The sequence below is a fragment of the Eriocheir sinensis genome, chromosome 7 (genome assembly GCF_024679095.1).
Source record: "Eriocheir sinensis breed Jianghai 21 chromosome 7, ASM2467909v1, whole genome shotgun sequence".
Taxonomy (NCBI): Eukaryota; Metazoa; Arthropoda; class Malacostraca; order Decapoda; family Varunidae; genus Eriocheir; species Eriocheir sinensis.
Genome location: NC_066515.1, coordinates 811,062 through 883,150, shown reverse-complemented (window position 1 = coordinate 883,150; position 72,089 = coordinate 811,062). Strand labels below are relative to the sequence as shown.

At 43.4% G+C, this 72,089-nt stretch overlaps 1 protein-coding gene and 1 long non-coding RNA gene across 3 annotated transcripts; both read left to right on the top strand.

Moving 5' to 3' along the window:
- The first annotated feature begins 14,457 nt into the window (after nt 1-14,457).
- On the top strand, nt 14,458-43,175 carry LOC126991759 (putative glucosylceramidase 3). The gene is made up of 12 exons (XM_050850446.1): nt 14,458-14,585; nt 25,461-25,652; nt 26,268-26,400; nt 27,022-27,175; nt 28,824-28,984; nt 29,293-29,371; nt 36,892-37,047; nt 39,614-39,758; nt 41,061-41,140; nt 41,584-41,694; nt 41,803-41,978; nt 42,917-43,175. Exons 1-12 carry the CDS (start codon nt 14,543-14,545, stop codon nt 43,029-43,031), a joined length of 1,545 nt encoding a protein of 514 aa, XP_050706403.1. The 5' UTR covers nt 14,458-14,542; the 3' UTR covers nt 43,032-43,175.
- On the top strand, nt 27,200-28,092 carry LOC126991768 (uncharacterized). 2 transcript variants are annotated; one of them, XR_007745836.1, is made up of 4 exons: nt 27,200-27,370; nt 27,446-27,535; nt 27,566-27,790; nt 27,881-28,092. It is a non-coding gene; the product is annotated as an uncharacterized LOC126991768 (long non-coding RNA). The 2 variants fall into 2 exon arrangements; XR_007745825.1 differs by having other exon boundaries at nt 27,446-27,790.
- Nucleotides 43,176-72,089: the final 28,914 nt, after the last annotated feature.

The window sequence follows — 72,089 nt, the reverse complement described above, 5'->3', positions numbered from 1 at the left end:
AGGTGCTCAGAGGCTGGTAGGTAAGCTGTCATGGAGGTGGTGAAGGATGACGGTGAAAGGTGGGAAACCTCCATGTGCAAGGGTCAGCAGGCTGCGTGAAGCTGCCATCCACGCCGTCAGGAAATGTTCGAAGACCCAGAATGCGAGGCGGTGCTGATGGTGGACGCGTTCAACAACATTATTAGGAAACAGCACTGCACAACATCAAAATCAAGTGCCCTATATCCAGCCAAGATATTGAAAAAAATACATACATGAACCGCCAGACTGTTCATCAGCAGTCATAATGACCAACGACTTGGAGACCCGGTACACAACCTCAGAGTGGCACCATACCCAGGGGAATTCCAGTGGCTATGCTTAAATATTATTCTGTGGGAATGACAGGTTGCAGGACATCCGCTATGAAAACACCAACGTCAAACAGGTGGCGTATGCGGATGACCTCACCGGGAAGCCCTTCAGACCTCGGTAAAAGCCAGGACCTTGTCACGAACACGGCCCTAAAATAGGTGCAGCACCGGTCAACGCCACGAAGTTCGTGGTGATTGTGAAACCAGAGGCATGATCGTGGCCAAAACAGCATTCCAGGGTGGTGTAACGTGAAACTGCTGCACCGCAAAGACACCCGGGGCAGCTATTGAACAGCTGAGTACAGAACTGAATGTGAAACAGCAGCAAAGGATGGAGTCCGAACTGGGAGGCTGGAGCGATCGCCAAAACAGAACCGCAGGCAGCCTACGCAGACGCAGATGTACGGTGTCATACAAATGAACCACCATGAGGACAGTTCCTGATGTTGTCGCCATTAAAATCCTGAAGATGCTATCAGAACACCTTCACTAAGGATAGCAAATGGGAGATGTCCCAGTGACCATAGAGAGAAGATTGCTTGAGTTGCTGCCAGAATGGGCAGGTGGGCTTGGCACACCAACCCGCAATCTGGCTGAGTCTGAATTCGGGAATCAGTCCGAATCATGCCTCCTTGACCGGATATATTACCAATCAAATGAAAGGGAAGACAACCTCAAGATATTAGGTCACTAAGGAAATGAAATTCCATAAACAGCAAAACAGAGAGATACACTTGAGGATCTAACAGAGAACCCCCAGAAGACAAGCAGAGGACAGGTACAGGAGATGCTTCAAACCACAACCATACACACTACCTCTATCAGGGCAAAAGCATTTAACTTAAACAAAAAGACCACTGGTTCTTGCCCCTTGGGTAAGGGTTGGCCAGTGGATGGGCTCCCAAACACGTGTAACTGTGGCTCACCCTTTTTCAACCAAAATCATGCCATGATATGCAAGAGGAGGTTTCTGGCCCGTATGAGACATGATGAAGTAAGAGACGTAACAGCTCAGATGCTGAAAGAAGCCTGCCACGACGTGATCAGGAACCCATGCTGCTCCTTCTGCATGAACACTGCCAGACGCAATTCACAATGCTTGAACGAAGCATCGAGGATGTAAGCGCCAGAGGGTTTTTGGACGTGACAAGGGCATATTTCTGATACAAGGATCTTGTCCCATGGCCCATTGCCACAGGAGAGACCTTGGACCCTTGATGCAGCCCACAGAAGAAACGAACAAGAGAAGAACAGAGTATATGAAGAAAGAACAGAATGACCAGGCCTCACCCAGTATTCACGACGGCAGGAGGATGGGACCAAGGCGCAGAGCTTCTACGCAAGACTCGCCGAAACACTGGCGGATAAGAAACAACAGCCAAGAAGCAGTGTGGTCGCCTGGATGAGATGCAGGCTGTCCTTCTCCCTCCTGAGGTCAGCCTTGGTCTGCCTGAGAGGAACCAGGTCACCTGCACCCAAAACCACCCGCATTGCTGACCTGGACTTTGAGGCGACGGTGGTTGATAGTCGTATCAACCACAAGCTCTGTTAGCTTAAAAATAAAATGTTTAGTAAAGTTTGTAATATTAAATAAAGATGGTTGTCGGCCACAGTCATTGGCGGGGCCAATGAATTGCTTTGTGAAAGGATATGAGAAAATATACCGCTCACAACGCAACTCTAATAGATGGAGGCCCGTAGTAGTAGTAGTAGTAGTAGTAGTAGTAGTAGTAGTAGTAGTAGTAGTAGTAGTAGTAGTAGTAGCAGCAGCAGTAGTAGTGTTGTAGTAGCAGTAGTAGTATGGTTCCAGTCCAGTCAAGTTCTGTAAAGTAGTCAGTGCCAGTCCCAGTCTGCCTGCCAGTAAGTCAAATGCCCAGTTCGTGTGCTGTTGTTGCCGTGCTGCTGTTGTTGCTGTGCCGCCGTCTGCTGTTGTTGTTGTTGCCAGTCGCCAGCCAGTAGTCCAGTCCTGTGCAGTGTTAAGTCCTGCCTGCCTGCCTGTTGCCAGCCAAAGCCAGTTCATGTTGTTCAGTTTGTTCGCCAAAAGTTTGCTGCTGCTGTTGTCAGTGTGCTGTTGTTGCTTGCTTGCTGTTGGTTTGCCCATCGGCAAACCCCAGTTCTGTGTTTGTTGGTTAGTTGTTGTCTGGTCGTCAAGTTGCTGTTTGTCTGATGTTGTTGTTGTTGTTTTGGTCAAAGTAGTTGCTGTCAGTGGTCAGGTCAGCAAGCTGTCTGTTCTGTTGCAGTTGTTGTTATGCTGCTGGTCAACGTTCTGTTGTTGTTGTTGTTCTGTTGTTTGGTTGTTGTTGTTGTTGCTGTTGTCACACCAGTTGGTTGTTGTTGTTGTTGTGTTGGTTGTTGCTGTTGTTGTTGTTGTCAGCACACCAATGTTTGTTGTTGTTAATAGCGTTGTTGTTGTTGTTGTTGTTGGTTGTTAGTAGTAGCAGTAGTAGGTAGTAGTAGTAGTGAGTAGTAGTAGTAACAGTAGTAGTAGTAGTAGTAGTAGTAGTAGTAGTAGTAGTAGTAGTAGCAGAAGTAGCATGTGCTAAGTTGTTGGCAGCAGCAGTAGTAGTAATAGTAGTAGTAGTAGCTTAAAAAGTAGCTGAATGGGTGAAGGAAATAGAAGCCTTGTCTGCCATTGCCAAGACTGAGCCACACGCTGCCTATTCAGCGTACACCCACGGCATCCAACATCGGTGGACGTTTCTGATGCTCACCATCCCCGGCATCAGTCCGCTCCTCCGACCACTGGAGAATGCCGTCAAGAATGTATTCCTGCCGGCGCTAGTGAAATCTCATGCTTTGGGGGAGGAAGAGAGGGATATGCTTGCACTTCCTCCAAGATTGGGCGGAATGGGGATCACCAACTCTGAGAAGCAGGCTGATAAGGAGAACCAAAACTCCATCAGCCTTACTAGATCCCTCACAGCAGGATCACCGCTCATGAGGCAGAGGGCGAACAGACCAAAGTGAAATAAAAGAAATCAAAAGAAGAATCTAGAAGAAAGACACTGGCCCAAAAGGACGAGCTGGACCGTCTAACACACAACATGTCCACAGAAATGTGTAGAAAAACCATTGAGACAGGAGGCAGGCACCTCTAACTGGCTAACGGCACTACCAATCAGAGCAAAAGGCTGTAGCCTCACCAAACAAGGAAGTGTCGACGCCGTTGCTCTGAGATATGGCTGGCCGATTGAGGGGCTGCCTGATGTCTGTGCACGTGGGTCACCGAATGATGTCACTCACACCATGACAAGTAAGAAGAGAGGCTTCGTTTGTATTCGACAATATGAGGTGAGGGATCTGACGCAGCGTGCTCGGAGGGTGCCAAGACGTCACTACCGAGCCGGCACTGCTTCCCCTGGACGGCGAACACCTTCGGTACAGGACGGCCAATACCTCACATGAAGCACGGGTTATGGGTGCCCGCGGATTCTGGGTGCGGACAACGGAGTTCACGGACATGCGCATATTCGACCCGCTGGTTACCTGTCACCGTGAGCTGTCCCTGGAAGCCGCCCACCACAGGAACGAGCAGGAGAAGACAAGGGCATACGGTGAAAGAATCCAATATGTGGATCAGGGCAGCTTCACCCCCCTCGTCTTCACCACATCCGGCGGGATGGGTTCCAGGGCCCGATGCTTCTAAGCACGACTCGCGGAACTGATCTCAGAAAAGAAGCATCAGCCAAGGAGCCACCTTGTCACCTGGATGAGGTGTCGCCTTTCGTTCTCCCTGCTCAGGTCGGCCATCCTATGTCTCAGGGGCACCAGACACTGTGGCCCAAAAGCCACCAACATCTCCAATATGGACTATGAGGCCACAGTGGTGGAGAGTGACATTAGGGTGGGTCGGGAGTGACATGAGTAGGAAAGGAAAGGGAAATCTAGTCGCAATAGATGATAAGGTGTTATGTATAGATTTAGTGCATTTAGTGATTTAGTGTAGTATTAGTGATATGGTTGGATGCCACAGTCATTAGCGAACAGAGTTGGGGATAATGACCTCCAAGCTATGGAGCCCTCCATGATTATGTGTCAGGAAAATAAACAAGGCTGGAGGTATCATTTATGTAGTAGTAGTAGTATTAAAAGGATGAAGAGGAGGAGAATAAGAAAAGTAAGAGGAGGAACAGGAGGAAAATAAAGACGCATTAGAAGAAAAATAACAAACATTTAAGAGAAAAATGAGGAAGAACAGAAGCAGAGAGAGGAGAAAGACGAACAAGAGGAGAGAGAGAGAGAGGAGGAGGAGGAGGGGAAGGAAAATGAAGCCGAAGAAGGAAGGGGGAAAACAAGTGGGAGTAGAAGTAAAAGTAAAAAAAAAAAAATAGAAGGAGGAGTCTAAATAATAAGAGGAAGAGGAGAAGGAGGAGGAGGAAAAGAGGAAAAGGAGGAAAACGACGAAGAAGTAGGAAGAAGAAGGAAGTGGGAGGAAAAGTTAAAAAAAAGTGGGAAAACAGATGGAAGCGGCTAAATAATAAAAGCAGGAGGAGGAGGAGGAGGAGGAGGAGGAGGAGGATATATCGCAGGTGGTCGGTGCAAACATCGCCTTTCTTTACCGCTGTGGCCGGCGCGTGGGAAATAAAAGCGAAAGTAATTCAATAAAAGCTTAAATTGGGCGATATCTCCTAGCAGCACCCGGCCCTCCATCATGGCTCTCTCTCTCTCTCTCTCTCTCTCTCTCTCTCTCTCATCATCATTAAACTGGTTTCATCAATGCTAAACTTCTTTCATTAACTAAATTTACTTTTCCTCCTCCTCCTCTTCCTCCTCCTCCTCCTATTTCTCCTCCTCCTCTCCTCCGCCATCACCACCACCACCACCGCCACCACTAACCACAATCTCCACAGTGCTGGATTAACATAGTAGCAGATGTAGCAGCTGCTACGGGCCCCGCGCTTCACAAGGGCCCCGCGCTTGGTTGAGCAAAAAAAAAATAACAAATAAATAAATAAATAAATAAATAAATAAATAAATTCAAAATAATTACCTTGTTATGTGGAAGAAAATATTTCAGTGTGTGTGTCGCGGGCTGTCGTGAGGCCCGTGAGGGGGGACTAGGGACCCTGGTCCTTCATCCTTCGCACCCTCATGTATGTATTGTAGGTTGTTTACGGGAGTTGAATAGTGGTGGGATTGTGTGTAGTTGATGATGAGAGAGTGGGTGATGAGGAGGTGTGTTTGTTGAGGAAGCTAGTGAGGGGTGAGTCCTTATGACGAAGTTGTAAAGGCGACAGCGTTGGAGGAGGATAGGGAGTGTAAGTGGGATGCTGCATGATAATTTGTGAACTGTTTAGTGGCTGTGTAGTGTTGTTGGGGGATTTGAAGTGCGTAAGAGTGTTGAGGTTGTGTAGAAGTGTTTGGCTGTGTGTGATGATAGAACCTAATTAGTAGCGAGGTATTGAGAGAGCAAGAAGGAAAAGTGAAGTAATGTCGATGTGGCTACCCATGCGAGGGAGCAGCGAGCTAGGCAGAGGCCTGGCAGGCAGAGACGCGCTTACCATTACTCTAGATAGACGTGTATGGGTGCCTCTGCTTTACTGTTGTGGGGAATCTTAACAAATGTTGTGGGGCTTTTCTGCCTTTGTGTGCTTTTTCCCTCAGTAAACAGTGACACAAGCTGGCTGAGGCCTCATACACAGTAGTATTTGGGGAGGGGCCCTTGTTGATGGTGGTGTCTCTCCTCCCTGTGTTGATGGGAGTATAAGTCAACCGTGGGTGGCGGTTAATAGTTTGGAGTGAGAGCTGCTAAGGGCGTGTTGACGCCAGCAGTTGTTAGGGTACTGGGAGTGATAGAGAGATCCTCCTTATTTGAGTGCTTGTTGTTTGCACTGTATAGGCTTTTTGTGAGGCCTTAAGGGGCTGCTTGACTCCTTTGTTCTTGGGCACCACGCGAGGGTGCTGATTGTCTGTCTGTCTGTGTGGAGTGAGATTGGTGTGTTTTATTTTTATTTTGAGAGGGCCTGTAGTGGCTGAGTCTTGTCTCACACCAGTTAAAGCCTGTGTTTATTTTTCTTGTGTGTGTACATAGTCTGTGAGGAGTGTTTGGAGTCCGAGGGAGAGAGAAGGAGGAGTGTGTTGCTTATTTTCTCCTGATGGTCCTGTGTTTTTTTTGGTGTTGGTGGACCTGGGGGTATGACCTGTGGTGTTGAGAGTGTCCCGCCGTTGTTTTCCTTGAAGGAGCAAGACAGGCCCTGGGGACTACTCTGTTATTTTTTGGTGGTGTTTTGAGTTGTGTGGGGTTGTTCCAGAGTTTACCAGCGTGAGGGATGAAAGAGTGAAGATGCTGGTTGACTCTTGCATAAGGGGCTTGGACAGTATAGGGATGAGCATGAGGAGAAACTCGCGTGCAGCGGGGCCGCGGAAGGGGGGGAGGCATGTAGTTAGCAAGTTCAGAAGAGCAGTCAGCATGAAAATATCGATAGAAGATAGAGAGAGAGGCAACATGGAGGCGGAATTTGAGAAGTAGAAGACTATCAGTATGAGGAAGAGAGTTGATGAGACGAAGAGCCTTTGACTTCACTCTGTCAAGGAGAGCTGTGTGAGTGGACCTCCCCCACACATGAGATGCATACTCCATACGAAGGCGGACAAGGCTCCCGTAAATAGATAGCAACTGTGCGGGGGAGAAGAACTGGCGGAGACGGTACAGAATGCCCAGCCTAGAGTAAGCTGATTTAGTAAGAGATGAGATATGAAGTTTCCAGTTGAGATTTTGAGTTAAGGATACACCGAGAATGTTTAGTGTTGAAGAAGGTGATAGCTGAGTGTTGTCGAAGAATAGGGGATAGTTGTTTGGAAGATTGTGTCGAGTTTATAGGTGGAGAAACTGTGTTTTTGAGGCATTGAAGGACACCAGGCTCCTCTTGCCCCAATCGGAAATAATAGTCAGGTCTGAGGCTAAGCGTTCTGTTGCCTCCAGCCTTGAATCGTTAAGTTCCTGTGGAGTGGGCATTCTATTAAAAGAAGTTGAATAATCCAGAGTAGAGTCATCGGCGTAAGAATGGATAGGACAGTTCATTTTGGAAAAAAGATCATCAATGAACAACAGAAAGAGATTGGGAGATAGGACAGAACCCTGTGGGACATCACTGTTAATAGGTTTATGGGAAGAACAGTGACCGTCCACCACAGTAGAAATAGAACGGTCAGAAAGGAAACTGGAGATAAAGGTACAGAGAGAAGGATAGAAACCGTAGGAGGGTAGTTTGGAAAGCAAAGATTTGTGCCAGACCCTATCAAAAGCTTTTGATATGTCAAGCGCAATAACAAAGGTTTTACCGAAACGGCTAAGAGAGGATGACCAAGAGTCAGTTAGGAAGGCAAGGAGATCACAAGTAGAACGCCCCTTGCGGAACCCATACTGGCGATCAAAGAGAAGGTCAGAAGTTGAAAGGTGCTTTTTGAATCTTCCGGTTAAGGATTGATTCAAAAGCTTTAGATAGACAGAAAAGTAAAGCTATAGGGCGGTAGTTTGAGGAATTGGAACGGTCACCCTTCTTAGGCACAGGCTGTACAAAGGCATACTTCCAGCAGGAAGGAAAGGTAGATGTTGATAGGCAGAGACGAAAGAGTTTGACCAGGCAGGGTGTCAGCACGGAAGCACAGTTTTTAAGGACAATAGGAGGCACTCCATCAGGTCCATAAGCCTTCTGAGAGTTGAGGCCAGAGAGGGCATAGAAAACATCATTTGGAAGAATTTTAATAACAGGCATAAAGGAGTCAGAGGGGGATGAGTAGGAGGAATATCCCCAGAATCGACCAGGGTGGAGTTCTTACAGAAAGTTTGAGCGAAGAGTTCAGCCTTAGAGACAGATGAGGCGGCAATGCTGCCGTCTGGGTTAAGGAGAGGAGGGAAAGAGGAAGAATTGAAATTGGAGATATTTTTGGCTTGATGCCAGAAGTCATGGGAAGAATTAGAAGAAGTAAGATGTTGACATTTTCTTTTGATAAAAGAAGTTTTGGTAAGTCGGAGAAGAGATTAGGCACGATTCCGGGCTGAAATGTAAAGGTCAAAGTTAGCGGGTGTTCAAAGGCTCTGGAACCTTTTGTGAGGTGCCTCTCTATCTTTAACAGCACGAGAACAAGCATAATCAAACCAAGGCTTTTTAGCATGAGGAGAAGAGAAAGAACTTGGAATGTATGTCTCCATTCCAGAGACAATCACCTCTGTGATGCGCTGGGCACACACAGAAGGGTCTCTCTCCTGGAAGCAGTAATCACTCCACGGGAAATCGGAAAAGTACATCCTCAGGTCGTCCCACCGAGCTGAAGCAAAATGCCAGAAGCATCTCCTCTTCGATGGGTCCAGAGGATGTACAGGAGCGATAGGACAGGATACAGAAATAAGGTTATGATCGGAGGAGCCCAACGGAGAGAACAGTTTGACAGAGTAAGCAGAAGGATTAGAGGTAAGGAAGAGATCTAGAATGTTGGGCCTGTCTCCAAGACGGTCGGGAATACGAGTAGGGTGCTGAACCAGCGGCTCGAGGTCGTTGAGGAGAGCAAAGTTGTAGGCTTGTTCACCAGGCTGGTCAGTGAAAGAGGATGAAAGCAGATAGTAGGGGGATAGAGATAGTAGGAGGGAACAGAGTAGAGGTTGCTGTCAGTAGCCTCAGAAACCTGTGTTTCGGTGAGGAAGAGAAGGTGAGGTGTAGAGGAGGAGAGATGGTGTTTCACAGAATGAAAATTAGAATAAAGACCGCGAATGTTGCAGAAATTGATAAGGAGGAGGTTCGAGGAGTTATCAGGACACCTATGAAGTCGGCAGCCAGAAGGGGAGTCCTCCCTGGGGGAATTTATGGTCCCCCCCCAAGGCGGGGACTCCGAGGCTCTGTAATTTTTCGCCATTTTAAATTTTGAATTTTAGGAAAAGGTGTGTGTGTGTTGTGTGAATGTAGTGTGGTGTAGAAAGAGAGGGGAACTCTTTATAGAGCATGCTGAACTGCTGTCTGGTGTTGATGAGACAAAAGGGAAACGGTTAGTGAGGACATGGGAAGGTCTTTGAAGGCTGCAGCACCTCCTCGCTTCCCATATATCCTCACCGGGAGTAGCTCACGCCTGTTCGGTAGGTGTCTTCACTACTCCTATATATATATATATATATATATATATATATATATATATATATATATATATATATATATATATATATATATATATATATATAGATATATATAGATATAGAGAGAGAGAGATTGATGTCGATATAGATATAGATATTTAGCGTGCTGGGCCCACATTCACCACGTGATGGACGACGCGAGTTCGAATCCCCACGCTACCACCTCGGATTTTTTAGTCACCTCCGAGTGGCTTAAAACTACCCACATGCTGTCCTGAAGACCACTCATCAACCGGACTCTAGAGGAAAGCGTCCAAGTGAATCAAGAACGAGTTCCGGGGGGTAGTATGAGCCAAGAGAAGATGGCGCCACTATAAACACTTGCCTGCGCCATGACGGGCTGGGGCGGAACACCATCCAGGCCTCTCAGGCAAGCCAACCGGCGCTATAGGTGTAGACGTAAAAAAAAAATATATATATATATATATATATATATATATATATATATATATATATATATATATATATATATATATATACACACACACGCCTACTCGGAAAGGCTATGGCCGAGTGGTTAGCGTGCAGGCGTGGTGAGCCCAAGGACCTAGCATGGATTAGGTTGAGTCCCACCAACACGCAGATTTTTCCAGTCATCGCTGAGTGGCGGAGGATCACGCACATGCAGTCTGATTCTTCAATTAACCTTAACCTCAGCGACTACAGTCAAAAGGAACATCGGGGGTGGCAGCATGGGCCAGGCAAGAGTCGTCCATCACAGTAGAGTGAGTAAACACTAAAAATAAAATTAAATGCGTCACTAAATGGCTGGGGCCGTCCATATGGCACCTTCAAGAAAGGCTTCCGGCACTACAGGCAGCACTTAATATAAATATATATATATATATATATATATATATATATATATATATATATATATATATATATATATATATATATATATATATATATATATATATATATATATATATATATATATATATATATATATATATATATATATATATATATATATATATATATATATATATATATATATATATATATATATATATATATGTATATATATATATATATATATATATATATATGTGTGTGTGTGTGTGTGTGTGTGTGTATGGTCGTGGTGCTGAGCGGATGTGTGTTGCGTATAGCTCCACACAGAAAGTGTTGACATGGCTGTCAGGGCCAAGGGACTTGGGATTTGTGCTATGTATGTGCGGACTTCTAAGGCGAGAAGTGGATTGGATGCTTTTTGTGTACTAGGTGGTGTCATGTGAAGTGTGCTTTTTGGACTGGGATCAAGCAGGATAATATACCTAAAATAAATTGGATATTCATCCCATGCCTCCATAAAGCGTCCCTGTTTTTTTTTTTTTTTTTTTTTTTTTTTTTTAAGTGTTGGCCTATTGCGCCGGCAGGCTTCTTCCCTGTGGATCCTGAGTTCCTGATGTTCGGTCCAAGGCTTCTTCCCGGTGGCGCCTGATGATCGGCCCAGCCCGTTCTGACGCAGGCGAGTGTTTATAGTGGCGCCATCTTGTATTGGCTCATGCTGCCATCTTTAATCCTAGAATCTAGAGTCCGGGGGCGAGATTCATCATTCCATTTACCGGATCTCTGTCTGGTAAGTTTCGTGGTATCTCCGCCCACCCGGTAAATCTGCATTCATCAACCACTTACCGGACCCGTGGTAAGGCCAAAAGTTACCGCGGCTCCGAGCACCCGTAACCGAGTTACCACAGGCGTGGTAAGTGGGTTGACACTGCCGCGGCTCATGTTCGGAGGCGATTTTGAGCCTGTGTATATTTTTACTTCGTGACGTGCTCTACACCATCAGAAGCAGAAAAGTATGCAGATTTAGGATCTGGGCTTACAAAAGCGATGTGACGAAAACCAGCTGAGTACGAAGGAGTTGAAGAGAAATAAGTGCAAGAAAATGTGTACTCCCTATTCATTTAACTCTGATTTTCGTATGTGTATTTACACATTATTGCTACAATTTTATGATAGAGTGATGCAGAATTTTCTCAGGAAGATGATGGTGGTCTCCACTTTTCTCAAAAATAAATGTTGGGGTTAGGAAATGGGGTGGGAGTGACGTGTGTGAAGTCGTCGGTTTGGGATGAGCTGGGCAGACCCGTGCCTGGCCTCATGCCGGCTTCACTTGCAGGCCGCACTCTATAGTATGTAAGTCTGTGAACTGTCCACCCATGACTTTTCCTTGCTTGTTAAAACACTGCAGAGGGAATGGGTTCTCATCCATGACAGTCACCTCCCGTCTCAAGTCTTCGATATTCTTGCTGTGGAGTTTGACGTCGTAGAATTTTGCTCTGACCACCTAGACACTCCTCACGAAGCCACTCCCGCCATATTTACTTCAGCAGCCACAGCTTCCCACGCCCACGCCCATTGCTTGGCTGCAGTAGAGAGGCATGATGACAATGGCCCCCTAGACAATTTTGGTTGCGAGGGGTGAGTATGGGCAAACATTAGAATAATACCCAATCTTGTAATAGCGAGGCACGCTGTTGACGTTAGCGACGGAAAACTATGAAGGTAACACACAAATGTTCAGAATATAGGCTACATAAGCGAGTATATTTTTATTTCAAGGATAAATATACGAGTAACGTGCGTTCATTCGTAAAAAAAAACGCATGTAATTGAGGGATCACAACGCTAATTATTTGTTTTAAGGCAGTATTTACGCCTGTACAATACACATGTCTTGATTTTGAAGTCTGTGTATTACTAAACAAACGACACGTGAAAGCTGAAATACAGCATCAAAGGTCGCACGTGATTGGCCCAACCAATCGTTGCTAGGGTGCGAGTTACCGGAGCGTTACCATACCGTTGATGAATCCCGTGTTTGAAAGATGCCGCAGCTCTGGTAGCGCTCCGGTAAATGTGAGAGATACCGGAGGCGTGGCTGGTAAGATTGATGAATCCAGCCCCGGGATGATAGGTGGTCTTCTGGACAGCATGTGGGTAGTTTTAAGCCACTCGGCGGCGGCTGAAAAAATCCCAGTTTGGTGGCACCGGTCGGGGATTGAACGCGCGTCCTCCTGAACGCGGGGCCGTCTCGCTGTCCGTTCAGCCACCGCCTCCCCAGCAGTTACCAGCATTGTGGAAAAATTAGATGAATTCAAGCAAGAATTATTTAAAGAATTATCTATGGTTCAGGATGAGGTTGAATCAAGGGCTGTGAAGGTGCAGGAGGAACTGGGATCAGTTGTTGACACGCTTAAACGTGCTGAGCATGCTGAATCTAGCTGGGCTGAGGCGGCAAAGAGAGGCAGGAAAGTGAAGAAGAATCTCTTAGTTGTAAAAGCTTCAATCCAGAAAAAGAAGGCAATAGATATGAAGGATGAAGTCTCTTAGGCATTGAATGGTATTCAAATAACTGATTCAATATTCACAAATGGAAGTAATATTGTCATGAACTATGATAATGAGAACACAAGGGATGAGGCTGCTAAAAAAGTGGTGTCTGTTGAGCAAATTAGTACCAAGAGTGTTGGAAAGATGAAACCAAAGATCATGTTATGCAATGTGCATAAGGAGGAGACCAAGAAAACAAATAAAGGAGACCATCTTGGACCGCAATGAGTTATTACACACAATTGAGGATGTTGAGAATAAGATTGAGCTGATTTTCAGTAAGCCTGCAAATGGCGGTACAATGCACTATATTTTGAGGTGCGACCCAACTGTGAGAGAAATGATTCACAAGAATCACGACAAGTTAAAATTAAAATGGGGAATATACACAGTGAGAGACTTGTAATAGCATATGATCTTGCAATTATATGTTATCATTGTCATGAAGAGATATGGCCATCTTGAGGCCAACTGTGCTGCTAAGAGCAATGGAGAAGCCCCGAACTGTTTCAAATGCGCTGGCGATCATAAATCGAAGGATTGCTCCATGGCTGAGAAGAAATGCATAAATTGTGTGAGGTACAAAAAGCCTGAAATCAGCCACTCAGCAAATGACCAGTGTTGTGTAGTTCCCCAGACTGAAATTGAGAGAATTCGTAACATAACCGATCATGGCTATTAATTAGTGTTTGAACTCAAAGATAAATTGTGTGTGATAAATGTTCAGTGAGTTAGAAATAATCGTTGGATATTTAATTGTGATACTATAACGAAGATTTCAGACATGAAAACCGAACCAATGGATATTTGTGATATTATTTGTGACAGTATATAAGATGCTCACTCACTACGATGTTTTAAAATAAGTGCATCGATGATTATTATTGAGGCTTACATTGTAATTGTTGACGGCCTTCGTAGAGCGCTGCACCAGCAGTGGAGCAGGGCCTGAAACCTCATCAACGGTAAACGGTAAAGGGTGTATATATATATATATATATATATATATATATATATATATATATATATATATATATATATATATATATATATATATATATATATATATATATACATATATATATATATATATATATATATATATATATATATATATATATATATATATATATATATATATATATATACAGTAGTGTTTGGGATGAAGCCAAGCAGAGCAAAGAAACATCATTATATAATACCACTACATTATATATATTCTACTGGTGTATATACATACACGAGTAGAGTTCCTTAAAATAGAATGAAGACTTAATTCTAAATTCATGCAAATTAAAAAAGGAAATTACTAAATCGGGCATAGGTGAAAGGCGGCTGTAAACAGCTAATGAAAGTGAATCAAACGAGTTTGAAATATAAAGAATAAGATTGAAAGTTCACTTTAGTTAGGAAAATGTTAAACAGGCAAAATGATGAAATTATGAGTAAAAACTGAATTTTTTTTTAAATATATAATTAAATAAATAAATAAATAAACAGATGAATAAATAAATGGACAATAAATAACTTTATGAATATAGACATTATGCTTTTCAACCGGTGGAGTCTGCGGCACCTGGCCGGGGGTCAGAGTACAAGAGAGTTGGGACGTGTGGGTGATGTAGATAAGCCTGTGAAAGGACAGGTGCACAAGTGAGAAGGTTAGTTTATAAATGGGTACCAGGTCACCCGCCTGCAGTGGTGCCTCCCTTCCTTGATCATGCTGCTGCCGATCCTGCTGGCCGCCTCCTGGGCCGCCGTCGGTAAGTTTCACCTCTCTCTCTCTCTCTCTCTCTCTCTCTCTCTCTCTCTCTCTCTCTCTCTCTCTCTCTCTCTCTCTCTCTCTCTCTCTCTCTCTCTCTCTCTCTCTCTCTCTCTCTCTCTCCCTACTCGAAACTACGGTTGGAAGCTAGATTCGCCCCCCTTTTAAGAGTAGCGTTTGGGGGAACTTCTTTTATAGAATCTGCGGTGCATGGAACAGACTTTCTGCAGAAATTATGAGCCGCTCTCCGTTAAACAGTTTAATACTCGGCTAGACGGGTTACTCCACGAGTTAGCATAGATCGAACTTTTTTTTTCTTGGTGAGTGAGTGGTCGTGGTCTCTATCGCATATATGTTGCGTGCTGCTCCACGAGGAAAGTACTGGGCCGACATGGGTGTCAGGGCCAGAGGCGTGAGGGACTTGTGTTACGTTTGTGAGGATTTCACAGGCGAGAAGTGGATTTTATGCTGTCTGTGTCGTAAATGGTGTCATGTGAAGTGTGCTCATTCAAGGCCTACGAGAGGGGAGGCCTAGGCGATGGGGGGTGACGTCAGCAAGGTGCGGTCCCGCGCTCCGCTCTTGTCTCCTCTCCCCTCTCTGCGCTGTGTGTCTTCTCCTTTCTTTCACCTTATTGCCATGTGCATAAGCAGGCAAGGGGCAGTCAGGCTTGAAGACTACAGATATAACAACCTGTGGCTGTGGTGAATGCATAACATGGCATATATGTATAATACATTCATCATCAATTACTGTCCAGTATTTATCTATGTCAGTTAACTTTTCCTTCAGTTCAGCTAAATTATTAAATACTCTACTCTTCCTATGAATTTCTTCATCTGTTTTACTTCTCTCCATTACCACCAGTATAGCACATTGCTCCCTCCTCGTTTTCTTCATAACGGGGACTTCTCTAACACGTGCAGGCCCCGATAAATAGTCAGGGCAGTTAGGTAATTGGGAAGGAACAGCACCATCCTGGAGGCGAATCTTCATCAAGCTAGCGCTAAGTTTCCTTCCAGTCTTCTCGCCGAAGTGCGTGCCTCTCGCATGATGTCCTCGGGCCTAAAATGCAGCTCACACACCTGCAAAAAATAATGTATGTGTAAAATATATAAAATGATTGAATTTATTAAAGTAATAGATAGATAGATAAATGGTTAAAAATAAAGATTGATATAGATACCCAGATATATATATATATATATATATATATATATATATATATATATATATATATATATATATATATATATATATATATATATATATATATATATATATATATATATATATATATATATATATATATATATATATATATATATATATATATATATATATATATATATATATCTATATATATGTGTGTGTGTGTGTGTACATATTCATTTTCATAAATTTGATATAAAAATGTATATATATACATATATATATATATACATATATATATATATATATATACATATATATATATATATATATGTATATATATATATATGTATATATATATGTATATATATGTATATGTATATATATATAGAGAGAGAGAGAGAGAGAGAGAGAGAGAGAGAGAGAGAGAGAGAGAGAGATAGATAGAGAGAGAGAGAGATAGAGAGATATAGATATATATATATATATATATATATATATATATATATATATATATATATATATATATATATATATATATATATATATACATATATATACATATATATATATATATATATATATAATAGAGTATGGTAGTGGGATAGGTAGTAGGGAACGGGCGTGAGCTACTCCCGGTGAAGATATATGGGAAGCGAGGAGGGTGCTGCAGCCCTTCAAAGACCCTTCCCATGTCCTCACTAACCGTTTCCCTTTTGTCTCATCAACACCAGAGAGCAGTTCAGCATGCTTCAAAAGACAGTTCCTCTCTCTTTCCACACCACACTACATTCACAAAACACACACACCTTTTCCCAAAATTCAAAATTCAAAATGGCTAACGAAAACACCGCCTCGGTGTCCCCGCCTGGGGGGGGGGGGGGGGACCTTAAACTCCCCCAGGGATTACTCCCCTTCTGGCTGCCGACTTGAGAGGTGTCCTGATAACTCCTCGAACCTCCTCCTTATCAATTTCTGCAACATTAGCGGTTTTCGCTCTTATTTTCATTCTGTGGAACATAATCTCTCCTCCTCTAAACCTCACCTTCTCTTCCTCACCGAAACACAGGTTTCTGACGCTACTGACAGCAACCTCTATTCTGTTCCCTCCTACTATCTCTATCCTTAATTTCAATCTAAAGCTGGATGTTGCGCCTACGTGCGCAACGACATCACTTGCTCTCGTGCCCATGACCTTGGCTCTTCTGAATTTTCCACCATCTGGCTAAGACTTCATTGTCATTCTATTACTAAATTCATCTGTGCTGTTTATCTCTCGCCTAACTCTACTAACTATGTAAAATTCTTTGACTATTTGAACTCTAAAGTGGAGAACATCTTGACTCACTCTCCCTTTGCTGAAATCTCCATCTTGGGAGATTTCAATGTTCACCACCAGCTTTGGCTTTCATCCTCTTTCACTGACCAGCCTGGTGAATAAGCCTACAACTTTGCTCTCCTCAACGACCTAGAGCAGCTGGTTCAGCACCCTACTCGTATTCCCGACCGTCTTGGAGACAGGCCCAACATTCTAGACCTTTTCCTTACCTCTAATCCTTCTGCTTACTCTGTCAAACTGCTCTCTCCGTTGGGCTCCTCCGGTCATAACCTTATTTCTGTATCCTGTCCTATCGCTGCTGTACATCCTCTCGACCCACCGAAGAGGCGATGCTTCTGGCATTTTGCTTCAGCTCGGTGGGACGACCTGAGGATGTACTTTTCCGATTTCCCGTGGAATGATTACTGCTTCCAGGATAGAGACCCCTTTGTGTGTGCCCAGCGCATCACAGAGGTGATTGTCTGGAATGGAGGCATACATTCCACGTACTTTCTCTACTCCTCATGCTAAAAAGCCTTGGTTTAATCATGTTGTTCTCGTCCTATTAAAGATAGAGAGGCAGCTCACAAAAGGTTCCAGAGCCTTCGAACTCCCACTAACTTTGACCTTTACATTTCAGCCCGGAATCGTGCCAAATCTATTCTCCGACTTACCAAAACTTCTTTTATTAATAGAAAATGTCAACACCTTGCTTTTTCTAATTCTTCCCGTGACTTCTGTCATCTAGCCAAAAATATCTCCTCCAATTTCAATTCTTCCTCTTTCCCTCCTCTCCTTAACCCTGACGGCAGCACTGCCGTCTCATCTGTCTTTAAGGCTGAACACTTCGCTCAAACTTTCTGTAAGAACTCCACCCTGGACGATTCTGGGCATATTCCTCCTACTCATCCCCCCTCTGACTCCTTTATGCCTGTTATTAAGATTCTTCCAAATGATGTTTTCTATGCCCTCTCTGGCCTCAACTCTCAGAAGGCTTATGGACCTGATGGAGTGCCTCCTATTGTCCTTAAAAACTGTGCTTCTGTGCTGACACCCTGCCTGGTCAAACTCTTTCGTCTCTGCCTATCAACATCTATCTTTCCTTCCTGCTGGAAGTATGCCTTTGTACAGCCTGTGCCTAAGAAGGGTGACCGTTCCAATCCCTCAAACTACCGCCCTATAGCTTTACTTTCCTCTCTATCTAAAGCTTTTGAATCAATCCTTAACCGGAAGAGTCAAAAGCACCTTTCCACTACTAACCTTCTATCTGATCGCCAGTATGGATTCCGCAAGGGGCGTTCTACTGGCGATCCTCTTGCTCTCTTAACTGACTCTTGGTCATCCTCTCTTAGCCGTTTCGGTGAAACTTTCTCTGTTGCGCTAGACATATCGAAAGCCTTCGATAGAGTCTGGCACCAGTCTTTGCTTTCTAAACTGCCCTCTTTCGGATTCTATCCCTCTCTCTGTTCCTTTATCTCCAGTTTGCTTTCCGGCCGTTCTATCTCTGCGTTGGTAGACGGTCACTGCTCTTCCCCTAATTCTATCAACAGTGGCGTTCCACAGGGCTCTGTCCTGTCACCCACTCTCTTCCTGTTATTCATCATTGATCTTCTTTCCATAACAAACTGTCCTGTCCACTCGTACGCCGACGACTCCACTCTGCATTATTCAACTTCTTTCAGTAGAAGACCATCACAACAGGAAGTACACGACTCCAGACTGGAGGCTGCAGAACGCTTAAGCTCAGACCTTGCTATCATTTCTGATTGGGGCAGAAGGAACCTTGTGTCCTTCAATGCCTCAAAAACTCAATTTCTCCACCTATCAACTCGACACAATCTTCCAAACACCTATCCCCTATTCTTCGACAACACTCAGCTGTCACCTTCTTCAACACTAAATATCCTCGGTCTATCCTTAACTCAAAATCTCAACTGGAAACTTCATATCTCCTCTCTTGCTAAATCTGCTTCCTCGAGGTTGGGCGTTCTGTATCGTCTCCGCCAGTTCTTCTCCCCCGCGCAGTTGCTATCCATATACAGGGGCCTTGTCCGCCCTCGTATGGAGTATGCTTCTCATGTGTGGAGGGGCTCCACTCACACAGCTCTTCTGGACAGAGTGGAGTCTAAGGCTCTTCGTCTCATCAGCTCTCCTCCTCATACTGATAGTCTTCTACCTCTTAAATTCTGCTGCGATGTTGCCTCTCTTTCTATCTTCTATCGATATTTCCACGCTGACTGCTATTCTGAACTTGCTAACTGCATGCCTCCTCCCCTCCCGCGGCCCCGCTGCACGCGACTTTCTACTCATGCTCATCCCTACACTGTCCCAACCCCTTATGCAAGAGTTAACCAGCATATGCACTCTTTCATCCCTCACGCTGGTAAACTCTGGAACAACCTTCCTTCATCTGTATTTCCTCCTGCCTACGACTTGAACTCTTTCAAGAGGAGGGTATCAGGACACCTTTCCTCCCGAAATTGATCTTTCTTTCGGCCACCTCTTTTAATTTTGGGGGGGAACAGCGAGTAGCGGGCTTTTTTTATTATTGTTTTCTTATTTTGTGCCCTTGAGCTGCCTGCTTTGTTGTAATAAATATATATATATATATATATATATATATATATATATATATATATATATATATATATATATATATATATATATATATATATATATATATATATATATATATATATATATATATATATATATATATATATATATATATATATATATATATATATATATATATATATATATATATATATATATATATATATATATATATATATATATATATATATATATATATATATATATATATATATATATATATATATATATATATATATATATATATATATATATATATATATATATATATATATATATATATATATATATATATATATATATATATATATATATATATATATATATATATATATATATATATATATATATATCTATATATATATATATATATATATATATATATATATATATATATATATATATATATATATATATATATATATATATATATATGTATAGATATACAATATATATAGATAGATGAATAGATAAACATGCATGCATACCTGTGTAAATACATACAAACATATGAAGTCATGTGTGATGTGTTTTCCTGAATAGGTCTCTCTCTCTCTCTCTCTCTCTCTCTCTCTCTCTCTCTCTCTCTCTCTCTCTCTCTCTCTCTCTCTCTCTCTCTCTCTCTCTCTCTCTCTCTCTCTCTCTCTCTCTCTCTCTCTCAAACCTCAAATTCTCACATCATTGCATCGATGCAGCAAATAAAGCGAACAGAATGTTGGGCTTCATTAAAAGAAACATTTTATTCAAGAATAAAGATGTAATACTTCCGCTCTACAATAGCTTAGTCAGACCCCACTTGGAATATGCGGTACAGTTTTGGTCTCCCCACCATGCAAAGGACATTGCTAAACTAGAAGGTGTTCAGCGTCGAGCAACAAAAATGATCCCTTCCTTGCGCAACAAATCCTACGAAGAAAGGCTTTCCACCCTTAACATGTTCTCTCTTGAGAAACGTCGCCTCCGAGGAAAACTGATCGAATGTTTTAAAATACTTAATGGTTTCACGAATGTAGACAGAATAAAATTGTTTATGATCGATGACACTTTGCGAACGAGGAACAATGGCACAAAACTCAAATGTAGACAAGTAAATTCAGACTGCACCAAATTTTTCTTCACCAACGTTGTAGTGCGAGAATGGAATAAGCTCCCACCATCAGTGGTCCAGTGTAACACGATTGACTCCTTTAAAAACAAGCTCGACCGTCACTTCCTTGAACTTAATATTAACTAGAGTAGAAAAGCAACGTTTTGGAGCCATCTGATTAATGTAAAATCACTTAGGTTTAAAGGACAGACTCTCTCTCTCTCTCTCTCTCTCTCTCTCTCTCTCTCTCTCTCTCTCTCTCTCTCTCTCTCTCTCTCTCTCTCTCTCTCTCTCTCTCTCTCTCTCTCTCTCGTGTCCCTAAAATATAGGAATGAAGTTAAAAGAAAATGAGAAGGACTTACCCTGCTGTGCTTGTTTGGTGTGTAGCTCTCCCTCCTCATAGTGCGCAGCCTTTTTGGGGAGAGTTCCTCATCTTTCGGGAAGGAAAACACGTGCACTTTTGGGCCGTTCCTGTAGTTTCCTTTGCAATTCGGAACTGCACACGTGTTAGGCATAACCAAATAACATTGATAGCAAAAATAAACCACTAAGAGACACTGTTTTGGGGGAAGGGATGGCTGGAGAGTAGCGCGCGTGACCCCAACCTGACCTGGGAAGAAACTGAGGACTCAGGAGTGCGGGTTAACCTTACCCTCACCTTGATGACTGGCTCAGGTCAGCCCCCCTCATCGCCTAGGCCTCCCCTCTCGTAGGCCTTGGCTCATTTGTCTGGAGTTAAGCAGGATAATATACCTAACATTAATTGAAATTGCACCTCATGCCACCACAAAGCGTCTCTGGCTGCCAAAAGTGTAGAGAAATTGGATGAATTCATGCAAGAGTTATCTAAAGAAATATCTGTGGTTAACCCGTAAACAGCTGCACGCCTCTCAGGTGACTTCTTCGGGAACATACTGTACGCCTCTTGGAAGCGCGAATTTTACATTGCTTCTATAAAATTGCTGAGCCTTGTTCACCCTCGAATCTTTTTACCTAGTTAGCATAGCGTTTCATATTTCATTTTTCATCTTAGTCACAGAGATCCTGTCGTTCGTTTGTCATCAGTCAAGAATGATAAAGACATTTGTATGGGAAGCCTATTGAATGCTTACATATTTTTATTTCCTTTCCCGATCTCTTTGAACAAGGGCCCCTAGATGGTTACTAGCGATAATTACTGGTGTATTGAATGATAGTCAGTAAATGGTGGGAGGATCTTTTGGGTTCGAATGATGATGGAACATCGATTAAAGTCCATCAGTTTTCAAAGATCGAAATTTGAAGTGTATTGATTATTATATACAATATCATGTAATTAACTCTAACCTGTATTAATTACATAATTGGTTTTAGTATGCCACACATTCATTAAATTGAAACTATGACATTTTCATTAGTCTATCATGTCCTGTCTACGTCCTGTATATCTGTGCTCAGAGCCATAGATAGTGAAAAGCCGTAGACAGGCCATGGGCTCCCTAGACGCCATCCTGCATCTGTGTCGCATAGGCTCATTACCTTCTACCCACCGCTTCTACCTCTACACAAGTTCGACACCAAGAGATAAAAGGGGTGGCATTTGAAATTCCAGCAGCTTGTGTCGAGGCAGAAGACCTTTTTAGGATGCAGCGAGCATGAGCGGCATAGATGCAAGATGGCGTCTAGGGAGCCCATGGCCATGCTCTCCTTGTAGGTATCGTAGAGGCAAGATGGCACGTTGCTTAACGCCCTCCGTCTGCCGTTATGCATATACCCACCTCTCGTGCCCTCCATCCTCCGCTTCTTCATAGTCCGTTTCATTCCGTTTGTCCACTCGCGAACGTAGATGTGGCACCTGCGCATTGTTAGTTGATGATTGCGTGAAGACCAACTCTACATTTTCAGTGATATATTTGAATGTTTGATTAAACACAAAAAAACTCAAGGCCCATTTTATGAACTGTAAACATGGCGATTTGCATCGATAATCTACCATACAAGTACACGAAAGAACAGCTTGTATATCAAACAGTTTAGTCTGATCATACACGAACGATTTATAGCCTTTCAGATACCCATATTTCATCTCATTCAGGTACATAAAGTGACATCCGACTCTGCAGATGTCTATACATATGGAAGTTTGATGCGTGGCATGTACGTAACATGTAACATGGGTAGCTTAATATTTGATTATAGCCTAGGTTATCATTCAACAGTTATTATTTACTATTTCATGTTATTTCGATTACTAATCAGTATTTACAAGCAGTAAATTATTAAGGTACCTTTATTTGCACCAGCAGAGTCAAATGTCTTTTAATATACCTGAAATGAGGTATTAATCAATGAATTTGAAAAAACATAGATCGTTCGAACATGATGTGACTATGTTGTTTGATACATGCTTGTCTTTTCGTGTGCTTGAATACTAACATTATCGCTACAAACGACTGAGTTGTTTTTTGTGTATAAATAGACATTCAAATATATTGTTGAAAAATGAGCTTGAATGTCTATCACAACAGTTGATTTTCATGTATTCATGAACAAGACCTATAGACCTGATGGAGTGCCTTCTATTATTCTTAAAAACTATGCTGCTGTGCTGACACCCTGCCTGGTCAAACTCTTTCGTCTCTGCCTATTAACATCTATTTTTCCTTCCTGCTGGAAGTACGCCTTCATGCAGCATGTGCCTAAGAAGGGTGACCGTTCCTATCCCTCAAACTACCGCCCTATAACTTTACTTTCCTGTCTATCTAAAGATTTTGAATCAATCCTTAACTGAAAGATTCAAAAGCACATTTCCATTTCTGACCTTCTATCTGATCTCCAGTATGGGTTCAGCAATGGACGTTCTGCTGGCGATCTTCTTGCTCTCCTAACTGACTCTTGGTCATCCTCTCTTAGCCGTTTTGGCGAAACTTTCTCAGTTGCGCTAGACATATCGAAAGCTTTCGATGGAGTCTGGCACAACTCTTTGCTTTCTAAACTGCCCTCTTTCGGATTCTATCCTTCTCTCTGTACCTTTATCTCCAGTTTCCTTTCCGGTGGTTCTATCTCTGCTGTGGTAGACGGTCACTGTTTTTCCCTTAAACCTGTCAACATTGGTGTTCTATAAGGTTCTGCCCTATCACCCTCTCTCCCTGTTATTCATCAATGATCTTTTTTCCATAACAAACTGCCATATCCATCATACGTTGATGACTCCACTTTGCATTATTCAACATCTTTTAACAGAAGACCCTCTCAACAGGAATTGCAAGACTCCAGACTGGAGGCTGCAGAATGCTTAACCCCATAAGTTGCTATCATTTCCAAATGAGGTAAAAGGAACCTTGTGTCTTTCAATGCCTCAAAAACCCAATTTCTCCACTATCAATTCTCCACAATCTTCCAAACACCTGTTCCCTATTCTTCAACAACACTCAGCTGTCATCATCTTCAACACTAAATATCCTCGGTCTATCCTGAACTCAAAATCTCAACCGGAAACTTCACATCACTTCTCTGACTACATCAGTTTCCTCGAGGTTGGGCGTTCTGTATTGTCTCCACCAGTTCTTTTCCCCCGCACAGTTGCTATCCATATACAGGGGCCTCGTCCGCCCTCGTATGGAGTATGCATTTTACGTGTGGGGGTGCTCCACTCACACAGCTCTTCTGGATAGAGTGGAGTCTAAGGCTCTTCGTCTCATCAGCTCTCCTCCTCTTACTGAGAGTCTTCTACCAATTAAAATCCGCCGCCATATTGCCTCTCTTTCTATCTTCTATCGATATATTCACGCCGACTGCTCTTCTGAACTTGCTAACTGCATGCCTTCCCTCCTCCCTCGGCCCCGCTGCACTCGACTTTCTACTCTAGCTCATCCCTATAGTGTCCAAACTCCTTATGCAAGAGTTAACCAGCATCTTCACTCTTTCATCCCTTACACTGGTAAACTCTGGAACAGCCTTCCTTCGTCTGCATTTCCTCCTGCCTATGACTTGATCTCTTTCAAGAAGAGTGTGTCAAGACATCTCTCCATCCGAAATTGAACTCACTTTTGGCCACTCTTTACTTTTGTCTGTTGTGGGAGCGGTGAGCAGGGGGCTTTTTTTTCTACATCCTTTTTGTTGCCCTTGAGCCGTCTCCTTTGTTGTCAAATATATAAAAAAGAAGAAATGCGCAGGTGCCACATCTATCAAAATTCTCGCTTTGTTGGTGGGCAGATGTAATGAAACATAATATAGTTATGCTCAGTTTCGGGGAGGATGTGCGTACGTGTTTTATATGACTATTATTACTATTATTATTATTATTATTATTATTATTATTATTATTATTATTATTATTATTATTATTATTATTATTATTATTATTATTATTATTATTATTATTATTATTATTATTATTATTATTATTATTATTATTATTATTATTATTATTATGCACCAGATACTTACTGTTCCTTTCCTTATCGCCCTCTAATACTTACCCCTCCCGGACATAACTGTCATCCCATATACTCACTTATCCTTCCTCTATTGTTTTTTTATATAACCTCTCGAAAAAAATCAGTCATCTCAAATGATCACTGTTCCTTCATTTATTGTTTTTAATACTTACACCCTTCCGAACACATTATTCATTACATATGCCCACTATTCCTTCTTTTATCGTCTTTGATATAGCCTCCCGGACACATCAGTCACCTCATTCCTTCCTTTCCGTGGTGGTCAGCCTCGGCGACAGACTGCGTGCCGAGGATGTTCGAGGGGGACAGCGTGGTATGTGTGTGCGATTCTGACTTCTGTGACTTGCCGGGGCAGATCAGCGCCCCTGAACTAGGGTCCAACACACGGATCACCTCCTCCAAGGATGGGCTCAGGTTCGCCGTTGAGACCTCCCTGAACGAAGTTTCTGCACCGGATGGTAAGACGAGGACAGTTTTTTCGGTACAGTCCAGATTTTTGTTTTAACTAAAGTAGTAAAGGTGAACAGCATTTGGGTAAAAAAAAGCTTAATTCTCTAAGGTAAAAGCTCAATTTTCTAAGGTAGGGAAATGACAATAACCTTATCGGCACACAACATACAGATGTCCTTTTTGCTGATATAGTAAAGTATAACAATATGTTCGATGAATTCAAGTATAAATTAATTTCTTAAGGACAACAGCATTTCAATTACAGTGAATAGCTTCATTTAGCCTTTCAAGGGTGGAAATTTAGTATAATTTTAGAAATGGAACAAGTCAAGACCATTCTGCGTTAAGATGAAGTTCATTGCCTGCTTCTGAATATTCAGTAAACGATCGCTGTGAAAACAAAGTCTGGGGTCAGCAAAAGAAACATCAAAATGTTTCTTCAGTGACATAATCATGTGGCCGCCTCAGCCAACGCGAGAATTTTCCTAACATGAATAATTTCCGGAAAGAATATGACTACAACCGTTTGAAACACATACTGGATTAATAATGTGACCCCTCCACCCACACCTGCACACCTGCACCTCAGTCCACATCTGTACACCTGTCCCCTCCCCTTGCAGGAGCCACCGTGGTGGTGAATCTCGACCACACTCTCGAATACCAGACAATCTTCGGCTTCGGCGGCGCCTTCACGGACTCCACGGGATTTAATATTCAGAAGCTGCCGGCGGAGGCTCAGGACTGGATCATGAAGTACGCCTGTGTGTTGTTGTTTTGAACTACTTAGGCATATGAGTCATGGAATGTCAGGAAACGGGGAGGATATTGGAGGGAGAAGCATTACTTTGTTATTGACTTCTTTGTTGCAGGATTCGAGAAACATCAAGAAATTGTGACTTAGCTAGAAGGAAAAGTGTTTCATATTGGCCTGCTGGAGTAGAGGATTGTGGGAGTAAATCAGAGGGAACCGTACGCGAATGGGTGAGAGGTTAGTCATAAAAAATAGCTTGTAGGTAAAGAGAAGGGGAAATACACTATCAAAAAAGTAACAGCGGAAGCTGAGTAGCTCGTATATAGAAACTGTTAGACCGTTTCAGAGCACGCTGAACTATCAATCATTCATATATCTACACTCGCGGGGAGCTCAGTGAAAACTTGATATAAAGTGCTTCTTCAAGTCTTCCGAAAGACCATACATGTAAGTACCCTATGTCACAGAAAAAAACTAATATATCGAGTCTTAAGCAAGTGTTTCGAGTCTTAGGTAAGCAAGAGCACAGGTGCTTCAAACTTTAGGTAGTCTTGAATTCATATCACAGGTGCGCTACGCCAGATCAAAAGTATTTAGATACCATGTTTGCGTGAATCCCACAGGTCGTACTTCTCCCCGGACGGAATCGAGTACAGCGTGTGCCGCATTCCCATTGCCGGGAGTGATTTCTCGACGCGCCCTTACTCGTACGATGACGTGGAGGGAGACGTCGACCTTGCATACTTCAACCTGACCATGGAGGACTACGAGTATAAGGTGAGGCAAAGACAGGCGAGGCTAAGACAGGTGAGGCAATGACAGGTAAGGCGAAGACAGATGAGGCGAAGACAGGTGAGGCAAAGACAGGCGAGGCTAAGACAGGTGAGGCGAAGACAGGTGAGGCAAAGACAGGTGAGGCGAAGACAGGTGAGGCAAAGACAGGTGAGGCGAAGACAGGTGAGGCAATGACAGGTAAGGCGAAGACAGGTGAGGCGAAGACAGGTGAGGCAATGACAGGTGAGGCGAAGACAGGTGAGGCGAAGACAGGTGAGGCAATGACAGGTAAGGCGAAGACAGGTGAGGCGAAGACAGGTGAGGCGAAGACAGGTGAGGCGAAGACAGGTGAGGCAATGACAGGTAAGGCGAAGACAGGTGAGGCGAAGACAGGTGAGGCGAAGACAGGTGAGGCGAAGACAGGTGAGGCGAAGACAGGTGAGGCAAAGACAGGTGAGGCGAAGACAGGTGAGGCGAAGACAGGTGAGGCAAAGACAGGTGAGGCGAAGACAGGTGAGGCAAAGACAGGTGAGGCAAAGACAGGTGAGGCAAAGACAGGTGAGGCGAAGACAGGTGAGGCAAAGACAGGTGAGGCGAAGACAGGTGAGGCAAAGACAGGTGAGGCGAAGACAGGTGAGGCGAAGACAGGTGAGGCGAAGACAGGTGAGGCAAAGACAGGTGAGGCAAAGACAGGCGAGGCTAAGACAGGTGAGGCAAAGACAGGTGAGGCGAAGACAGGTGAGGCAAAGACAGGTGAGGCAAAGACAGGTGAGGCAAAGACAGGTGAGGCGAAGACAGGTGAGGCGAAGACAGGTGAGGCAAAGACAGGTGAGGCGAAGACAGGTGAGGCGAAGACAGGTGAGGCGAAGACAGGTGAGGCGAAGACAGGTGAGGCGAAGACAGGTGAGGCGAAGACAGGTGAGGCGAATACAGGTATATATATATCTATATATATATATATATATATATATATATATATATATATATATATATATATATATATATATATATATATATATATATATATATATATATATATACACACACACACACACACACACACACACACACACACACACACACACACACACACGAGGTAAAAAAAGGACAGGTGCTTCATGACCCATCAACTAATTTACGAAGCGAATGTTTAAACAAGGGAAAAGATACTAGTCAACTGGTGACATGCTATCTATGCTGATAAATTACCTAATTATGTGGCCTTTTCAGGAACTAATTCCTAACAGCATGTGATCAACTGGTTTGCTGACGGAATAACCAAAAAATCAAAACAGTGTGTGAGGGAATGACTGCTTGGGAATAACTCGAGTTTTTACTTCAACGGCTTCTGTCACGTGTTATTGCTATTGTTACTGTCATTGTTATTCTTGTTTCTTCATCTTCTTCTTTTTCTTCTTCTTCTTTTTCTTCTTCTTCTTCTTCTTCTTCTTCTTTTTCTTCTTCTTCTTCTTCTTTTTCTTCTTCTTCTTCTTCTTCTCATTTATCTTTTTTTCTTCTTTATATTATTATTATTATTATTATTATTATTATTATTATTATTATTATTATTATTATTATTAAGATCATTATTATCATCCTCCTCTCCTTCTTCATAAGCATTCATCCCCCTCCTTCTCCTCCTCCCCCACAGCTTCCCTACATCCGCCGGGCAATAGAATTGGCCTCTCGGGAGCTGCTGCTCTTCGGGTCGCCCTGGGCCCCACCGGCGTGGATGAAAGTAAACGGGATGTTGAATGGTACGGGAGGACTGTTGCCCGAGATGTGGCAGCCGTGGGCCGACTATTTCGTGAGGTACGTTTAATGTTATCCTAATGAGTCCAGAGGCTTATCCATTGATTATGTTGATATTACCAAGCAAATGAAGAAGATAAATATTCAAAAAAGAAAAACAAATATTAGCCAGGAAATTATGAACAAAATATATAATAACTTCGAAAAAAAGAGATAGATATATTTTTAAAAATACAACTGATAATAACTAGGAAGTAAAGTAGACGTGATAAAATACTGTAACAGAAATTGTGATAAAGTGTGTGTGTGTGTGTGTGTGTGTGTGTGTGTGTGTGTGTGTGTGTGTGTGTGTGTGTGTGTCTTTGCAGGTTCGTTCAGGCTTACGAGGCCGAGGGAGCACCTATTTGGGGTCTCACGCCGCAGAATGAGCCGCTGACAGGCTTTGAGGTGAGTCACGGGGGAGTGTTTTAAACTATCTCGTTCACAAGATCATTTTTTACAGATGCATAAAAAATCGTAGCTGTATTTAAAAATTGTAGTAGTGTTATCTCTATAATCTCTAATATCTACCATATCTATTAATTAAAAGAATGTCAGATTATTTATTAGTATGAATGATATTGTAAAAAAAAGGTGCCATTATTTTTTTTCTTTATTTACTAGTTCTATTTTTTAAAAATGTCAATTTTTTTTTTTTTTTTTTTTTTTATCAATGCGAGTTATAAAGAAAAATGGAAACATGGAAATGCAGGAAACAGAAAGCCTATTAACTCATAATGAGGTCGCCCGCTGTGGTCATTTTATCTGCTCGCCAGTCACTTCGTGCCTCCAGAGTCGATGAAAGTGCTTCGGTATTCAGTTCACTACTGGCGCAGCGAAATAGCGGTCGATTTGATTTTTAAGGGAGTTGATGGTATTCGCACTTGCTACTTCTGAAGTAAATTTGTTCCAATGGCGGATGACACAATTTGAGAAGAACCTCATGCCAATATCTGTCCTACATCGCCTCGCTTGAATTGGTAGACCGTTATTAATATCTAGCTCTTAGGTTGGTTTGTAGCCCCAAAACTTGCAGTGGTCGACGTTACCGAACTTCTTCATGTACGTGAACCCCTGAATCATATCCCATCTTAAGGGTCTCTTTTCTATCGTGTAGAGTCTCTTGAGTCGTTCCTCTTACATTTGAGATCTTAAGGTTGTAATAATTTTCGTACCGCGGCGCTGAACCCTATCCACTTATTCAGTGTCCTTCCTGTACCTCGGGGACCAGTACTGTACTGCATAATCGCTTCGCGGTCGTAGTACCATTGAATTGTACTTGATAACTTTAATTCGGCTGTTTTACATTAGAAATTTTTCGTTATGAACATGAGCATAACATTTTTTTTCCTTACACTGCTTTGTATGTTCCAAGTCACTACTTATGGTGACTCAAAGATCCGTGACATTATTTCTTTTTACTTGTTATATTTCAAAAGTGTCGGTATTATTAATTCGCACTAGATATATTGTCAAAAAAGTCCCAATATATCAATATATTAGTTAAGAACATAAGAACATAAGAACGCAGGAGTCTGCAAGAGGCCGGTAGGCCTGTACGAGGCAGCTCCTTTGACCCTAAGCTCCCGTGTATCTAACCCCACCTAATATCGCTGTCCATGAATTTATCTAGTCTATTTTTGAATGTAACAATTGTATTGGCACTCACCACATGACTGCTAAGCCTATTCCACTCATCCACCACCCTGTTAGTAAACCAATTTTTGCCTATGTCCCTGTTGAATCTGAATTTATCCAGTTTAAACCCGTTACTTCGTGTCCTACCCGGTTCTCTTACCAACAAAACCTTATGAATGTCTCCCTTATTAAAGCCCTTCATCCATTTATAAACTTCGATCATGTCTCCACGCACCCTTCGCCTTTCTAGAGAATGCAAGTTTAACTGTTTGAGTCTTTCCTCGTATGGCAAGTTTCTCAACCCCTGAATCATCTTAGTCATCCTCCTCTGCACCGATTCTAACATTTTGATATCCATTCTATAGTAGGGTGACCAGAACTGAACCGCATAGTCAAGATGAGGTCTAACTAATGCTAAATATAGTTTGAGGAAGACTTCGGGGCTTCTGTTGCTTACGCTCCTTGAAATAAATCCCAGTACCCTATTAGCTCGATTTCTAGCTTGAATGCATTGTGCCCTTGGACGGAGATCAGAGCTCACTAAGACCCCTAAATCACTCTCGCACCCAGACCTACTTATGAGAGTGTCATTTAAGCAATAGTTATGTGAGGGGTTGTTCCTACCTACACTCAGAATACTGCACTTCCCTACATTGAACTCCATCTGCCATTTATCTGCCCAGTCATATAATCTGTTGAGTTCACCTTGGAGAATACTAGCGTCCTGATCCGACTCAATTACTCTACCGATCTTGGTATCATCTGCAAATTTACTAACATCACTACTAATTCCTGTGTCTAAGTCATTGATATAAATAATAAACAAAAGTGGACCTAATACCGAACCTTGTGGGACCCCACTCGTAACACATCCCCAGTCAGATCTTTTACCATTGATTTGCACTCTTTGCTTCCTATTGCTAAGCCACGCCTTGACCAAGCTCAAAACTTTACCCTCTACTCCGTGAGCCTGTAATTTAAGCAACAGTCGTTGGTGAGGAACTTTGTCAAACGCTTTACTAAAATCAAGATAGATTACATCATAATTTTCATCTCTGTCAACCGCCTCAAATACTTTATTGTAAAAGGACAAGAGATTGGTGAGGCATGACCTACCTTTTATGAACCCATGCTGCGAGTCGTGAATTAAGCTATGTTTCTCTAAATGCTCCCGAATGTTCCTGGCTATTATGGACTCCAGCATCTTCCCTATAACCGATGTTAAGCTAATTGGGCGATAGTTTAAAGCAACTGACCTGTCCCCCTTTTTAAAAATCGGCGTCACATTAGCTACTTTCCATAGGCTCGGCACATAGCCAGTATTTACCGACATCTTAAAGATGTCGGTTAGTGGACACTGATTATATCACCTAACTCCTTTAATACCCTCGGAAATATCCCGTCAGGACCTGGCGACTTGTTCTTCTTAAGCATCTATCTCATCCTGAACTACTTGCCTGGTAATGATTATATCCCTCAATTTATCGCCATCCCGCCCTCGTACACCTGAACTCTTTCCGGTATAGTCGTTCGATCCTCCTGTGTGAATACTGAAAGGAAGTAGTCGTTCAACAATGTGCTCATATTTTCGTAATTTCTACTAGCTCCCCTGTGTTTGTTTTCAGCGGTCCAATTTTCTCCCGTGTTTTGTTCTATACATCTGAAAGAAGCCCTTAGGATTACTTTTCGCCTCATTTGCTACTTTGATCTCATAGTTCTTTTTGCTATCCTGGTGTGTTTCTTAACTAATCTAGATAGTTCGACGTACCGGCCCCTGAGATGTTTTTCCCCATTCTTTATTTTCTGATAAATTCCCTTCTTTAACCCAATCTCGTGTTTTAGTCCACGAGTCATCAACTTAGGATCATTGTTTTCTTTTCTAAGTGTTCGCTGTGGTATATGCTGTTCTTGCCCCTCTACTATTACTCTAACTAAATTATTGTAAGACATTTCTACCTGGTTCTCCTGGCTCTCCAATCCGCAGTTCTGGCCCTCATGAATCCCTAAATTATCCCAGTTTACCCCTTCAAGATGTCTTAGAAGCCCCTCGTAGTTTGCTCTTCTAAAATCTGGCACTAACACTGGGTTTGGTTCTCGGTTACCATGATCTAAGCTAAAACGAACCGTTCTGTGATCACTATTTCCTAACTCTCCGCCCACCTCCAACTCACGTAGCAAGTTCCCATTATTGGTTAGGACTAAGTCTAATATGTTATCTCCTCTGGTAGGCTCAGTAACTACCTGCTTAAGGAAATTATCTTGTATAACTTCAAGAAAGTCCTCGGCTTCCAGGTCACCCACTAGATCTTCCCAGTCTATATTCCTATAATTAAAGTCCCCCATTACGCAGACATTTCTATTCATACTCGCCCTGCCAATCTCCTGTAGTAATATACTCGTGTCCTGCCTGTTAAGGTTGGGTGGCCTGTATATAACTCCTAGAGTTAGTTTTTCTCTCCTTTGTAAACGTCCACCCAAACTGATTCTGAATCCATGTTAGTTTTGACTGAGTTGTTAACTAAACATTTAAGTGAGTCTTTAACATATAGCGCAACTCCACCTCCCTTTCTGCCCCTTCTGTCTTTGTGAAACATCTGATAACCCGTTATTTCAAATTCTGATCTAAAATTTCTATTAGCAGTGTCTATCCATGTCTCAGTGATCGCTATTATGTCAAAATTTTCTGAACAAGCTTCACCCCTTAGTAAGTCTATCTTGTTTCTGAGGCTCCTGCTGTTAGTATAGAAGATTCTTAGCCCGTCCTCTGTTACTCCTCTAGAATTACTTCTAAGCTGCCTGGTTATATTATGAGCTAGATGTCCCTCCCATTACTCCTCCCATTGCTCCCATTACTCCTCCCCCTCGCCTATGCTAAAAATCCCTCAGGGTACCAAGTGCTCGCTCAAGGAGTCTGAGAGCCTCAACACCCTTGAACGTCAAGTGTATCCGTCACGGGCGTAGAGGGCGTCGTTGCCAAAGAAGAGGTCCCAATTGTCGACGAACAGCCACCCATTGCGCTCGCAGTGCTCAGCAAGTCTGCTGTTCACTGCTATCGCCCTGGACAGCCATCCATCGCCAACGCCCTCCTTGGCAGGACGCCACACACTACTGGCGACCCACCAGCGTCACGTATCCTGCCTAAAAATTCTCTAAAACGCCTGAGAAGGTCCTCGCTTGGCACACGAGAAACGTCGTTTCAGCCACAGCTGAGAAAGACAATGGGGTTCGATCCTCGCTTGCCATACACGCCTCAATCCTGTCTGATATATGGCCCACCCTGCCCCTGGGAAACACACCTCGTCCTGTTCTTATCCTTGGAGCAAAAATACCTGTCAACATAACGAACCTGACTATCACCAACAACAAGAACCCGACGGTCGGAAGGGGGGCCAGGAGGGTGGGTGAAGGGGAGGAGAGCGGAAGGAGGGAGGGACCTGCTGTGAAGAACGAGGAGAAATTGTGGAAGAGGTGGAAGGTGGAAGGGGAGGAGGAGGAGGAAGAGGAAGAAGGAGAAAGGGAGGGTGAGGTGGGGGAGGAAGGAACGGACGAGGAGAGGGAGGAGGAAGAGGGAAAGGGAAGGTAAGGGACAGGTGTTGGAGGGAGGGACGAGCGAGGAGGCGGAGGACAAGGAGGAAAAAGAGGGGGAGGAGGAGGAGAGTGGGCAGGAAGAGGGGAAGAGGAAGGCGAGGAATTGGAGGCGGAGGAGGAGGAGGGAGGGAGGAGGAGGAGGAGGAGGAGGAGGAGGAGGAGGAAGGAGTAGGTGAAAGGAGAGTGAGGTGGGGAGGGAGGGACGGACGAGGAGAGGGAGGAGGAAGGGGAAGGGAGGTGTGAAGGACCGGTGTGGGAGGGAGGGACGAGCGACGAGGCGGAGGACAAGGAGGAGAAAGAGGAGGAGGAGGAGGAGGGAGGAGGAGGGAGGAGAGGAGGGTGGGAAGCAGGAGATCGGAGCTGGTCGAGGAGGAGGAGGAGGAGGAGGATGGGAAGTTATATCTAAATAAGTAAATGCATTATTATTAATACTAATTATATGGAAAAAACTAATGACAATCTATGATCTGTACAAGATATATAAGGAAATACCAACATTTTTATAGCATTTACATTTCTTTAAGTAGTTGCATCTCTTTCTATCTTCTATCGATATTTGTAAGCTGACTGCTCTTCTGAAAGCAAAAAATATAGATATATATATATATATATATATATATATATATATATATATATATATATATATATATATATATATATATATATATATATATATATATATATATATATATATATATATATATATATATATATATATATATATATATATATATATATATATATATATATATATATATATATATATATATATATATATATATATATATATATATATATATATATATATATATATATATATATATATATATATATATATATATATATAGAGATAGATAGATAGATAGATAGATAGATAGATAGAGAGATAGATAGATAGATAGATAGATATATTAGGGTAGGTGGTGGCTGAATGGATAGCAAGACGCCCTCGCGTTCAGGAGGACGCGAGTTCAATCCCCGACCGGTGCCACCAAGTTGGGATTTTTCAGCCGCCGCCGAGTGGCTTAAAACTACCCACATGCTCTCCAGAAGTCCACCTATCAACCCGGACTCTAGATTCTTAGATTAAAGATGAGCTCTGGGAGGGCAGCATGAGCCAATGCAAGATGGCGCCGCTATAAACACTCGCCTGCGCCAGAACGGGCGTAGGCTCGACCATTGGGAATCAGGATCCACTGGCAATAGAGGTACGTAAAAAATATATATATATATATATATATATATATATATATATATATATATATATATATATATATATATATATATATATATATATATATATATATATATATATATATATATATATATATATATATATATATATATATATATATATATATATATATATATATATATATATATATATATATATATATATATATATATATATATATATATATATATATATATATATATATATATATATATATATATATATATATATATATATATATATATATATATATATATATATATATATATATATATATATATATATATATATATATATATATATATATATATATATATATATATATATATATATATATATATATATATATATATATATATATATATATATATATATATATATATATATATATATATATATATATATATATATATATATATATATATATATATATATATATATATATATATATATATATATATATATATATGTCTCTGAACCATATCCTGAACATCCTGGGCATAGCTTGGTACATAATACCAATACGCTCTCAGTGGACGAACGTCAGATTTTTCAGGCGTTGTACTAATATGTATCAACAGTATTTTTGAGACGTAGTTAGTTGGAAATGTTGTATTTTTATAGAGTTAAGTCGACATGCTACAAACTCGGTCGTAAAAAGGGATATAAAGATCATCAAAATCAACTGACCATGGCTTGATAAATGTGTAAAAAAGGCAAATCAGACACATTATTTTCACTATAAACTGGTGCGACGTTTAAAAAATCAAGCGCATTTCTGCTGGATGGCACGTAAAACGAAAAAAAAGAACAAAACTGTTATTACTTTGATGTTTGAATCATTCCTGTGCAACATACACAAACAAATCGCATCGTTTAAGAAACTCGCCGTCCTCTTTAACATAGCCATCTCCTTCCCTCCCTGCTGCTGCCGTTGTTGTCCCTGTCCCTCACCTCCTTCCCTCCGCTTTCCCTCATACAACATTCCCTCTCCTCCATTTCCCACTGCCTTATTTTCCTGTTTGTCTTCCTCCTTCCTCGCTGTCAAGATATTCACTTTCTTTCGCTTTCCACTTACTTCTGCTTCTGTTTCCATATCTTATCTTCCTCTACTTTTTTCACTCCTTCCCACACTGTCATTGCAACCCCTTTTTCACTTCCATCTTCCTTCTCCAAGTTATTTTCTTACTTCTACTCATGATTCATCTCCTTTTAACCATTTTCCTTATTTTTTGTTCCTCCCGTCTTTCCTACTTTCTTCGTTTCCTCCCTTCCCCTTTCCTCTTCATTTCCCTTTTATTCTCTTCCTCCTTTTAATTTCTTTCCTTCTTTCTTTCTTTCTTTCTTTCTTTCTTTCTTTCTTCTTTTCTTTCTTTCTCCCCACCATCATCTTCAAAATCACAAATAACATCATCCTTGCTACGACATAACCATAATCTTTCTTGAATCATCTTTGCCAATAATTCAGGATTGGGCGTGGAACACGTGCGCCTGGTCAGCCGAGGACATGCGGGACTGGATCAAGAGCAACCTGGGACCCACACTGGAGGCCGCCGACATGGGCCACATTAAGCTCATGGTGCTGGACCACAACCGCGACGCCCTACCTTGGTACTCGCAGACGGTGAGTGTTCCCCGTTATGGACTGTCTTCACGAGGGGACTGATTGTTGTGATGAGTTACATATACAGTATGAATACTTACAAGACAGTTGTATAGTCAGGGATGTCCAATGAGTTTGACCGTTGAGTCTGGAGAGGGACGTGATGGTTCGAATCCTACTGTCGCCAGGTGACGTAGGGAAATGATTAGTAGGGTTTTCGTAAGGTTTTTTTTCCGTTCATGATGCAGGATCCTGATAAAACTATCTCTAGTGTCATAAAACTACCCATGAAAATGCCAGCAACTACTTTAAGAACCTTCTCAGCACGATGTAATGAGGCTTTAAAACATGTATGAGTAGGGCCTTCAACCCCAAGCCACAATTTTAAAAAATAAGCTACTCATGAACACAGATTTATGGTGTTATTATAGTAAATAAAGGATTTACAAAACAGATGCCTAGAGAAGGTCAAAATGCAGTAATTCCACTTTACATAGTTTATGTTAAGTGATGATTCTAAACGACAGAAGCGTGTGATACGCGCTCGTTTTTACTAGACTAAGCATAATTTCACTCTTTAAGATAGAGACAGAGAGCAAAACAATGTTATTAAAATTTGAGACTCAGAGAAGTCTGCACTCGAGACTGTGATCCATGAATTTATGAGCAGTCTCCGCGCCTCCCAATACTTGACATGTTGTCATCAACTTGTGGCACAGTTGTGTGTCTTTGGATCCAATATGCCAATGGTTCTTAACCTTGGGGGTGGCCCCTTCACCAGGTCCCACTAGAGGTGCGAGAGCTCTGAGGGAAAAGTATGCATAGCTCTAATTATACTTGATATTCTCGTAAGAAAAGCGTGAGCTGATGTTGAAAAATTTATAATAAAAATGGAAACGCTTTTACTAACTTTAGTTTCTATAGTCTACTTAGTAGGATCACTTTTTTTTGGAGGAGCTAAGGAGAAACTTTATCTATAGACGTGTGGAAGGCGTGGAGAGGAGGGCACATTCCTAGAGGTGACGTGATATTAAAAAAAAAGTATAGAACCACTGCTGTCGCCCATCTAGGTCAATATACAACAATTACAAAATCCGGCTCTGGAATAATCATTCAGTGCAAGGTGTAATGAAGTCTTGTGTCTGATGTGCGCCGTGTTAAATTCCTTATGTTCTAAGTGTAACTCCTCCCTTATTTATGATCCGATCTCTTTCATTCAAAAAGCATTATAATTGGGAAGGATACAAGATTAAAGGTTACTATCGTTTGGTTTTATACAACAGTAAAAAATATTTTTCAAAGGTCGATGAAAAAAATTACCAAAAATATTTCTCAAAAAATCAAAATCAACTTCAAACAATAGTTTCGATAGTAGCCACTGTTCCTACAACATACTTTCATAAGCTGCAGTAGAAGATATGTGTATAACAAGAAGTTTAAAGGAGGAGATATTTTATAAAGTGCAAATTCATGGTTTTGAGAAATCAAGCGATGAAGTACCAGCAATTAGTGTAATTTTCCTATTCCACCAAGGGACTTGAAATCCACAGGATATATACATCAGGATATAAAGAAAAGAGCAGACATGGTTTCCTTTACTTACTTTCATTGGTTGGGTACACAGGCTGCTTTGTTTACCCAAAGTTAAGTGTTGTGTATGGGGTCACAAATAATGTACTCGAATCCTATTATATTTCGCCATATTTCAAAGTAAAAACCAGTGTTCTACTGTGTAAAATCAATTAAATATAATGCAAAAGACATCTGTTGCGGATACATAGAGTGTTTTGTTGGATTTATGAAAAATTATGATATATATCGATTTTTCACGGATAAATACGAGAAAATATTAGAGACTGCTAAAAATTCCCATTTTATTGGCTAGTGGTGCAAGAGAACCTAAGAGTTTCATAACAGACCAAGAAAAAAAATCCTAAAATAAAAAAAAAAAAGGGTAAGCACATGGATTGCAAGCCAGTGACGCCGCGTGGAAGCTCATTGCAGGACGTTGCATTGCATTGCATTGCATGCTGCATAACACTTTATTATTTTTTCATGAGATTCATTCATATACCAAAAGAAAGAGGAAACTTCACAGAATTTTATGAGCCAAAAATAAAATAAATATATTTTTTTTTCAGGCCCACCATTTACAACCCCTCCTTATGTGTTACTCTTGTCTGGCAAATATCGTCAAACTATATTTTTCAATAAGTCTTAATATATTATCATTATATATATATATATATATATATATATATATATATATATATATATATATATATATATATATATATATATATATATATATATATATATATATATATATATAGCAGGGCTACTATAATTATGTACAAACAACCGTTTCGAACCACAAATCCCCAGTGGATTTTCACCAGTAGCATTTAACACCAATAGTAGCATCCCGGTTAGGGCCTTCAGAAGACTAGACAGCAGCAGTTTAAAAAAAAAAGCATTAAAACTCACTTGTAGCTTCACAACACCTGCGAGGGCAGACAATTTTTCAGTCAGCCACATGTCACTATGTCTGTCCAACAGCCATGCCCTGACTCTTCTTGCTCTACAGATTCTGGAAGATGCTGACGCTAATAAATATGTTGATGGCACGGCGGTGCATTGGTACGATGACGACAACACTGGGCCCGAAGTGTTGAGTGAACTGAACGACCTCTTTCCAGACAAGTTCCAACTGTATACAGAGTCTTGTGACGGTGAGTGTCTGGAGGGGAAGACAGATTGATAGACAAAGTGACAGACTGTCAAAGTTACAAGGTCAAGTGAGAAAGGATACCAAGGAAAGTGTAGATGTATAATAATATAATACTGTGACGGTGAGTGTCAGGGCCGCGGTGGAGGGCGGACAGAGATGGTAGTAAACTAATAGTGTTGAGATACGTGGCAAGAAAAAAAATAGGGAAGCAGAAGAGAGACCCAAATGCAAGCCTCCACAACCATTGGAATGCTGGTGCATGTTTTCAGTCATGAGGCAGCCATAGGCAGTGGTGAAGAAGCGAAGTGAGGCACTGAGGCGAGGCAGGGAGGTGACTAAAGGAGGCAGAGAGGTGAGGGAGGCGAGACAGGAAGGTTAAGGTGATCGGTGATGGCAGTGGGGGAGAGACTCATTATTTTGTTTAGCAAACTGGTAATGCCCAGCAATTCCAAACATCAATATATGGCTAATCACGATATTTTTATTTATTTAATATTATTATTATTTTTTTTTTAAGATTTACCCCTAGTATCACTTTGGGGAACGGGCCCTTGTCCGAAGGTAAAAATGTCCGAGGGTAAAAATGCTCCCTCCCTGTGCGGGGGAGCACGGGCTTAGCCTAATAGCGGCCCGTAGCAGGATGCCGACAGACCGATTCTATCGGCGATCGAAACCTAGCCGACCGAGTCGGTCCGTCGACGAGGACTGGCGTGTCTCTGAACCGCGATATATAATGATTTAATTTTATATCGCCATTTTACATATCAAGATTAATGGTGATAAAGTTCAACGCGCAACTTTGTGCAACAGTAACTTATCATGAACGCCACCAATAAACACACAAAATTGTTTGTTCTTACTCTGCGTCTCCAATAAGACGGTGTAGTTGGCAACTCGCCTAGCTACGAACCCGCAGGTCCGCGGTCATATCTCGGCCCAGGCAGTCGGCACCCTGCTCACCCACCTGTTCATCTTCCCTTTCGGGGAGTTCTGATGAAGGTAAACTGTAGCAAATCCGATGTCACGCCTCCCCTGCGTCTTGGACTCAGGGCCAATGAGACGGTGATAAGCACCAAAGCAGCGAGTGGCTATGGCATATGCCCCCAGCTTTACCTTTTACCTTATCATTTTTGTCTTATTTTTCAGTCGCTGAATTAGCCACGCCCACTCTGGCAGTCCATGCATCTCCAAAGCGATTGTTAGATATATAAAACATTAGATTAGCGAGGTGCAGGGTTAAGGGTTGGAGCTTGTCCAACAGATAAACAACACCAGTTAGTTATTGTTTCTCTATTGTGTTCAGGATGGGACGCACCTCTAGATCAGAGGGTGATCTTGGGTGACTGGTACAGGGCAGAGAGCTACGCCTCCAACATCATTGAGGTGAGTCTTTTAAAAGCCTGAGTTATATTTCTTGTGCTTGTAGATGAAAAACAATTGCAAATTATATTATCCCTTTTACTTGTAGATGAAAAGAAATTGAAAGCCATATTATCCCCCATACTTGTAGATGAAGAGGAATTGAAAGACATATTTTTCCTCGTGCTATATCCTTCAATGCAATTGCAGAGTAGGAGGAATTATAAGCTTTATTCTTCGTCGTGGTTACAGATAAAAAGGAACTAAAAATGATACCCGTCTTCGTCCGTGATGCAAAGGAAAAAATCGAAAGCTCTGTCGGAGCGAATATTACGTGTCGGTTTGTTTGAATTTGAACCAGGAAGACACAGAAAAAAGAGATCAGGAAGAGTAGTGGAGTTTGTGTGTTTGTTTAAGTTTGCGTGAAAAGTGTTTTAGGTGTCGAGTTCATTGTTGCGTGTTGACAGGACATAAACCACTGGTCGACTGGCTGGGTGGACTGGAACATGGCTCTTGATACCACCGGGGGACCGAATTGGGCCAACAACTTCGTCGACTCACCGATCATCGTGAACGAGGTGGGTGTGTGCACGGATGGTTTCTTCTTCCTCTGTCTCTTCTTATCTTTATGTATCCCTATGTATCTTTGTCTATTAGTTAGTCATTACCCCGCTTCTATATTTCAGGCAGACCAAGAGTTCTACAAGCAGCCCATGTTCTACGCGATGGGTCACTTCAGTAAGTTCATTGAGCCTGGTGGTCACTACATCTCCACCACAGTATCCGAAGGGTCCGACCGCGTGATGGCTGCTGGCTTCCACAGCGGCGATCACACCACCTCTACGGTTGTCATCCTCAATATGTACGTGTGTTAAATGTGTTTACTATTGTTTGCATGTTTTAAAAGAATTGGGATGGAAGATGGCGGTGTTCTGAGAGGGGAAAGTGTAACTTGGATTAAGGAGGCGGGTAGGCGGTGGCTGAGTGGTTAGCGTGGTGGCCCCGCACTCACCGCACTATGCACAAAGTCGGTTCGAATCCCTACGCTACCACCAGGGATTTTTCAGTCACCGCCGAGCGGCCTAAGACTACCCACATGCTATCCAGAAGACCACCCATCAACCTGGACTCTAGAAGAAACCGTCAAAGTGAATCAAGAATGAGTTCCGGGGAGCAGCATGAGCCAAGCATAAATGGCGCCACTATAAAAAAAAATGCCTGCGCAATGACCGACTTGGACCGATCACCAGGCCCCTGAAGAAAGCCTACTGGCAGTACAGGCGAAGACGTAAAAATAAAAAAAAGGAAAACGTTTTGGTCAAACGCACATGGTGAAAAGTGGGGCTCACACAAACACACGGATAAGGAATAAGGAACACTTCTCAATTTTGATGTAAATAAACAAGGGTGAGGGGTTAGCATGCGTAACTACTAAAAATGCGCAATGCCGAATGAGGTCCCGGGCCAGGCTAGTCAGTACACAGCACTTTCAGAATTCCTTGGCACAGCCCCTTCAGGTGTTCCTCCTCCCTCTGGGCTAATTATTAATCCCTGAAGATTCCTGTCACAACCCGGATGTCAAACTTAATCTGTATGCCAGCGTTCTGGGCTCTTATCCACCACAGGCCAATGAGACGAAGAGCTCCAAAGACAAGCGCAACTTAGTGCATGCCCCGAACTTTACCTTACCTTTACCTTTGGTAACGCCACTAAATCACTTTGCCATGTGTGGACACCCCCATAAATACACATTGGAAAAAATATAATTTCATTAATTGTAATATAATTTTTCTCTTCCAGGGGAGAGAGCGAGGAGTCGGTGAGTGTGGACGTGGGAAGTGGCCTAGAGTTCGTCAACTTTGCTATGCCTGGCAAGTCTATCGTGACCATCCTGGTGCCCACGCCTGGTGTGTAGCCAAGCAGGGAGAGAACGTTGGATGTCATCTCCTAGATCTCACCGTCCTCTGGCCTCACTGGAATGAGAAAGGACCGAGAAAAAAAAATAGATGTTGAATATATTCTAATGTACACATTGCAAATAAAGTAGCTGATAAAACAAGCGTATACTTAACAAACAACGTTGAAGAGAAAAACTAACATGTTGAATCCATGACTGTACGCACAATAAAGTGTGATATATAAGTACCACTACGACTACTCCCACAACAACAACAACAACAACAACAACAACATTTATCACATTTACTGACATACAAGGTGTAAAGATTGTCTCATTTATCACATTTACCAACATACAAGGGGTACAGGTTGTCTCATTTATCACCTTTACCGCCATACAGGGGGTGCAGGTTATCTGATTTATTACATTTACGACATGCAAGGGGTGCAGGTTATCTCATTTATCACATTTACCGACATACAAGGGGTGCAGGTTATTTCATTTATTACATATACCGACACGCAGGGGATGCAGGTTATCTCATTTATCACATTTACCGACATGCAAGGGATGCAGGTTATATCATTTATCACATTTACCGACATGCAAGGGATGCAGGTTATCTCATTTATCACATTTACCGACATGCAAGGGATGCAGGTTATCTCATTTATCACATTTACCGACATGCAAGGGATGCAGGTTATCTCATTTATCACATTTACCGACATGCAAGGGATGCAGGTTATCTCATTTATCACATTTACCGACATGCAAGGGATGCAGGTTATCTCATTTATCACATTTACCGACATGCAAATTTATCACATTTACCGACATGCAAGGATGCAGGTTATCTCATTTGTCACATTTACCGACATGCAAGGGATGCAGGTTATCTCATTTATCACATTTACCGACACGCAAGGGATGCAGGTTATATCATTTATCACATTTACCGACATGCAAGGGATGCAGGTTATCTCATTTATCACATTTACCGACATGCAAGGGATGAAGGTTATCTCATTTATCACATTTACCGACATGCAAGGGATGCAGGTTATCTCATTTATCACATTTACCGACATGCAAGGGATGCAGGTTATCTCATTTATCACATTTACCGACATGCAAGGGATGCAGGTTATCTCATTTATCACATTTACCGACATGCAAGGGATGCAGGTTATCTCATTTATCACATTTACCGACATGCAAGGGATGCAGGTTATCTCATTTATCACATTTACCGACATGCAAGGGATGCAGGTTATCTCATTTATCACATTTACCGACATGCAAGGGATGAAGGTTATCTCATTTATCACATATACTGACATACAAGGGATGCCGGTTATCTTATTTATCACATTTACCGACATGCAAGGGATGCAGGTTATCTCATTTATCACATTTACCGACATGCAAGGGATGCAGGTTATCTCATTTATCACATTTACCGACATGCAAGGGATGCAGGTTATCTCATTTATCACATTTACCGACATGCAAGGGATGCAGGTTATCTCATTTATCACATTTACCGACATGCAAGGGATGCAGGTTATCTCATTTATCACATTTACCGACATGCAAGGGATGAAGGTTATCTCATTTATCACATATACTGACATACAAGGGATGCCGGTTATCTTATTTATCACATTTACCGACATACAAGGGGTGCAGGTTATCTCATTTATCACATTTACCGACATACAAGGGGTGCAGGTTATCTCATTAATCACATTTACCGACATACAAGATGTGCAGGTTATCTCATTTATCATATTTTCGGACATTGTCTGTTCCATCCAAGTTTATTTTTATATTTGTTAAAGTAAATTATGGCGTATGGTATGAATTTGAAAAATGCTTGAAATATTAAAGTTTGTTCCTGAACTCCTTGTTTGTAGGTAAATATGATAAATGAGGCAATTACTCTGCATCCCATTGTTTGTCGGTAAATGTGGTTAATGAGATAATCTGCACCCCTTGTATGTCGGTAAATGTGAATAAGGAGATGACATTCACCCCTTGTATGTCGGTAACTGTGATTAAGGAGATGACATTCACCCCTTGTATGTCGGTAACTGTGATTAAGGAGATGACATTCACCCCTTGTATGTCGGTAACTGTGATTAAGGAGATGACATTCACCCCTTGTATGTCGGTAAATGTGATTAATGAGATAACCTGCACCCCTTGTATGTCGGTAAATGTAATTAATGAGATAACCTGCACCCCTTGTATGTCGGTAAATGTAATTAATGAGATAACCTGCACCCCTTGTATGTCGGTAAATGTGATTAATGAGATAACTTGCACCCCTTGTATGTCGGTAAATGTGATTAATGAGATAACCTGCACCCTTGTATGTCGGTAAATGTTACTAATGAGATAACCTGCACCCTTGTATGTCGGTAAATGTTACTAATGAGATAACCTGCACCCTTGTATGTCGGTAAATGTTACTAATGAGGTAACCTGCACCCCTTGTATGTCGGTAAATGTGATTAATGAGATAACCTGCACCCCTTGTATGTCGGTAAATGTGATTAATGAGATAACCTGCACCCCTTGTATGTCGGTAAATGTGATTAATGAGATAACCTGCATCCCTTGTATGTCGGTAAGTGTTATTAATGAGATAACCTGCACCCCTTGTATGTCGGTAAATGTGATTAATGAGATAACCTGCACCCCTTGTATGTCGGTAAATGTGGTTAATGAGATAACCTGCACCCCTTGTATGTCGGTAAATGCAATTAATGAGATAACCTGCACCCCTTGTATGTCGGTAAATGTTATTAATGAGATAACCTCCACCCCTTGTATGTCGGTAAATGTGATTAATGAGATAACATGCACCCATTGTATGTCGGTAAATGTGATTAATGAGATATCATGCACCCCTTATATGACAAACAGTTGACAATAGAAACGGTACGTGCTGAAATTCACCCGCCGCTGTGTGTATGTAAACAAAGCGGACGGACTACAACAAGGGTACGAGACTTGACGCCACACCCGGGCACCACTTCGTCCTTCGCTGATGGCCGACATCTGACAGCAAGAGATGAAGTGAAGTGAACTTTGTGTACAACGACGGTGGCGGTGGTGACCTTGCATGTGATATTGAATATTTTAGATATGAAAATTTGAAATGCAAGTGCTTCAACACAAAAAAAAAATCATTTTAATAATAATTTTAAAATCTTTGCATTATGCACGTTTATTTCGTGTGGTGATAGATATTTTTTCTTTGAAAACTGGAAGTGTGGCAGCAACGCACAACACTACATGTGAGAAATACAAAGATATAATTATGAAGATCAATTCATGGAAGGAAATTGCGATGCATTTAATCATGAATGGTATGTTGGAGCAGCGCACAGCGATTTTTTCTTTTTCTTTTTTTTTTTTTGTTTAATTGCTATTCAGCTGCCTCCCATGCTTAAAAAAAAAAAAATTCGTGTTATGGATGGAACTGAAGAACAGCTACATTTACTACAGTATGTATGTACATGCCTAATCAAGTGGGGGCAGGGAGTGCAAGCTCTTTGTCGCCCATACGGTCCATGCTTTGTCAACAAAAAGCGTGAAGTCGTCTATCTACTTTGCGCAGAGCAGCCGCAGTTTTGTGACGTCATTTTGACGTCATTATCATCGACGGCCACCTTCAAAACAGGGCAGTGGGAGGTAAACCTAACCGGAGCGAACCGTGGAGCCGCCCGTAGGGAGCACTTTGCGTCACCACACGATGAATACAAACTGGTTGATAGACTGTTTTTGTGTCTTTGGCGAGGGTAGTGGGCTGCAACAGTAGCCTATTTTGATTATTTTTGTTTATCTATATATGGGTAACGAAACATTCTACGGTTAAATCAAAGTATGTGCTTAACTTTGTATTCATTCATATATACTTTGGTAATATTTCAATGGTTTCCGATTGACATGACTGAGTGAAATTGTGGTTTAATAAACGCTTCTAAAATCTATCACTAGTAAAATCAAAAGTAATAATGCAATTTCTGGTTCTATGAAATATACGTAAATACATATATATGAAAGTTCACGAGACTCAGAATAAGTGACGTCACCTACTTGGCGTATTAATTACATGCATATAATGTTAAGGGGGGTTTGTAAATGGTCGGCTTGAAAAAAATATTTTTTTAAATTTTTGGCTTATAAAATTTTGCGATATTTCCTCTTTCTTTTGGTATATGAATGAATATGATGAGAAAATAATACAGTCGTATTCAACATGCAACGCAACGTCCTGCAATGAGCTTCCGCGCGGCGCCACTGGCTTGCAATTCATGTTTTCACCCCTTTTTTAGTTTAAGGATTTTTTTTTTTTTTTTCATGGTCTGGCATGGTACTCTGGTTCTCTCACACCACTAGTCAAGAAAATGGGAAATTTTAGCAGTCAATAATATATTTTTGTATTGATCTGTGAAAATCGATAAATATAATATTTTTTACATAAATCTTCCCCCCCAAAAAAACACTATGTATCCGCCTCAAATAACTTTTGAATTATATTTTATTGATTTTACACAGTAGACGACTGGTTTTTCTTTTGAAATATGGTAAAAATCGAGTATATGTATTTGAGACCCCGTAAAAAAGACGTAACAATGGGTTAACAACGCAGCCTGTGTACACATCCAATGAAAGTAAGTTAAGGAAGCCATGTCTGCTTTTTTCTTCATATCCTGATGTGTGCAGCCTGTGGGTTTCAAGTCCCTGGTTGGAATAAGTAAAATACAAAAAAATATTTCAACTTCATCGCTTGATATCGCAAAACCATGATTTTGCACTTTAAAAAAATATTTCTTCCGTTGCAATTCTTGTTATACACATATCTTCTGATGCAGCTAATGAAAGTATGTGTAAAGAATATGGTTTGCTATCAGAACTAATATTTGAAGTTGATTTTGATTTTTTAAAAATTTGTCATTTTTTTATTATTTCATCGAACTTTAAAAAATATTTTTTTACAACTATAGATAAATTACCGACAGCAAACTTTAATTTCCCATCCTTCTTGATAAAATGTTTTTAAATGAAAAAAAATCGGCCCGCATGTAAGGGAGCGAGATACGCTTAGAACATAAATAATCTAACATGGGATTTGAGATTTTACAACCCCCCCTTAAATGATTGTCTCTAGAGCAATTATGTTTCTTTCCTCTTTCTCTTCCTCAGAGCCTTTGGCATTGAAATTTCTGAGCATATCATCAGAAGACTCGAAGTCTATACATGAGTGAAAATTATGAGAGAGTCTATATCTGATGTGTAAAAATGCCTGAACTGATCGAACAGTGAGACGATTTCTCGGTTTTGAATATACAACATTCATCAGAGATATTATTTTTTTTTCTACTGAAGCATTAGAAAATAGAACTGATAGCAATGCCAGTACAAGCCCAGAAACATTTGGGATTTTTTTTCTCTCCTCCAGCGTTTTTCATTTCATTAACCTCGCTCCAAAAAGTGATTACATTACCCAGGCAACTTTTGGGACATTGCTGAAGTCCCACAGTGCTCCATCTATTTCCAAGATCATCTAGATCCTCAAAAGTTGACTTATACTTAGCACCTACAGGGGCAACATAATATTTTGTATATGATATGGCACTGAATTGATGAAAACTTTTCAGCATTAGAATAATATCTGCACTTTCTGGCAAATGCAACCAAACTTACCTTACTAGTTCAATGACAAACGTTTTACACCTTTCCTTAATCATATTGAGCTTCATTTATTGAACAATCAGTTGCAAAAGTGTTGAACTCATAACCAAAGTTCAGGCAGATTTTCATCAGTGCATTTTGACGAGTGTTTAACTACAATATGCATTAGGCTCCGATGCATTGCAATAAGATCCTCTTTGATTTTTGTGACATCTACATTCTGTGACTGGAAAATCCTACTGTCTTTAAAAATTTATTTTAGAGTTTTTTTCTGACAAACAAACAAACAAACAAAAAATGAAAAAAAGCTTATTTTGGTCATCTTTGTAGGTGTCACACAGAATCATCGTTGTCTGACAGCATGCTTTGGAAGCACCCAATTTAAAACGAAGTTTAAGAGCGTCCCATTGATCAATATTTACGCTCACTGCTTGTAATCTTGCCAACCAGCGTGGAGTAGCCAATCGAGACACCTTCTTTGGTTCACTATTTTCTAATACTCTGTATATACCTTGATACTCATTCCTTCTCTTAGGGCTGATAGAGAACTAAGAGTGAGTTTCGTCATGTGTGGGAAGGCATTCAGAAGCTTTACTGGCAGCAAGATCAAGGGAGTGACAGACATATGTAAACAGTTTAATTGAGGATTATCATCTTTTAAAAGTGTTGAGAGTGAATGGGTTCGACCATCCATCGAACTGGCTCCGTCAGCTCCTAAGCCTATCATTTTCTTATCATCAAGGCCATCCTCAATCAGTCCAGTTTCAACAGTCTTATAGAGTGTGTGTATGGAATTACAGTTATTTTGTGGCAAGCTTTGTAGATTCCATAGAATTTCCCACAAACTTTACGAATTCCTATGAAAATTCCCTTAGAACTAGAGAGAAATTTCCTCCCCCACAAACAATCACACGTCAGGCCATTTGTCCTACAGATCTGTGGGAAATTCTCACGAAGTGGCAACACAGCTGCATATATAACAGTCTAGGACTCTAGGCTGTGAGTATATTTGGGATAAAAGTCGCCAGGAAAACAAACAAACAAAAAAAAACATTAGGAATCTATTTACGCACATTAGAAATTAAAAAAAAAATTGAGAAACCGTGTATGAATATGTATGTGGAAGTGAACACCAATATTAGAAAACTTTCCTCCACCACTTGAGTCTACAGGAGTAATCTGAAAACATAACGATAAACAATATAATCAATATTGATAAAAGAAAACGGCTTTTTCATCGGATGGTTTAAATCAGTTAAGGAAGGCAGATTAGAAATGCTGTCAATTATTGTGGGAGAAATATCTATACAGACTGCTGATGGAATACATGTGTCAATGTTTTCTCCTTGAACCCAAGGCATGTCCACAACTGTGCCTTACCTCACTTACTTCATCTCTATCCAGGCCACCATTTACATTTATCACAGGAGGCAATTTAAAGTGTGCCGTATGAGTGCCATTCTGTTCTTAGTATCACTAATGAGAATGCATAAAGTATACTTTTTTTAAACGAAGTAAGGTGCACCTGTTTGGATAGAAATGACGACATGACCGTTTTGTGGTTATTATGAATGTGAAGAAAAGAGAGAGAGATAGAGGACAATAGAGAGAGGGGAGGGGGGAGAGGAATAAAAGTTGTTTGTAGATTTTGTCCTTCTGCAAATGGACCATGGGCTTTTGTCGGGTGATGGCCGGTGAAAAAGGTGCCGACAGACCGCATTTACCTGCTGACTCCCACCAGTCACCACCAGTCAATAAGGACTGGCGTGTATGAAGAGGAAGGGAAGCGAGCATTGGCGCACTAAAGTTGGTCAGATTACTGTCGAGGAGTTTCACTTCTCTCTACCTCCCGTTCTCTTTTTCTTTCCATAACTTTTCAGTGTTGGTACACAATCATTACTGTACATGTTTATTGTATGAATTTGAACGCGGAAAGGCTTGTTATCACAGTCGTGAAACACTTCCCAAGCAAAACTCTTTTTTTTTTTTTTATTATTCAAAGGACACGGCTCAAGGGCAACAAAAAGAGTACAAAAAAAAGTCCGCAACTCGCCGCTCCCATAAAGGATAAAAGTAAAGAGTAGCCAAAGGAGAGGTCAATTTCGGGTGGAGAGGTGTCTTGATGCACTCTTCTTGAAAGAGGTCAAGTCAGAGGCAGGAGGAAATACAGACGAAGGAAGGCTGTTCCAGAGTTTACCAGTGAAGGGGATGAAATAATGGAGATGCTGGTTAACTCTAGCATTAGGGGATTGGACAGTATAGGGATGAGCATGAGTAGAATGTCGTGTGCAGCGGGGACGCGGGAGGGGAGAAGGCATGCAGTTAGCAAGTTCAGAAGAGCAGTTAGCATGAAAATATCGATAAAATATAGAGAAGCAACATGGCGGCGGAATTTAAGAGGTAGAAGGTTGTCAGTAGGAGGAGGAGAGTGACGTCAGCACCCAACCACCAGACGACCGGCCGGGCAGTTGGTAGTTCAGCGGAGGCGACCTGAGCCTCCGCCACACTCCGGCCAGGCAGTCTTCAACTGGTCGCCACACAACTCAGACCTCTGTACAAAGCACTAGTAAACGCTCTGCACTACCAACGCGTTTCCTTCTACATTATGGAGCAGTGAGAGTACCTGGTGCAGCAGTGATGGCCGTGCCTCGCCCCACTCTTCACGACTTGCCTACGGGATGGACGACTCTGTTGGCCCGTACACCACCGACCACCACACACCTGTCGGCCCCGCCCCACCTCGCACGTCGACACCTGGGCTCCCGCTCTCCGTGTACACGGCAGCACCAGCAAGCGAGTCGTCACCGCCACCGCAGCAGCAGCCAAGCCCCGACGTGGCCGCACTCACAAACCGGGTGAACCACCTATACGAAACCGTAGCATCGCTAATCACCTCACCACCTCAGGGTGTGTCACCATCCAACTACTGGTACCCACCCCCCCTTCATAGACCCCCACCGCCAGCTTACGCACCCACCACCGGTACACCACTAACTGCTACTCAACAAGTCTGGTCTAGGCCTCCGCCCACCATACCCACCACGGCTGCCATGCCCACGACGCCCGCCACGGCTGGCATACCTCCGGCCGACATGCCACCTACGACTGGCATGCCACTGCCCACCATGCCCGCCACGGCTGGCTCGCCTTCGGCCCCCATGCCCGCCACAGTTGGCGTGCACCCGCCCACGCTGCCAGCACTCCAGCATATCCGCAGAAAGCCTCCAACCCGGCCCACCGCCACCCACTCCATACCCAACCATGCACTGCGGAAATTTTGGACGGACTGGGCCATCTATAAGCACCTGGCAGGTGTACCACCTAACGAGGCGCCGGTGGAGCTGTATTTATCGTGCGACGGCGCACTCCAGTCAGCCGTCCTTGCCCCCAACCATCACTTCACCAGTCCCACGGAACCGCAACTAACGACACTCCTCACTTCAATCGTCAATACGCAACATAATCGCGCGGCAGCCCGGAACCACCTCGGATCCCTCGCTCAGCAGCCTGGTGAATGCATCCGTGACTTTGTGACTCGAGTGACGCAAGCGGCAATGGACTGTGAGTTCTCCTGTTGCTCGTGTGGTGCCGATCAGTCGGAAGAACATATACGCGATCAAATGTTTATCGGTGTGGCTTACACAGCACTTCAACAGGACCTCCTCACCAAGCATCGCAGCCTCCCCACCTTGGCAACAGTACTTAACCACTGTTTGGGGTTTGAGTCTGCCCTACGCCACCAGGAGAGCCTACACACGGCTGAACACGCACCCTCCGCTGTACACTCGGCTACCTCACCGCCAACAAGCGCCCAGGAGAGCCCACGTATCACTCAACCGACGCGCTCCCCTCCACGCCGCTCCACCGACACCCGAACTTGATCGGGCAAGCCTTGCGTTGGGTGTGGCGCCACATCACATGGTCGTGGTGATCGCAAATCTGGGTGTCCAGCCTGGGGAAAGACTTGCAACTCCTATGGGAAGCTAAACCACTTCGCCTCGGTGTGTCGATCACCCCCGCCCCCACTACCTCAGCGTCCAGCTTGGTAGCGAACCTAGTCTGGGATGACAAGGGAAGCTTTTAACCCGCCACACCTACACCTCTGCCCTCCCTGGACGTAACGATGGCACCATTCACCCACGAACAGCTTCCTGGCAACCCCAGCCCCTCGCACATCACTGCTCACCCCGACACCGGGGCCCAGGTGTCGATCGCAGGCCCATCACTGTTGTCGCAATTGGGCCTCGGCGGTAAACGCCCACTACCCATTACACAACCCATTCGGGCTGTGGGTGGCACACCTCTACAGGTCGTGGGTTACGTTCCAGTCTCCATCTCCACCCCCGCCTCTGACTGCACCCCCAGGACAACCCGGGAGGTGATTTACATTGTGCGTGGTGTTTCGGCGGTCTTCTTCAGCCTGCCTGCATCCAAGGCCCTCGGTGTTGTGCCAGCCTCATTCCCTACCCAAGGACCCGCGGCCACGGCGGCACCGGCACTGACCCAGCAATACCCGCCAGCCGCCGCACACCACCACCACGGCGCCCGAACGCAATACCGTTCCCCCCCACTGATGCTAATCTTGACAACCTGACGCAATGGTTCCACCACCAGTTTGCTATATCGGCGTTCAATGTGTCTTCCCGCCCACTTCGCACCATGTCTGGCCCACCTATGAAGATACACCTGCGCCCCGACGCTGTTCCGTAAGCCGTGCACACCCCCGCCATTGTTCCTCACCACTGGAATTAAGGAACAGGTGAAAGTAGACCTCGAAAGGGACGTGGATATGGGTATCTTGGAACCAGTTCCTGTGGGCACCCCGACAACCTGGTGCTCCCGGATAGTGGTGGTAGCAAAGAAGAACGGCCAGCCAAGACGGGCAGTTGATCTCCAGGCTCTCAACAAAAACTGTCTTCGCGAAACTCACCACACACCAAGCCCGTTTGACCTTGCACAGTCAGTCCCCTCCCGGACCCGCAAGACTATACTCGACGCCTGGAATGGTTACCACGCCGTCTCCTCGACGAAGACAGCAGAGACATGACCACAGTTATCACCGAATTCGGCCGCTACCGCTACATTCGGGCACCGCAAGGATACCTGGCAGCCGGGGACGCCTACACTCGCCGCTTTGATGAAATTGTCCGCGACGCCCCACGGATGGTCAAATGCGTGGACGACACTCTTCTCTGGGACGACGACATCGAGAGTTTTTCTGGCACACCTTTGACTACCTCACTTTGCGCGCGAAAAACGACATCACTTTCAACCCCGACAAGTTCGTGTTTGGGAGAACTTCAGTGGATTTCGCAGGCCTCACACTCACCGCCACTTCCATCAAGCCATGTGCAGATATGTTGCGCGACATACAAGACTTCCCTGCCCCGCAGGACATCACAGGAGCCCGGTCTTGGTTTGGTTTGGTGGAACAAGTAGCCTGGGCATATTGCATCAAACCTGTGATGGCTCGTTTTCGGGAGCTGGTGCAGTCCTCCAAACCGTTCTTTTGGGACGAGAGCCCTGCCACGGCATTCACTTCCTCCAAACACCACATCCTGGCCATGGTCGAGTAAGGCGTACGCTCCTTTGACGTCGGCCGCCCCACCAGCCTTGCCACCGATTGGAGCAAGACAGGCTTTGGTTTCCTCTTGCTGCAGCAGTACTGCTTCTGTCCCCTGGCCTCCGCCCCCACGTGCTGTCGCGAAGGATGGAAGCTGGTATTCGCCGGTTCCCGCTTCACCAACCCTGCAGAGTCTCGCTACGCCCCCATCGAAGGTGAAGCACTGGCTGTGGTCGACGCACTCGACCGATGCCGCATGTTCGTCCTTGGCTGCCCGACACTCACCGTTACCGTCGATCACCGCCCACTCTTGGCCATCCTCGGTGACAGAACCGTGGACAGCATCCACAACCCTCGAATCTTTCGTCTTAAGGAACGCACGCTACGCTATCACTTTACCATCCATCATGCAAGCGGAAAATGGCACAGAGGCCCCGACGCCAGGTCCCGCTTCCCCCCTCGCGTGCCTCACAACCCAGCTGTCCTACCAGACCGCCACGACGTGGATCAGGCAGTCTCCACCACCTCCATTGCAGCTCTCCTCGAAGCTTGTCCGGACCGAGTCATCTCGTGGAGCGAGCTGCAGTCAGAAGGCGCCAGGGATGCCACCTATACATCGCTACTTCGTACGATCCAAGACGGCTTCCCACAGCAGCGCAAAGACGTCGCTGCACCCCTCCTCCCGTTCTGGGGCGTGCGTGATCGCCTGAGTACAGTGGACGGGGTGGCCCTCATGGACTCGCGCCCTGTCAGCCCATCAGCACTACGTGCCAGAGTCCTGGAGTCCCTCCACTCGGCACACCAGGGAGTGGCCGGTATGAAGGCGCGGGCACGCCTCAGCATATACTGTCCAGGAATCGACAAGTCGCTGCGTAACTATCTGGACACGTGCCACTACTGCCCCGGGAGCCCATGGTCCTGTCCCCCCCACCCTCCTGGCCATATGACCATGTGGCAGTGGATTATTTTGACTATGCAGGGAAATCATACTTAGTATATGTCGATCGTTTCTCCGGTAGTTTGCACATATTTCACTTCCCCCCAGGCCAGGTAGACGCCCGTCACCTCATTTCGTCATGCAGGTCCCTCTTCCTGCAGTACGGCGCCCCTCGAGAGCTGGCAAGTGACGGTGGGCCCACGCTGGTATCAAAGGACTTCCGTGACTTCCTCAACCACTGGGGCGTGCATCATCGACTCAGCTCCGCTTACTATCCGCAGTCCAACGGTCGTGCTGAGATCACCGTGAAGACTGTCAGGCGCATCATCACAGACTGCACGGGCCGTGGTGGCTCCGTCAACACTGATGCCGTAGCCAAGGCCACCCTGCAGTACCGCAACACGCCCTTGGCCAACATCAACAAGTCTCCCGTTCAGCTGCTGTTTGGTCGTGTCCTGCGCGACTACCTCCCCACCCATCCACGCCTCCTTCACCTCCACCCAGACTGGCTGCACTCGGTGGAGGAACGTGAAGCCGCATTTGCCAAGCGCAACATGCAGCTCGTTACCCGCTACAACACAACCTCCAGAAAGCTCCACACACTCCGGCTGGGCGACCACGTAGCCGTGCAAAACCAGGGCACCAAACGCTCTCAACGCTGGGATCGCACGGGTACTGTAGTGGAGATCCAGCCGCCCCCCCAGTACACGGTGCGCCTCGACGGCTTCGGCCGCGTCACCATACGCAACCGCCGCTTCCTACGCCCCATCTCCGCACCCCAACCTTCACAGGCCGCCCGCGACGAGCCAACGACTCGTGCGAGCGTGTGAGGGGGAGGGGAGATGACGTCAGTACCCAACCACCAGACGACCGGCCGGGCAGTTGGTAGTTCAGCGGAGGCGACCTGAGCCTCCGCCACACTCCGGACAGGCAGTCTTCCACTGGTCGCCACACAACTCAGACCTCTGTACAAAGCACTAGTAAACGCTCTGCACTAACAACGCGTTTCCTTCTACATTAGAGAGCTGATGAGACGAAGAGCCTCTCCACTCTGTCCAGGACAGCTGTGTGAGTGGAGCCCCGCCACACGTGAGATGCATATTCCATACGAGGGTGGACAAGGCCCCTATAAATGGAAAGCATCTGTGCGTGGGAGAAGAACTGGCGGAGACGATACAGAACGCCCAACCTCGAGGAAGCTGATTTAGTGAGAGAGGATAGATGAACTTTCCAGTTAGATTTTGAGCTAAGGACAGACCGAGGATATTTAGTGTTGAAGATGGTGACAGCTGAGTGTTATCGAAGAATAGGGGATAGGTGTTTGGAAGATTATGTCGAGTTGATAGATGGAGAAATTGGGTTTTTTAGGCATTGAAGGACGCAAGGTTCCTTTTACCCCAATCGGAAATGATAGCAAGGTTAAGCGTTCTGCAGCCTCCAGTCTAGAGTCTTGTTATTCCTGTTGAGAAGGTCGTCTGCTGGAAGAAGTTGATAATGCAAAGTGGAGTCGTCAGCGTATGAATGGATAGGACAGTTTGTTGTAGAAAGAAGATCATTGATGAATAACAGGAAGAGAGTGGGTGATAGGACAGAGCCTTGTGGAACACCACTGTTGATAGGTTTAGGGGAAGAACAGTGACCGTCTACCACAGCAGAGATAGAACGGCCGGAAAGGAAACTGGAGATAAAGGAACAGAGAGAAGGATAGAAAGCGTAAGAGGGCAATTTAGAAAGCAAAGACTTGTGCCAGAATATCGAAAGCTTTCGACATGTCTACCGCAACTGCGAAAGTTTCACCGAAACGGCTAAGAGAGGATGAACAAGAGTCAGTTAAGAGAGCAAGTAGATCGCCAGTAGAACGCCCCTTGCGGAACCCGTATTGGGGATCAGATAGAAGGTCAGAAATGGAAAGATGCTTTTGAATCTTCCGGTTAGGAATTGATTCAAAAGCTTTAGATAGACAGGAAAGTAAAGCTATAGGGCGGTAGTTTGAAGGATTGGAGAGGTTACCCTTCTTAGGCACAGGCTGTATGAAGGCGAACTTCAAGCAGGAAGGAAAGGTAGATGTTTATAGGCAGAGACGAAAAGTGACCAGGCAGGGTGTCAGCACGGAGGCACAGTTTTTAAGGACAATAGGAGGCACTCCATCAGGTCTATAAGCCTTTTGAGAATTGAGGCCAAAGAGGGCATAGAAAACATCGTTCTTAAGAATCTTAATATCAGGCATTAAGGAGTCAGAGGGAGGATGAGTAGGAGGAATATACCCAGAATCGTCCAGAGTGGAGTTTTTATAGAAAGTTTGAGAGAATAGTTCAGCCTTAGAGATAGATGAGACGGCGGTGCTGCCGTCAGGATTAATAAGAGGAGGGAAAGATGAAGAAGTGAAATTGGAGGAGATATTTTTGGCTAGGTACCAGAAGTCCCGGAGAGAATTAGAAAAAGCAAGGTTTTATGAAAGACGTTTTGGTAAGTCGAAGAAGAGATTTGGCACGATTCCTGGCAGAAATATAAAGATCATGGTTAGCAGGAGTGCAGAGGCTCTGGAACCTGTTGTGAGCTGCCTCTCTATCTTTGACAGCACGAGAACAAGCGTGATTAAACCAAGGCTTTTTAGCATGAGGAGTAGAGAAAGAACGTGGAATGTGTGCCTCCATTCCAGAGACAATCACCTCTGTGATGCGCTGGGCACACACAGAGAGGTCTCTCTCCTGGAAGCAGATGTCATTCCACGGGAAATCGGAAAAGTACATCCTTGGGTCATCCCACCGAGCTGAAGCAAAATGCCAGAAGCATCTCCTCTTCGGTGGGTCCAGAGGGTGTACAGGACCGATAGGACAGGATACAGAAATAAGGTTGTGATCGGAGGAGCACAACGGAGAGAACAATTTGACAGAGTAAGTAGAAGGGTTAGAGGTAAAAAAGAGGTCTAGTATGTTGGGACTGTCTCCAAGACGGTCGGGAATACGTTTAGAGTGCTGAACCAATTGCTCTAGATCGTTGAGGAAAGCAAAGTTGTATTCTCGTTCACCAGGCTGGCCATTGAAAGAGGATGAAAGCCAAAGCTGGTGGTGAACATTGAAATCTCCTAAGATGGAGATCTCAGCGAAGGAAGAGTGGGTCAAGATGTGCTCCACTTTAGAGTTCAAATAGTCAAAGACATTTATGTAGTTAGTAGAGTTAGGTGAGAGATAAACACCACAGATGTACTTAGTAATAGAATGACAATGAAGTCTTAGGCAGATGGTGGAAAATTCTGAAGAGTCAAGGTCGTGGGCACGAGAGCAAGTGATGTCGTTGCGCACGTAGGCGCGACATCCAGCTTTGGATTGAAATATAGGATATAGATAGTAGGAGGGAACAGAGGAGAGATTGCTGTCAGTAGCCTCAGAAACCTGTGTTTCGGTGAGGGAGAGAAGTTGAGGTTTAGAGGAGGAGAGATGATGTTCCAGAGAATAAAAATTAGATCGAAGACCGCGTATGTTGCAGAAATTGATAGGAAAGAGTTTCGAGGTGTTATCAAGACACCTCTCAAGTCGGCAGCCAGAAAAGGAGTCCTCCCTGGGGGAATTTATGCCCCTTAAAAGTTAGCGGAGGAGGAACTACATTTAGCGGAAACTAATTGGTCGGCTAACTGTTTCCAAAGTTAGAGAAAACGCTAACCAGATAACGAAAAAGTTAGCTTCGCTAATTAGCGGTTAGCGGATTAGCGAAACCGTGCCTATCAGTGCTCCTTGGGCCTTCTACTCTTTTCTTTTTCTCCTCCTCCTCATCGCATCTGCGCGTGTGTGGAGGTAAGTTAGATTTTAGGTTCACCTTCTTTTTCTGTTTTCATTTTAGTAACGCAGCTGCGGTGGGTTAGTGGGTATGATGGTCTTGTGTGGTGTGGTGTTGGGATATTGGTGGTGGTGGAGGAAGAAATCATGATGGCAGTGGCGTGGTGAGGTGATATTATCGTGTAGTGAACGTTGCAGTGAGCGAGGTGGCAGTGGTAATTTTTTTTTACAACAAAGGAGACAGCTCAAGGGCAACCAAAGGAGTGTAGAAAAAAAACCCGCTACTCACTGGTCCCTCAACAGACCGAAGCAAATAGTCGCCAAAAGAGAGGTCAATTTCGGGTGGAGAGGTGTCTTGATGCACTCTTCTTGAAAGATATCAAGTGATTGGCATGAGTAAATGCAGACGAAGGATGGCTGTTCCAAAGTTTACCAGTATAGGGGATAAAAGAGTGAAAATTCTTGTTAACTCTTGCATAACGGATTTGGACAGTTTAAGGATGAGCTAGAGTAGAAAATCATGTGCTGCGAGGCCGCGGGAGAGGGGAGGAATGCAGTTAACAAGTTCAGAAGAGCAGTCAGCATGAAAATGAGAGATGCATACTCCGTATGAGGGCGGACAAGGCTCCCTGTATATGGATAGCAACTGTGCGGGGGAGAATAACTGGCGAAGACGATACAAAACGCTCAACCTCGAGGAAGCTGATTTAGTGAGAGGCGAGATATGAAGTTTCCAGTTAAGATTTTGGGTTAAGTAAGACCGAGGATGTTTAGCGTTGAAGAAGGTGACAGCTGATTGTTGTTGAAGAATAGGGGATAGGTGTTTGGAAGATTGTGTCGAGTTGATAGGTAGATAAAAAAAAATTTGAGGCATTGAAGGACAAAAGGTTATTCTATCCCAATCGGAAATGATAGCAACGTCGGAGGTAAAGCGTTTTGCAGCCTTCAGTCTGGAGTCTTGTAATTCTTGTTGAGAAGGTCTTCTGTTGAAAGAAGTTGAATAATGCAGAATGGAGTCGTCAGCGTATGAGTGGATAGGACAGTTTGTTATGGAAAGAAGATCATTGATGAATAACAGGAAGAGAGTGGGTGATAGGACAGAGCCCAGTGGAACACCACTGTTGATAGGTTTAGGGGAAGAACAGTGACCGTCTACCACAACAGAGATAGAACGACCGGAAAGGAGACTGGAAATAAAGGAACAGAGATGGATAGAAACCGTAAGAGGGAAGTTTAGAAAGCAAAGAGTTGTGCCAGACTCTATCGAAAGCTTTCGATATGTTTAGCGCAACTGAGAAAGTTTCACCGAAACAGCTAGGAGAGGATGATCATGAGTCGCTTAAAACAGTAAGATGATCGCCAGTTAAATGCCCCTTGCTGAGCCCATACTGGCGATCAAAGATCAGAAGTGGTAAGGTGCTTTTGAATCTTCCGGTTAAGGAATGATTCGAAAGCTTTAGGTAGACAGGGAAGAAAAGCGCGGTAGTTTGAGAGATTGAAACGTTCACAATTTTTAGGCACAAGCTGTATGAAGGCGTACTTCCAGCAGGAAATAAAGGTAGATGTTGATAAGCAGAGACGAAAGAGTTTGACCAGGCAAGGTGTCAGCACAGAACCACAGTTTTTGAAGACAATAGGAGGCACTCCATCAGGTCCATAAGCCTTCTGATAGTCGAGGCCAGAGAGGGCATAGAAAACATCATTCTTAAGAATCTTAATAACAGGCATAAAGGAGTCAGAGGGGGTATCAGTAGGAGGAATATGCCTAGAGTCGTTCAGAGTAGAGTTTTTACAAAAAGTTGGAGAGAAGAGTTCAGCCTTAGAGATAGATGAGACGGCGGTGCTGCCGTCAGGGTTAAGGAGAGGAGGGAAAGATTAAGAAGTGAAACTCGAGTAATTTTTGGCTAGGTGCCAAAAGTCTCTGGAAGAACATTTACTATTGATGAAAGAGCTTTTGGTAAGTCGAAGAATTGATTTGTCACGATTCTGGGTTAGCAGGAGTGAGAACGTTCTGGTACCGTTTGTGAGCTGCCTCTCTATCTTTGATAGCACTAGAACAAGGGTGATTAAACCAAGGCTTTTCAGCATTAGGAGTAGAAAAATTACGTGGAATCTGTGCCTCCATTCCAGAGTGTTATGAATACAGTTAACTGACGTCTAGGAGTTCAGTTGTGGTGAAAGAGTTAACTGTGACATAACATAATTGTAAGGTTAAGTGAAAGTGAATGGTGATTTTACTTATTATTAATACTTAAGCTAATAAAACAAATAATTACTTGACATTAGAAGAGAACATATAAGACAAAATAGGCAATGCTACAATAACAAGGATAAGTGGTTTGGTTCACTGAAGTGCTTAGTTAAAGTTAGAATGATAAATGAGGAACCAAATATATATACACGTGAGAATGTGTATGTGGATAGATGTGTGTGTGTATGAGTGTATGTATGTCAGACCCCTTGGTGAATCCCGGTGGCTCACGACAGGTGATGAGTCCTTGCGTCCTCGGGAGAGTGAGCTACCTCAGCTTGAGACTAATGGGGTGAGCAGTTGGAGGTATATTTATAACCTCGGCGGGCGAGACGGTCCGCGAGTGTGAGGCTTCGTGACATTCAACTGAATGGTGGGTGAAGCCTCGATGCGGAGAGTCACGATTCCTCGAGTAAGTGAGCTGGTGCTGCTGGGGCTTCGAGGATTCGTGCGTGAATTAGTTATTGGTGAGGTGATGTTGACTGATGGCGCGCTTCGAGGCTCGGTTGGTGGAGGGTACCATAACACCCCCCTGCTTAGAAACGACGTAACGATCGGAAGAAGTGTAGTAGTGAGGCGTAAGGATGATGGGACCCTCGTCATTAGGTATTAGGTAGGCGAGAAAGGGCGTCGGCGATGCAGTTGTCACGCCCCTTGATGTGGTGAATTTCTATGGTTTAGAGCTGTAGCATAAGAGACCACCGGAGGAGGCATTGGTTAGAGAACTTGTTGCGATGAAGGAAGGTCAGGGGGTTGTGATCTGTGTATACTTGTAGAGGCTGGCTACCGGCTTGTAAATAGTGCTCAAACTTTTGGATGGAGTTTATGATGGCCAGAAGTTCTTTTTCCACGGTGCTGTAGTTTTTTTGACGGTTTTTGAACTTTGTGGAATGGTAGGCTATGGGGTGTAGGATGCCGTCTTTTTTTTTGGAGGAGGACGCACCTGAGGCAATGTCACTGGCGTCGGTATGCAGTACGAAGGGCTTGGTGAAGTCAGCAGCCTGCAAGACCGGTCCTTGAGCCAGCATATTCTTGAGTTGGTTGAAGGCTTGCTGGCAGTCTGGGGTCCACTTGTACCCTACGGTTCCGCTTGTGAGCTTTGCTAGAGGGGCAGCGGCTTCTGCGAAGTTGGGACAGAAGCGGCGGTAAAACCCTGTCATGCCGAGGAAGCGACGCAGCTCCTTGCGGGTAGCGGAAACAGGGTACTGAAGGACGGCAGCGACGTTGGCGGTTTTGGGTTGATTTTGCCAGCTTGACTGTGAAGTTCGCCTCTTGTACCCTGTGGAGCACTTCTTTGATCTGCTGTAGATGATGTTGCCAGTCGCTTGAAACGATAAGAATATCGTCTAAGTACACATATACGCCATTTAAGCCTTGTAAAACCAAGTTCATTGCTCTTTGAAATGTGGCTGGACAGTTTCTCATGCCAAAGGGGGCCACAAGATATTGAAAGAGCCCGAAGGGAGTGATAAAGGCGGATATGAGTTGAGCCTCTTTAGTAAGGGCGACCTGATAATACCCTTTTAATAAATCCAGCTTTAATACATAGTTAGCATTACCCACTTCATCTATAAGGTCATCTACCTGAGGAAGAGGGTAGGCGTCTGGCACGGTTACGGCGTTCACTCTGCGGTAGTCTGTGCAGAAGCGGAGCTGACAGTCCTCCTTGGCAACGAGAAGACAGGGAGACGCCCATGGAGAACTGCTGGGGACGGCCAGCCCCTGTTCGAGTATATAGTCCACCTCCTTCTTCATTTGTTTCCGCCTCTGAGGGTTGAGCCTGTATGGAGCCTGGCGAATAGGTGTCGTTCCGGGAAGTACCTGCACATCATGAGAGAGAACATTGCAAAGTTTTGGGTTGTCGCCAAAGATGGCGTTGAATTGGTTGATGAGTGATGCAATGTCCTGAGCTTGTGAGGGGGAGAGATGAGCAAGGTGATCATCCAAGTGTTGAAGGATGTAAGAGTTTTGTTGCGTGTCTGTAGGGTGTGTTGTGGTAGTATTTGACATACACAAAGGGATAACAGTGTTATCATGACATACACGCGGAAAACTTGGTGAACAAACAGATTGATAGTCAGGGGCAGGATTTGGTTTGGAGCCAGGTTCAAATGACTCAGTTGAGTCGAATGAATCGGCACCAGGGCTTGGCTGGGATGCGGGGGCTGGATGCTTACTTCGATATAGTTTTAAGAGGTTTACATGAAATAACTGAGTTGACTTGTGACGGTCAGGGGTGCTGATGACATAATTGTTGTCTCCTACTTTCTGCAAGATGTTATAGGGACGATGATACTTAATTTGCAAGGGTGATTTAGGGGCTGGAATGAAGGCAAGAACTTGATCACCCTCATTAAATGTTCTGATTTCAGCCCTCTTGTCAAAATTTACTTTCATGGTTTGTTGAGCGTGATTTAAGGTGTTTCGGGCAAATGACTGAACTTTAGATAGGGTTGCTTTTAAGTGATCTAGATAGTTAGTGACAGAGACAAGCTTATGAATGGTTGAGTCTAGTAGCTTGTTTTTAACAACCCTTAGTGGCCCTCTCACTTTCCTTCCAAATAACAACTCGAAGGGGGAGACTCCTAAAGACTCATTAGGTGTTTCTCGGATGGCAAATAGCATGTAAGGAAGAGCGTCATCCCAATCGAGGTCTTGTTTGTGACAAAATTTACGTAGGAGATTTTTAAGTGTTTGATGGCACCTCTCTAGAGCTCCCTGTGACTGGGGGTGGTAAGCAGTAGACAGAGTTGGTGTGATGCCCAGCTCATTCAAGACTGCTTTAAATATATCGCTGGTGAAATTAGTGCCTCGGTCACTCTGGATCTCCTGAGGAATCCCGGGAGAACGTGGTGAACAATTGACTGAGCTTTGAGACAATAGTTTTAGAAGTGATGTTTTTGATGGGAAAGGCCTCAGGATACCTAGTTGTGGGATCAAGAATTGTTAGTATATATCGATTACCCTTTTTTGTTTTCGGCAGGAGACCAACAATATCAATGACTATTTTTTGAAAGGGTTCCGAGGAAACAGCGATGGGATGGAGGGGATAGGGGGGAATAGTTTGGTTAGGTTTGCCTGCAACCTGGCAAGTATGACACGAGTTAACATGAGTTTTGACATCCTCCCAAAGTCCTGGCCAATAAAAGTCTGTCAGGATCTTCTCACTTGTTTTCTTGATCCCCAGGTGGCCGGCAAAACTCTCATGAGCGATCTCAAAAACAGGTTGTCTTAGAACAGTAGGCAAGACTATCTGATGGGCTTCGGCCCAAGTAGCTTCATCTGAAACTTTAGCGGGTCGAAACACTCTCATAAGAATCTGATGCTGCTCGTAGAAGGAGGGATAGTGATTGATTTGATCTTTGGGAGTGACTCTGTTGTAAAACTTGGCCAAGCTGGAGTCTTCCCGCTGAGCCTCTGTAAGTACTTTATTTGTGAATAGCTGATTGACTTCAGCAGAGGAGTGACTGCCTTTAGGGGGTGAAGGTGGTAACTGATCAACCCTTCTAGATTGCGCACGAGTGGTCATACAATCAGGAAATAAATAAGGTTGCTGTTTCTCAAGGTGCACGGTAGGATTTTGAGTCAACAATGTTTCGCTCATCACCAAAGGTGGACGGACTGAACCTCCGGCTAAGTCATTGGCTAGCAGGAATTCAGAATCGGGAATTGGCAAGGATGAGTCGTCACTTACTCCCACTATCACTTCTCCTTTTACGAGGGGACTATCTAGGTGTGCTCTGGCTAATGGAATGGAAAAGGGTTGATGAAAGTCTTTGATGTACACCTTGTCACAAGTATAACACTGCTCTATATCTGGGAATGCTGACTTCAATATGATTGATTGAGCGGAGGCAGTGTCTCGTACGATTCTGACGTTATGAACATTATTGGGGTCAAGGTGAACAGTCCCTGTTGATCTAAAAGGCTTAAAGGGATCGTTAGGTGGAGTGGCTGTGAGGGGAACTTGAAGAGAAGCCACTGGTTTTGAAAATTGGGCTTTAGCTGCTTTGCATTTGGGACTAGAACAGTTCTTTATGAAGTGACCCGGTTGTTTGCAAGATGAGCAAAAGAGAGTTGTCTGGGAACCATAACCTACTGGCTTAACCGACCCTGAAACACCTGCGCCTGACTTTACAGTTGATGCAGCCTCGGCTTTTCTCTCTCCCGAGGAAGCAGGACGATTAATCAGGGTAAAAACGTCGGCTAACTGGGCGGCTTTGATTAAGTCAGTTTCCTCATTGTTGGTGATGTGGAGCATTATGGAATATGGTAACTTTCTTTTGAACTCTTCCAGTGCTACAATATTAACAAGCTTGTCGAAAGTTGTTATAGCGGCTGATTTGAGCCAACGGCGAAAAGCCCGAAGCTTTTCAGAAGCAAACTCCAAATAGGTCTGGTGAGGAGTTTTAGACATCTTGCGGAAGGTTTGTCGGTTGATATGTACGTAGATTAAGCATAGTATTAAGTATTTATAAGTTAGGCATTAATGTTAAGTTTTCTTTGTAAGCGCCCAGACAAAACTATGTAGTAACAAGGAATCCAAATCCCTTTATATAAGTTTTGATACCTTTATACTTTTGTATGTTTATATACTAGGATTGTATACCATATGTAAGTTTCAGCTACATATAGCCCCTAGAGGATTCTACACACACACACACACGAGGACACAAGGCGCTGAGATTCAGGGTGTAATGTAGAGCTTACTCAATAAATACTGTGTGCCTCCACGCCTATCCATCCCCCTCAAGACCGACACCACGGACACGTCGACGAGGATGGGATATAACCAGTTGTCACATATTACAGGTACGTTATAGTGCTGTCAAGAGTAATTAAGTGCTGGTAGACTACAAACACAACAAAACCTGGCGACGAGTGGACGTCCCACTACGGACAACCCTGGACGAGGACAAGCACGATGCCCTTGGACGTGGACCAGCCCCCAGCCTTCTCTTTGGTAGAGGACCCAGCATCAGTGGCTCCCCGATGGAAGAAGTGGAAGACACGGTTCCAGTTCTACCTGGATGCTACAGGAGTCACCAATGAAGGGCAAAGGCGTGCACTACTCTTGCATGTAGCAGGCCCGGAGGTGCAAGAAATATTCAGCACACTGCCAGCACCACTGACGACCTACCAGGAGGTACAAACAGCTCTAGAAAAACACTTCACCCCTAAGACCAACATAAGGTATGAACGTGTGTTGTTTAGACAGATAAAGCAAGACACACATGAAACAACAGATGTCTTTGTCACCAGACTCAGGAAGTTAGCAGAAACCTGTGAATTCCATGACACTGAGGATGCTATTTTAGACCAGCTGATTGAGAAATGTTCTTCTAGTCAGTTAAGGAGAAAGGCACTTCGGGAGACAGACTTAACTCTTGAGAAAATGTTACAGTTAGCTAGAGCAATGGAAGCATCAGACAGACAAGCAAAAGTAATTGAAGGTAACAACCATGCTAGCCAGTCAGCTAAACCTGTAATAAGTCAGATAAAAAAGACAAAACCTAGAATTGATGGAAAGAACTCTGTTCCAGCCTCTCTTAAAAATAAACCTAGTCATCCAACACAACCACAACAAGGCAACAAACATACTGCAGGAAATAGTAAATGCTACAGGTGTGGTTACACAGGTCACACACCATGGCAGAAAGATAAATGTCCAGCTGCTTCCAAGGAATGTTCAGCCTGTAAAAAGTTAGGGCACTTTGCTAGTATGTGTAGGACTAAGAAAAGAATATATGCCACTGGAGAATCCACTGAGTCAAATATAAAGCAACCTAGTGAGTCTCACGATAGTAAGGGTGACACTGATTTACAGTTTGCTTTCAGAATTAACTCGGTAGGAAATTCCCAAAAAAGGATTATGCTTAGTGTCACACTAAATGGCAAACCTGTGAACATGCAGCTGGACACGGCAGCAGATGTTACACTAGTGTCAGATAATCAGGCTAAGTCTATTCCAAATGTGAGAATTACACCCACTAAAGTACAGCTTCAAGACTTTAGTGGTAATGATATAAAAGTTGTTGGTTCTATGGATGTAAATGTTTGTTATGGACAGAAGGAATACAAAAATCTGCCAGTTGTAGTAGTGGAAGGACAAGAAAGGAGTCTTCTTGGTTTAAATTGGCTTCAACACATTCCATTGGATTGGTCAAAAATATGTACTGTAAAAACAAGGTTGCTGAAGAAAGATTTAACTCAAGTACTTGAACAGAGCAAATTAGTATTCCAAGACGGGATAGGAACTGTAATAAATGCATGTGCTAGTCTACAACTAAAACCTAATGCCAAACCAAAATTTCATCCCCCTAAACAGATTCCCTTGCCATTAAAACCATTGGTAGAGCAAGAGATTCAGAGACTTGTAGATAATGGATCTTGGGAGAAAGTCACTTACTCCGATTGGAGCACCCACATAAAGGGCGAGATAACTTCATCTAGATTTCTCACCCATTACCAACCAAATTTGCCTGTAAAACTTGTATGTGATGCATCGTCTCATGGCTTAGGAGCAGTAATTGCCCATGTAATGCCGGACGAGTCAGAAAGACCTATTGCATTTGCTTCTCGTTCACTTAATCAAGCAGAGAAAAACTATTCACAGATTGAAAAGGAGGGATTAGCATTAGTGTATGGTGTAACTAAGTTTCACATGTACTTATATGGGAAAGCCAAATTTACCTTAGTCACAGACCACAAACCTCTTCTTGCAATACTGGGTGAAAAGGCAGGTTTACCAACCTTGGTAGCCGCCAGATTGCAAAGGTGGGCAGTCAAACTAGCAGCTTACTCTTATGAGATAGAGTATCGTTCTAACAAGAAAATGGGGAATGCGGATGCCTTATCATGTTTGCCAGTGGAAAGGGCTCCAGAGGAACATGATGGAAGTGTACTCATGGTAGAATGTCATAACTTACCTATAACAGCTAAAATGATAAGACATGCCACTAAACAAGATCCAGTGTTGTCACGTATCTTGCAGTCATTAGTTACTGGTTATAACACAGTACCAGAGCAGGCAGAATTTCAACCCTATCTAAAGGTATGGTCAGAACTGTCAGAAGCACAAGGATGTATTCTAAGGGGACCCAGAGTGGTTATCCCAGAAAGTTTAAGGAAAAAAGTCCTGAGTGAGGTCCATGCTGACCATTATGGTATTGTAAAATCAAAGGCGATCGCAAGGACGTATGTGTGGTGGCCAGGAATAGACGTCATAATAGAGTCATGTGTAAAACAATGCCCAAACTGCTCAGCATTTCAAAATGATCCCAAGCCAGCACGCATGCATCCTTGGGAATACCCAAGACACCCTTGGCAAAGATTGGATTTGGACTTTGCAGGTCCTTTCCTTGGTCATTCATTTCTAGTAATTGTAGATGCCTACAGTAAATGGCCAGAGGTAATACCCATGAGTTCAACCACAGCACAAGCTACTATAAAAGCCTTAATGCCAGTCTTTGCCACCCACGGACTTCCAGTTCGCATTGTGACGGACAATGGTCCACAATTTTGTTCCAGTGAATTTTCAGAATTTCTAAAGGTCAATGGAATAGAACATACTAAGGCAGCACCTTACCATCCCGCCACCAATGGTGAAGCGGAACGCTTTGTGCAGACCTTCAAGCATAACATGAAATGTAGGAGTGCAACGTCTGCAGACGTTATTGCTCATGTTAGCAAGTTCCTATTGTCCTATAGAACTTCTGAACATTCTGTTACCGGACAAACTCCTTCACAGCTATTGATGGGTAGAAGAGTCAGGAATAAATTGGACTTACTAAAACCAGACTTCTGCATACAACAAAATAATCGCGAATGGCAACAAGTAGCCAAACATCAAACTGCGAATGAGTTCAAACCTTCTTCACCGGTAATGGTTCGTTCTTACAACACAGATGTGAAATGGGTCCCAGGCCAAGTTACTAAAGACCTAGGACAAATGCACCATGATGTCAACGTTGGTGGACGCGTATCGAAACGTCATGTCGACCAACTTAGACCTTACACGGCTCCAGCTCAAGAAATAGAAGGAGACCAAAGCGATGAAGAGCCAATGCCATTGGAGAGTAAAGAGATAGATGTACCTGACCAGTCTAGTGACTCTAGTGATACTTCTACTCCTCCAGTAAATGTAAATAGGAGAGTTCTTCCAGCTCGGAGCACGAGAGGAGTTCCTCCAGAACGCTTAAATCTGTAAGGTTTCCTTTCTTTCTGACAGGGGGAAGGAAATGATATGTACGTAGATTAAGCATAGTATTAAGTATTTATAAGTTATGCATTAATGTTAAGTTTTCTTTGTAAGCGCCCAGACAAAACTATGTAGTAACAAGGAATCCAAATCCCTTTATATAAGTTTTGATACCTTTATACTTTTGTATGTTTATATACTAGGATTGTATACCATATGTAAGTTTCAGCTACATATAGCCCCTAGAGGATTCTACACACACACACACACGAGGACACAAGGCGCTGAGATTCAGGGTGTAATGTAGAGCTTACTCAATAAATACTGTGTGCCTCCACGCCTATCCATCCCCCTCAAGACCGACACCACGGACACGTCGACGAGGATGGGATATAACCAGTTGTCACATATTACAGGTACGTTATAGTGCTGTCAAGAGTAATTAAGTGCTGGTAGACTACAAACACAACATCGGTAGCCCTCGGTTTTTATGGAATAGGCTGCCAAAATTCCTTTTTTAACGAGGTCATAATCAGTGTTGTTTTCGAGACAGTTCAAGATAGTTAAGGCTTTAGGAGTGAGTTTAGGTTTAAGCAGCCATGTCCAGTCTTTTTTAGCCCGTAAAGGCCGATGATACCCCCCGCGTCTACCCCCCACCCCCCACCCACCCACCCACAGCCGCATTATTCGTCTTAAAATCACCTCTTGCAGAATGACCTGGAAGCAATTTTAGCTGTTAGTATTCATATAAATACATCAGCATGTGAAATATTTTTGCTTAGCTCACCCTGGTTGCTTCAGAATAATCGCCAGTAGTTAGAGATTGTGTTGGCGCGTGCAACCCTCGATCCGAGCTGGGTTGGACTGCTGAGGTGCCAGACTCGGTCCGTTGCAATTTTAGCTGTTAGTATACATATAAATACATCAGCATTTGAAATATTTTTGCTTAGCTCACACTGGTTGCTTCAGAATAATCGCCGGTAGTTGGAGATTGTGGTGGCGCGTGCAACCCTCCGAGCTGGGCTGGACTGTTGAGGTGTCAGACCAAGGCCTTGGTCAGACTCGGTCCGTTGTGCGCCCAGGGCCTTTTTCTGGTCTATTTTGGGCCTGTTTGTTTTTGGACCCTCTGTGATAGTGTGGCAGTCACAGTGTGATTTTTTTTCAGCGTAGGAGGATTGGCCGCCTGCATTGGACCCCCGCATAACTGGCCCACGTGCATCATTTCCCGACATCGTTGCAGCCTTTTTGGTCCCCCTTGGACGTTTAGGGGCACGTGCAAAAGCAGCAGCCGTTGCTACAGCTGCCGTAGCACTCGTTGTTGGCGTGGCAGAGGTGGTGGTCACTTTACTGGGGTCGGTCTATGGAACAGAGGTAGGGTTCGTGTGGGAGGTGGTGATGGTCTGGGGCGACAGAGTAGACATAAGCCTACTCCTCAAGCCAAATTAGCAGCGTTACCAATGTTAGCGCAGTTTTGATACGCGCGTAAATAGAGCTGTCCCATAAGGACTCTATCGGTCTGAGGCGACGCAGTCCCATATGGGCCCTATCGGCCTTTACGGGCTAGGGAGCTCGAAGTGTTCAGCTGAACTTTCGAACTCTCCAAAGAAAGTCTCTGGATCTTTATCAGAGAATTGAGGGAGTAAAGGTAGGTAGCTATTTAGTGATCTTAGTTTTATGCTGAGGCCGAGGCTGAATAGTGGATTTTAATTGAGACATTTGCAATTCATCCTCTCTTTCTTTTTCTCTTTCCATCCATTGCATTTGTGCATATTCTCTTTCGCTTTCTTTCTCTAGCTTTTCATATTCTAGTTTCATCTGCAGAGATTGCATTTTTACTCTCTCGATCTCCAGCAGAAGACTTGAATCTTGAAGTGGACTGGGACGGGTTTTCTTACCCAAGATGAGCTAAAATGAGGGTTCTTAAATCCTCTTTTCAAATGTCATAAGGGAACGAGATATTAAAGTTCTGAGCGATATATTTTGAGTCATTTTTAGTTATTTTTGCCACTTTCATCTCAGCGACCGACGGGTTACCGACAAATTCATCCAAGTTGAAAGCGTGCACTATGATGAATCAAGTTGCCAATGCAAGGAAGCCTTACGAGCTTGATAAGATGTCGTCGAGGAATCAGCCTTAAGTACTTCCGAGTCTTTACCCAAAGTTAATTCGTGACATAAGTTTCGTTGACTTCGAGTCGAGTTAGGATTAAGTTGAACTTGAGTTGAAGTTAGTTTAGTAAGATTGACTCGAGTCAAAACGATTTAAGTTAAAGAGTGACTCGTATTTAGGAGAATCGAGTTGAGTCGAATGACTCGGGATGAGGCGAGTTAAGTGAGTTGCCTCGAGTTGACGGGGCGACCCCTAAGTGTTTGCTTTTGAAGAGGTAACGAACCAGTTGAATGTCAGCGATAAATCGATACAAAGAGCGATTTAACAAGAACTAATATTAAGTATTCTTGAGGGTTTGAAGACTGTGAACGCTACTTTTAAGCTTAAAGATTTGATTTGGAACGTCGCTAGTTCCAATAAGTTAGTCCGAGTCTCGAGTTTTGGGGTGAAAGGCAAAATCACAGGGGAATAATCCGACGCGACGTCAACACTTATCTCCTACCGTGTGCACGCGCAAAGATGTCTAACGC

Excerpts from the sequence above, each read along its gene's own strand:
- LOC126991759 (XM_050850446.1), top strand. The coding sequence starts at position 14,543 with ATGCTGCTGCCGATCCTGCTGGCCGCCTCCTGGGCCGCCGTCG. Across the intron at positions 25,653-26,267 it reads CGAAGTTTCTGCACCGGATG|GAGCCACCGTGGTGGTGAAT; the intron begins GTAAGACGAGGA and ends CTCCCCTTGCAG. Across the intron at positions 37,048-39,613 it reads TACCTTGGTACTCGCAGACG|ATTCTGGAAGATGCTGACGC; the intron begins GTGAGTGTTCCC and ends CTTGCTCTACAG.